We start from the raw sequence: 72,089 nt of genomic DNA, 5'->3' as shown, positions 1-72,089 counted from the left end.
TGTTTGGGATAATATGTGCTGAACATCGGTCTCTGTCCTGCATAAACATCACATTGGCTGTTTATATATTTTTATATATGTGGATATTTCCTTTTGGGCTATGAGTTGGACTTTATTAACTCATTCCCCATATACACAGCTGTAAATCCTAGTTTCGCAGACGCTTGTTGCTTTCTGCGGCGCTGTTCAATACACTGAGCAATAACACATGGAGCCTGGCACTAGAGTGTCTGCAAATCCAAGGCAAAATGGCAGTGATGACTATATTTAGGCTGCAGAGCATCCGTCCAATCAAATCCCCTTGATGAAGACACGTGACCCTGTGTCGAACACGCGTAGGGGAAGGGCCAGGACGGAGCACGGAGCCTTTCACTCCACTGAGATGCGATGCACAGCTTATCCCTCCTGACAGGCAAACTTTGAGGCAAACTTTGGAGACTGTTATCAGATTGGTGCACTCACGCACCTTGCAAATGTGAGTACCCTAATGTAGGGAGATTTTATACTACTACATATTTATAAACAATATCACACTATCCAGTTTTTCTTTTCCTTTATTCCTAACTGTGAAGTTACTGCTGAAAACTGTGTATCTGGATTCCATCACTGAGCCGTGGGATGGCTCATAAGCGTGTTTAGACTCAGTCTCACAGCTGAGTCGCACGCTCTGAGGTGAGCGGCTGTCCCCGGGGGGTCACTGGATGGCACTTGAGCATGGAATTCTGAGCACTAAGCACTAAGATTAATGCACGCACATTGGATTTTTTATGTTTTTTTTTTTATGGACTTTATGTGCATTTCTTTCATATATTGGACTTTAATGATCACGTACCACATCTTGGATTTGATATTCACACGCATTGTGTGGCACTTGGCACTTTGTTGTATTTTGCACTTATCACTGTGATATATTTATTTATATTTATTTATTTATTTAATTTTTTACACCGTAAATTTCAGACTATATAAATGATTTTTCATCCATTATATATACAAGTAGTAGTTCAGTAATCGCTACTCTCATTCTAATGGTATACATCTAGTATATTATTTACACATTGCAATTTAAAATCACTTGTTTATATATATATATATATATATATATATATATATCCTTTGTGCCTTGCTGTGGCTGGATAAGCCGCTTATGCTGTATTTTCAGTATACCTCATATGCATTAATAATCTCCAGATTGATATTTTCACCTTAGCGCAGCGTATCTTTTGTATACATTGTATTGCATGGCATATGAAACGTGTTCTGCGCGGGCAGCTAGGTGATTTCCACATTTGAGGCAATATACCATTGTGGCTCGCAATACCCCCTTTTATCTATCATGAGTGCAGCTCTCAAAGGGTTATGTGAAATGACTGAGGACTACGATTGCTGTACTTGGATCTCTAATACAAGTTCTAAGGTGCCTGACTACTATGATATTATTGCACAACACAGAAAAGAAGTAGGCCAGCTCCAGCAGGAAGCTAAGGACATTGCTAAAACATGGAGTCAATTTGACAATGCAGGATTTGGGTTTGGAGGTGTATTTTCATGGTTAAAAGACATTGTCCTTGTCATTGTTATGATATTTATCCTTGCTCTGATTCCTTACCTCTGTTTTAAGTGTTGTACCTGCATAATTGCATGCATTCAATCTCCTGATGATAAGGTTCTATCCTACATGACATACATGAAGAATCATCAGGCAATCTATGCCACAATCCCAAAGAAGTACTAGAACACTGGATACAATGTAGAGATCATCTTATATGATCTAAGAGGGGATTGAAGGCATATTTAGCTTAACTACATCCATTTTACAATATTCAGTTTCCATTTTGTGTTTTATCCTGTACTCTATTTCACAGACTGCTGCATGTACTGCTCATTATTTTTGTTATCTTTCTTTCTAGATTCGTTTCTCATAAGTTACTTCACATTTTTTGTAAAGCACGTGATTTCTCAGAAATAAGGTTGTAATGAATATTTTTGTTGAGTTTCACTTACGTCATAAAATGTCTTTGTATCTGATTGGATAATATTGGATAATGTTCAGGGGGGCTGTGCTTTCTGAAAGCCCCCTTTATATTAATTGAGACAGAGTAAAGATTTTTTAGATTTGCTTGGAGAGACTATTGTCATTGTTTTTTTATCATTGTCTCAATGGGCTAATCTCACAGGCCTGTGGGGATTGGAAGGTACACCTTATGCAGAGGTATCGAGGGTCTAAAAATACCCCTAGACAATCTACATTTTCTAACAGCCAGGTTAGGTGGAGGGGAGGACAGAGTGGATGCAGCCAGGTGGAGAGGAGGACAGGGTGGGAACAGCCAGGTGGAGGAGAGGACCGGTTGGGAGCATCCAGCTGGAGGGGAGGACAGGGTGGATGCAGCCAGCTGGAGGGGAGGACAGGATGGGAGCAGCCAGGTGGAGGGGAGGACCCGGGTGGGAGCAGCCAGGTGAAGGGGAGGACAGAGTAGGAGCAGCCAGGTGGAAGGGAGGACAGGCTGGGAGCAGCAAGGTGGATGGGAGGACAGGGTGGATGCAGCCAGGTGGAGGCGGGACAGGGTGGGAGCAGCAAGGTGGAGGGGAGGACAGGGTGGATGCAGCCAGGTGGAGGGGTGGGACAGGGTGGATGCAGCCAGGTGGAGGGGAGGACAGGGTGGATGCAGCCAGGTGGAGGGGAGGACAGGGTGGGAGCAGCCAGGTGGAGGAGAGGACCGGGTGGGAGCATCCAGCTGGAGGGGAGGACAGGGTGGATGCAGCCAGGTGGAGGGGAGGACAGGATGGGAGCAGCCAGGTGGAGGGGAGGACAGGGTGGAAGCAGCCAGGTGGAGGGGAGCACAGGGTGGGAGCAGCCAGGTGGAGGGGAGGACAGGGTGAGAGCAGCCAGGTGGAGGGGAGGACAGGGTGGATGCAGCCAGGTGGAGGGGAAGACAGGGTGAGAGCAGCCAGGTGGAGGGGAGGACAGGGTGGATGCAGCCAGGTGGAGGGGAGGACAGAGTGGGAGCAGCCAGGTGGAAGAGAGGACAGAGTGGGAACAGCCAGGTAGAAGGGAGGACAGAGTGGGAGCAGCCAGGTGGAAGGGAGCACAGGGTTGGAGCAGCCAGGTGGAAGGGAGGACAGAGTGGGAGCAGCCAGTGTTAAGGTCCTGTACCTCTATGGAAGCTTGCATCTCCACCCCACCTCATCCCCCCACCTGGAGGTAAGTTCTTACCTTGGGGTATATATAGTAGAATCAGATCACCGGCACTTTCTCTCTCGCTCCCTCTGCATGACAGCCTCATGGTCCTTCTTCTCCTCTCAAGGTCTTCTCTCCCCTCCTCCCGCTCGGCATTTGGGGGCTGCAGTGCACTCTCAGGGAATCGTCCTGGGCCTGCTGGTATCCGGGACTACATGTCCCATAATCCTCTTGGTGCTAGTTTCCCAGAAATTGGCCCTGAATGTAGCCAATAGGAGCGGGCATTGCCGGGTGAATGAAAGCTGCTCGGCTCAAGGAGGAGGAGGAGTGGAAATCCCCCGCAGCTGCGGCCGGTGTCCCCTCACAGAGCCTGTCAGTTTTGGTGCCGCTGCCCTTTGTCCTGATGGGGGTTTGGCATCAGCAGAGCCCGCTCACTATTTTCTCGGGGGAAGGGGCAATTCGACCCGTTGCCCCCCCTGGATCTGCCCCTGCCTCCATGTGAGTGTTCACTTGTCTGTTCTGATCCCATGTTCTTTTAAAATATTACACTCAAAAGCGCTCTTCTATTTCCTTTATGCACTAGCTTCACAGAGTCAGCTTTACTCCTGAGAAGAGCTTTGGATCTTAGTGTTCTATACTTCACTGGCTGCCTGCTCAATTCACAGGCTATGAATAGTCTTTATGGACTTTTTTATGAACTTATTGGACTGGCTCTAAATTGGGCTCTGAATGGTTGTTCCTGTGCGCTTAATATAATAAGGCTTAACTGTGGGTATAATGAATATCTCCTAAACGTGCACTGTTTTGGAGATATTCACCCTGCATGTAGCCAGTGACATCACTGGCGTATGTGCTCTGAAGGTCCGGCAACTTCAGGGCTTTGTACCAGAACCGAGGGCTCCCATGCGCATGTGCAGGGGTGACATCATCGTGGCCCTGGCCAATCACACTGCTGGAGTGTGTGAACCCGGAAGAAAGACCGGGTGAAGATGTGACCGGGTGCTGCAGGAGGGCTTTGTTCTAGGGTAAGTATTCCACAATGTGCTAGTATGTGATGCATACTAGCACATTATACAATTGCCTTACAGGTGTTTTTTTTTTCTACTTGCCGTGGTTTACAACCGCTTTAAGTGGTAAATATCGCAAAATATAAACATCAGCTCATGACTATGTTTCAGCCAATTGATAGTACATGTGATTTTTAATTCACACATTACATATACACAAAAATGCATGCAATACTCTTAGTGAATTGTGCCCCAATCTTATATTTACTTTAAATCAGTATTAAACCCAAAATAAAGATGTAATATATTGCAGTTTACCAGTCATTAGATGTGGTGGCTGCATGATTTTGCTTTTTTTTTTTTTTTTTTTTTTTTTTTTAGTTTTTTCCCCCTCTGTTTTTACATTGTGATCTGGCCAGTAACACATCTCCTGTATTAGAGTGCCTCCACTATGGATGAAGGAGCACAGGGGGGGACAGCAACAATGTCAGTCTGGGGGAGTGGAGTGTTAGATGGACTAACAAATTTAGATACCGTATTTTCCACACCATAAGGCGCACCGGATTATAAGGCGCACCGGATTATAAGGCGCAGTCTCAATTACGGGGACTATTTCTGTACTTGACCCATACATAAGGCGCGCTGCATTAAGGTGCATGCTAAAACATATGGCCTACAAAAAAAAGGTAACAGAAGCAAAACAGTGAGTTTACTTGCACTTTATTCTACTATTCTACGGTCCGTAGGGGGATAGTCAGTAGTCTCACTGAGATCGGGGAGCTCCGCTCACACAGCGATACACACACCAGCCGTGTAGCACTGGAGTAGGAACCCACGTGATGTGGCTCCAGGCAGGGACTCAGAGCGCATCAACAGTGTGCTAGTGCCCAGGTGTAAAAGGGGTTTGATGGATCTGTTTAGATTGCAGATCTCCTTCAAAGTGGAGTGGTTAGTTTATCGTTGCCAGCTTACGTCCCTGTGTCAGAGCGGGAAATTATTTTGGAACTCAGTGCACACATAAGACGCACCGGATTATTAGGCGCACGGCCGATTTGGAGGAAAATATAAGGCTCTTAGGTGTGCCTTATGGTGCAGAAAATACGGTACACTAACAAATTGAAGCCAAATTCTAGCTCACACAGCAATTACAAGAACATTTTTTTTTCTTTTTAGGATAAAGATTTTACATAAAGATTTTACATAAATAAAAGCTGATCATTGTAAGCACCCCTGTCAGTGTTAAATGGTTTACAATGTATCTCCACATTCTAACTGATACATTTCCAGGACAGCTTGTTCTGTTGAAAGACAATAGACTGACTGAACGGATCACCACTTGAAAATAAAGGAAAAAAAACCTAAAAAAAATGATTGCAGCCATCACATCTAAAGCCTCTTACACACAATCGGATTTTCCAACGGGAATTGTGTGATGACAGGCTGTTGTCGGAAAATTTGATCGTGTGTACGAGGCTTTAGACTTGGAAAGCTGCAATATAATAAATATCTGCTTTAGAGTTTAATACTGCTTTAAGCTTAAGCCAGGGGAAAAACAACTTTACTGAGTACAAATACATCATCTTTTTAGGTTTTTTTGGTGACATTCATTTTGTAAAATTTGTAAAGTTCTGCAGGTTGACAATAACAGGGTATCTTCCAAATGGATAAAAAGGTACTTGCCAAAAAATATATATAAAATGAGACCAGGACAAGATGCCCAAAAGGAATACCTAAACCAAGATGGGAAGAAGTAATTACTTATTTCCATTTATTTCTTCTTTATTGGAGACTCAATAAATTATGACAGATGATTTAGTGCTTTTCAATATAATTGTACTAATGAAGAAGAAAAATAATCCTTGTGAGATTATTGAAGTCATTATGATTAATGAAACCCCAAGGCCATAATAAGCTGCATGAAAAGTGTTACAAAATTTCAACTTATACTGGGGCATTCAGAATCTTGTGGAGTCCGCAGGAGAAAGGTTTATTATCTGTAAAAAAAATTGTCATGTATGACTAGAGGCAAATATTCTTTTCAGACAACAAAGGTCTCTTTTAGCCTATCATCTTGATAGAAATACAAATTGTAAAGTCAATTCAAATACTTTGCATTAATCTGGTTTATATTTAGATATACCAAAGGATTGTGGCTGAAATAAGTCTAATACATAATTTGGATAAACCTTAGGTTATTAGTTGCATGCAATTTACACTTTGACACAAAGCCAGTAAAAACTATGAGATAAAAACAGGTTTCACATAGAGTAAGTGAACAAGGTTCCTTCCCCTGAGGTTTTGCCAGAAACTCATAGGCAAAACGTCATTGAAATACAAAATTGTGTCTCTGTTATGAGCTGAAACCTTCACTGGGTTAAAGATAAATCCCCATTTTTACACCAGCTCTGGTATTGACTAGTTGGGAAAGATTGAATTGGAAAGGGTAAGGGGTAATTTATTTTTAATCTTAACTAGCCAGATGGAAACAACCCTAAATCTGTATAAATTAGGTATCAATTAAAAAGATCATTTGGTCACACAAAATGAATCTGAACAATTATTGTGCTGGGTTAAGATAACCTATTATAGCAAGTAAAAGCTTAAACTAAACACAGACTAGGTAATAGTCTCTCCCATTTCAGAGTGAACTACATCAGTGCACAGACCAGGTGTGGTTTTGTTTGTACTTGTCCAGTACAATAAAGTTTTTTAACAAATTATACATTTACTTTGTGCATCCCATTGTTTTTTTTTCATACATGTGGGACATACTGAAGCTGGAACAAGCTTTTCATTCACAAGAACATGATAGCTGAAGATATATATAAAGAAACGTGATTTTGCGCTAACCATACAAAAAATAAAAAAATTGTGCTGCTGCACGTGTTAGTCCATAAATACAAAAGACCCAAAAAATAAATAGTAAATAGTGTAACCAGCGCGCATCATATCTTAGAGTGTATTAAATATAAGTGATCCCGATAGTTATGACTACTATTGGTATACCACACTTAAAGCCATTTCAATCCGGCCAAAAACTCATGAAAAACGTTATTACTATAGACATATATTTAAAAAATCGTGAAATTGACTTATTTTTCTATATTAGGAACATTTAAATCCTATACTCACACCACGTGTTCAACAGTGAAACAAAACATGTGTTATTAATTACAATGTTACTTATGAAAATCAATCCGCAACAATGTAGTGAGCACCCTGAAACATATGTTGCTAGTAACAATGTTACTTGTGACTATCAATTCGTAACAATGTGGTGAACACCATACATATCCAAATTAGTGCTAAAAATGTTTATCAGTGGGACACTTATTCCCCTTGAACATCTTAGATGTAGAAACAATGATCAGTCCTTGATGGAAATATGCTAGGTTGATATTAGCACCAATCTTCTTTATAGAAAGAGACACACCGATATTCCTCCTTTTCACAAATATGGTAAAAAAGGCCGCTTACCGGATCAGATGGATCTCAGGTTAGTGAGATCAGATGAGCATGTTGCATTAGCCTGCCGGCCTTAGATTATCACCTGGGCGTTTTCCTGGGAGATTTCCTCAGCCACTATGCTCCAATTCACAGGCAGATCTGGGCGTTTTCCTGGGAGATTTCCTCAGCCACTGCGCTCCAATACACAGGCAGATCTATCCTCACTGATACAATGTATCCGGTTTCAAAATATTAGTTCATCCATACAGAAGATACACCTCAGTGGGAATAAAACGAAAAGGGCTCCATAGTGCAAATGTGTTTTGTAGATTTATTCAAAATCTCTTTCACAGTCACTTTAAAACAATTCTTTCCACTGCAAATGTTCACAGCAACACTCCACTGCACATCAGGAACTACAAATCAAAAAACTCCCAAGTATACACCAAACGGAACTCAGATAAAAAAAATGGGAACTAGATAAAAATTAGCTAAAAATCAGCATACATGCAGAGCGGGAGCAAACCGGCTGACTGCATGGAGAAAGACCAGACAAACGTGATGGCGTCACAGACATTGTCTCCGTTCCCAGTGGAAGCCTGTTTAGGGGAAACGCGTCAGGTGGAGCTAGAGGCTGTGACACCATCACGTTTGTCTGGTCTTTCTCCATGCAGTCAGCCGGTTTGCTCCCGCTCTGCATGTATGCTGATTTTTAGCTAATTTTTATCTAGTTCCCATTTTTTATCTGAGTTCCGTTTGGTGTATACTTGGGAGTTTTTTGATTTGTAGTTCCTGATGTGCAGTGGAGTGTTGCTGTGAACATTTGCAGTGGAAAGAATTGTTTTAAAGTGACTGTGAAAGAGATTTTGAATAAATCTATAAAACACATTTGCACTATGGAGCCCTTTTCGTTTTATTCCCACTGAGGTGTATCTTCTGTATGGATGAACTAATATTTTGAAACCGGATACATTGTATCAGTGAGGATAGATCTGCCTGTGTATGGGAGCGCAGTGGCTGAGAAAATCTCCCAGGAAAACGCCCAGATCTGCCTGTGAATTGGAGCACAGTGGCTGAGGAAATCTCCCAGGAAAACGCCCAGGTGATAATCTAAGGCCGGCAGGCTAATGCAACATGCTCATCTGATCTCACTAACCTGAAATCCATCTGATCCGGTAAGCGGCCTTTTTTACCATATTTGTGAAAAGGAGGAATATCGGTGTGTCTCTTTCTATAAAGAAGATTGGTGCTAATATCAACCTAGCATATTTCCATCAAGGACTGATCATTGTTTCTACATCTAAGATGTTCAAGGGGAATAAGTGTCCCACTGATAAACATTTTTAGCACTAATTTGGATATGTATGGTGTTCACCACATTGTTGCGAATTGATAGTCACAAATAACATTGTTACTAGCAACATATGTTTCAGGGTGCTCACTACGTTGTTGCGGATTGATTTTCATAAGTAACATTGTAATTAATAACACATGTTTTGTTTCACTGTTGAACACGTGGTGTGAGTATAGGATTTAAATGTTCCTAATATAGAAAAATAAGTCAATTTCACGATTTTTTAAATATATGTCTATAGTAATAACGTTTTTCATGAGTTTTTGGCCGGATTGAAATGGCTTTAAGTGTGGTATACCAATAGTAGTCATAACTATCGGGATCACTTATATTTAATACACACTAAGATATGATGCGCGCTGGTTACACTATTTACTATGATAGCTGAAGAGCCATGCCCGGAGAATGCTTAGGAGCAGCGTGTAGTTCTCAGTAATATGGACTAACTAATATTAAAAAAAATATTACATAGTTTTCCCTGGAAAACTCAAAGACACTGAGACCTTCAGATACTCATAATGAGTAATGCGTGAATGTGGATAGATCCACAGAATATCACCTACAACTTATTGATAAGGTGGATTATTCATCATAAATATCAAATTGAACTGATAAAGTGGTGATCACTTCCTCATTTTGAGAGTTCATATTTTCGTATACTGCAGGCACCCTGAATTTGAAGGAAAATGGTGGACACATTTTCATAAGAGAATGACACCCGCTGGCATCTAATGATACCAGTCAATCCTTTGCAAGCTTCCTTTTGAAACATGAAGATGATACAGTAGGTGTAGGTTAAATTATAGCTAAAGGCAAAACTTTATTTTTGGTTTTGGACATGGTGGAGAGGGATTAGAATACCTATTAGGTTTTTATTGCCATCTCTGCCCTCGTTAGGGTGATTCGTCCTCTCTATTTGTCCTGTTTCACTTTTGATTATAACGGTAAAGTAAAAGTAAATCCCACATTTTGGGTTATGCCCAGAGGGGAAATCTTGTAATAGGAACACTAGTTCTGGTGACCTGGGGGACCCCAATGGATTCTCTTAATGTGCAAGGATTTCCTCTCACTTCTTGTTTTGGCTATGGGACATGAAGTGAAGGTAAATCTACACAATGTGTCACAGATGGCAACAAAAAAGAATGACCGGGAGACATTACCCTCCCTACTCTATCCAAAATGAAAAAGTTTTGCCTATTGTTCTACTTTAAAGTAGAATATATGGCAATATCTTGCCATATGTACATGGGCCAACATTCTCTGACTGTGAGCTACTGCAATAAATCTTTTGAAATCACTGTACTCAGTTGCGAATATTTAGTCCAAGCAAAGCAATTGGAGAGGATTCAGTTTCTGGATGGATCTGTACTGGGTTTAATGGCTGTTCGGCTGTCTGGAACCTGTGAATCAAAAATGGTTTAGGGATCATTTTTTTTATTCATATTTTTTAAATTTCTAATTAATAACTATATTGCTGTATTTATACAAGCTTTGTTAAAAAAAATAATAATAATCTACAACAAAGTATTTCCAGAGCTGAGCAGACAATGCAGCAGATGCTGCTTACTTTGCAAGTTCCTTTGTCTGATTAAAATCTATTACTTAGTCCATTGATAAGGGATAAGTCCTTGGTGTGACGACTTGATATAAGGCTTATTTATTAAAGGAATCGTCACTTAGTAAATTAAACATAACTAAACCCAAAGCCAAAAATGTATATATTGTAGCTTACCAATCATTAGATGATGTGGTTCATTTATTTTTCAAGATAATTTATTCCTTTATTTTCACCTGGTGATCTGGCCAGTAACACACCTACTGTCCTATGGTGTCTACATTCACTCCCTTACTGTACCTATGGAGGAGCAACTTAGACACCCTTTGGACAGCAGTATTGTCAATCAATGGAGAGGGTAGAGTTTACGGATGGGCTTGATGGTTGGCCTTTGGCCAATCATGGCTCAGGGGCTAAGTCCACACCCCATATATAAGGCTGCTGCTTACATGGCAGCCGTATATAGTGAATGAATGGAGATTAGGCAGGTAGTGTAGTGTGCAGTCAGTCAGTGTAGTGTATATATATAATACAGTTCAGAGTATATAGTGTAATCCGTGTAGTATATATAATACAGTGCAGAGTATATAGTGCATTCCGTGTAGTATAAATAATACAGTTCAGAGTATATAGTGCAGTCAGTGTAGTATATATAATACAGTTCAGAGTATATAGTATAATCCGTGTAGTATATATAATACAGTGCAGAGTATATAGTGCAGTCCGTGTAGTATATATGATACAGTGGAGAATACATAGTGCAGTCAGTGTAGTATATATGATACAGTGCAGGGTATATAGTGCAGTTCAGAGTATATAATACAGTGTATTGGAGTGGTTAAGGGGAACCCTATGACAGAATTAATAATAAAAACGGTGTGGGGTCCCCCCAAAATCCATACCAGGGCGTTTGGGTCTGGTATAGATTTTAAGGAAAACTCCACGCCAAAAATTTAAAAAGAAAACAACGTGGGGTCCCCCCCAAAATCCATACCGGGCCCTTTGGGGGGGACCCCACAACATTTTTTCATTGATTTGTCATCTATATTGCCAGGAGCCAGAAATACATTACAGCCCCGAGTGGGTTTAGATTACTTTTTTTTCCTTTAGAAATGTCATTATTGCTGCCGCACTGTTCTACACATCGCACAGATGCACCACTTTACAGGCAGACTAAGGGGACCCCCAAGGCACGATATTTAAAGGAATAATTCATTTTTATTGTTTCACTTTAAGCATTATTAAAATCACTGCTCCTGAAAAAACAATTGTTTTAAAAACTTTTTTTGCATTGAAACATGTCCCCTAGGGCAGTTCCTGTGTCCCCATAACTTTTTACGGCAATAACATGCATATAAGCCTTTAAAATGAGGACTGTTGTGTGGACAACAAAAGCATAAATGTTCTCTCTTTGCTGACGACGTCCTCATGTATGTCACTAATCCTGAAGTCACTCTACCTACTCTGCTAACTCTGTTTCACCAATTTTCCCAGCTCTCAGGGCTCTCTTTAAATACTCAGATAACGATGGCTCTTAATATTTTGTTGCCCCCCTCGACGGAACGGAAATTACGACCTACCTATAACTTTCAATGGGCATCAAACTACCTTCCATATCTAGGCATCCAACTAACATCTTCGATTAACACTCTGTAGTGGGCTAACTATCCTCCACTCTTTCGCCGTCTCCGGGAAGATCTTCAACGATGAGGCAGACTATCCCTTATCTTAGTTTGGCAGAATCAATTCTATTAAGATGACATTTCTACCCAGGATACTTTATTATTTTAGAACTTTACCAATTGCAGTTCTGAGGGGAGATGTATAACAACTACAATCGGATGCTCTCCGTTTTATCTGGGGTAATGAAAAGCCTTGCATGAACAAACTGACGTTATATGCCTCAAAACCGTGTGATGGACTTGGCCTTCCTAATTTACAAGCTTACTATCAAGCAGCTCAAATAACACAACTTTCCTATACAATGGCCAAGGGGTCTCCAACCCTCTGGGTCTCTATTGAGGCTCTTTCATGCAACCCTTTTGCTATTGGCTCTCTAATGTGGCTTCCGAACCGCCTTCGCCCCCATATTTTGTGCCCCACCCTGTCTCACTCCCTAGCAGTTTGGGACAGGGTGTGACATCCTAGACCCCTATGGTCCCCACATACCCCACTATCCCCCTTGTTTTGTAATCCAGAATACCCCCCCCCCCCCCCGGCCTGACTCCACTGTTATTTCAATGGTGGCTCAATAAGGGACTTCTTAGGATAGGAGACTATCTTGATGGAAATCAACCTTACTCTTTGCAATATTTTAAAGACACAATACAGATGCCCTCTAGTGAATTGTTTAGGTACAATCAGCTTATTTCCTTTATACGTTCTAAACTTAATTTGTTAGATGGACCTCTTACACTTACAAATTTTCAATTATCTTGCCAAACAAAGGGCCTCCTACGGGGACGAATATCTATGGTATATGCCACTCTTACTGAACCAAATACTAAACTCCCTTACATGACTCAATGGGAACGGGACTTGAATACCACTTTTGATTTATCTGACTGGCAAGATAGTGCTTATGCTTTATCTAAAGTATCCATTAATACAACACTAATTGAAGCTAATTATAAAACCCTCCTCGCTGGTATTTATTACCAACCAGAGTCGCTAATATGCATCCATCTGCATCCCCCATGTGCTTTGGACGGTGTGGCCAGGTGGGTACGATGTACCACGTTTGGTGGCAGTGTCCAAATATCACTAGATTTTAAATTTGTGTATTCAACCTGGTGTACTCTGTGACAGGCATTAATATCCATAGATCCCCGGAAACTGCACTTTTCCAAAAGCTTCCTGAAGGAGTCCCTAAAAAATTGATGAAACTAATTATATACATATTTTTGGCTGCCAGAATAACCATTACTAAATATTTGAAGCATTCAATGGTTCCTCTTGACTCTGTAAAGAATAAGCTTAACTGGAACATGGTTAATGATAGACTCACCTGTATTCTCCGCAACACTACTAAGAAATTTTTATGTACTATGGGATCCATGGATACGATATATATCTTCATCCTAATTCACCTCTGGCTGACCCCCCCCCCCCCCTTTTTTTTTTCTTTTCTTCTTTCTCCTCTTTCTTCTTCTCCTTTTCCTTACTCCTCTCTTTAATACTTACTGTTTAACAGATATCCTTAGAGATATAGGATGACTTCATAGTTCATATGATTCCATGTTGTTGAGATTTACGGAAAAGGGCACAAGGGAACCCCCCCTTTTTTTTCTCTTCTCCCTTCCCCTCCCCTTCCTCTTCCCTATCTCCCTCTTTTGGTTCCTACGCTATACCTTTTCCCTGTACTATAACCATTTCCAGTAGTACAAGTCTAAGTGGCTCCTTGGGATTCTATGTAGTTAGTCCCAAAAATAATCAGAAACATATTTCATGACCTGGCCACGAATGACTTTTATCCTTCTATGATAGTTCATCTTGTCAACCTTACCAAGCCTTCCACCAAATATATTTTATTTCTCAGTTTTGAGGTGTTGTATTTCAGTTTTAATGTTTTGAGGTGTTGTATTTCTGCATATCCTTATGGAAGGACACTCATATGCTTATGCTTAATCTCACATTTACAAGTTTTATTGTTCATTGAATGTACTTTCTATTTCATTATCTTGTTACTTGAATAACAAAATTTAAAAAATATTTTTTTTAATAGGGCTTGTCTGTTTGCAGTGTTCGGATGCGAACCGGGGGGGGGGGGGGGGTGTTTGGCCCATCCCTAGTAGTGTTATATGGACTTGTAGAGTTAGATAGACATTACATAAGTGAGTAACAAGTTAAAGCCGAACTCCAGATAACACTTATTAAGCAGTTACAGCAATATTTTTTCTTTTAAGATTAAGGTTTTATGTAAATGAATAAAAGCTGACCATTGCAATTACCCCTGTCATTGTTAAATGGTTTGTCTCAACCCTTTAACTGCCAACTTTGCTGGACAGTTTGGTCTGTTAAAGGAATAACAGACTAACTGGCTGGAGCACCAGATAATAAAACTATGTTATGGGGGAGTCATATGAAACAGTCAGTAGCATGCACACAGCAGTTTTAGTTGTTCTATGTCATTTTTATTTTGGCCATAGTCACACTTTAAGTGAAGCTTCACTTCAATTATCCAATCATGTGAGAAGCAAACTCCTAGTTATTTATGTATTTTATCAAATAGATGGACAGAGTGAAGATTCTGAAGCAGTTTAGTAAATTACCCCACTGAGTTTTAAAAACAATGGGTTTCTTTCTGTGTTGTTTCAATAAAGATGCAATACAAAAGTATAATGCTATACATAATACATAATAAAGACATCAAAAAAATATGTATTCTACATCAGGTAAATTCCTATGATGATAGTGCTGGACCGAGAGAAATTAAAAATTGGTTCTGATGAATATACCGTAAGGTGCATTTTGATTTAAAGAAGCAGATCTGTGATGAAAATATAGTGTGGATGGACCCTGCTTTGGTCCTAAGCTGCTACTTTTTTGATTGTGACAAACAGAGTGCTTGCCAGATGGTAAATTTTTGGATGTGTACGGAGGAGCATCTGGTACAAAGGTTAACACTTAAAGGTCTTGTTAAAACATTTAACGGTTAAGAGCATCAAATACATACAACATGTTTCGGGGGAAAAAAGCCTTCTCCTTCTTCAGGGCTTGATCCGTGTTAAGGCTTGATAAAGACTAGTGGCTCCTAACAGATTAATTTAAACTAGTTGCATTTAAAAATACATTTTCAATACATTTTTGAATTTACACTACATTCATTTATGTCTAGTGTTCATTATTTGCCATACCAACCTTTGTCCTTAGCAACAAGAGCCACATATATAGCTACAAAAAATCATTATGTAATACTTGTGGTATAGCTAGGTGATCTGAGCCTTTTGTCTTGAAATAACCACCTGTAATAACCTGTACAGCAGTGATAAGAATAGGGAAGGGGGTACAGAACTGCATATGTGCCCCCAGTGGAAATGCTAAAAGTCAGAAGAGGGATTAACTGATCACTGTGCTGATGCTATATTCAAATCCCAATTAATAAGATAGGGTATAAGCCAATCAAGCCATATTGCAGTGTCCAGGTTCCAAATACCATTCTGAGGCATGAGCCAATCAGAATATATTGTAATGCATAGGTTCTAACTCTAACAAGGTTAAAAAACGAGAGAAAAGAGTAAGAAAGTGTGATCTTATTTCTGTGCTGTTACATCATTGTTCATTCAGCAGGCTGAGGGTATGTTTTGACCTGCTCTTGAAAGGACGAATAAGTATAAAAGTGTGTTCAAAGTCAATGACCACATGGGCTCTGGGATACAGTACATATTTCATTCCTCTATCTCTGACACCTGTTAGCATGAATCTAAGATGAATACTTGACAGGTTACAACCTACAATATGCTGATACATAGTTAGTCAGGTTGAAAAAAAAAACACAACTCCATCTAGTTCAGCCAATAGAAAAAAAAAATAAACAAATAGAAAATTTCCATAGACATAATGGGGTTGATTTACTAAAAAATCTGGTGCAGCTGTGCATGGTAGCCAAGAAACTTCCAACTTCAGCTTGTTCAATTAAAGGTTCAATAAAAAGTTCCTTTTTTCTAAATTCCAGATCCCCTATGTACCAATAAATCATTGTGCCTCTGTTGCAGAAATATAAAAACTTTCTTTGATTTTTAGAACAAGGCCTTACCTTAACCCCTGGTGTGTTCCATAGAAAAGTTCATGACTTCCTGGAATTTAGTATTGGGATATGAAAACCAGTGAGAAACAGGAAGCAGTTCACCAGCTGACCTCATTAGCACACACACCCTGCAGCTATCAACTATGTTTGTACGGCATCTCTGGGATCCCTCCAGATGTACATTTGCCTGGCACATCAATATAGGCTGCCAAAGCTGCTATGTGGTGCATCCCCTGTGTCCCTCCAGATGGACCCGGGCTGCCTGCTAAATTATCTGGGGCCGCAGGTTGGACATGCCTGATGTGGTGCAAGGGCCTGCCTGATTGGATACAGAGATGGGTAGGTGGGATAGATAGGTCAGGTCTTCCTATTCCATAAGTAAATCTAAAGGAAATTGTACAGAGATTGTACAATTAGATTGCGTTGGTGGGAGCTGGAATTTAGGGGGAAAAAAGGTGAACTTAGCCTTTAAGCTCTGAAAAAAAATCTGGAAGCTGAATGGTTTCTATGCAGGGCTGCACCAGATTTTGCCCTCTCCAGTTTTAGTAAATCAACCCCATTCTATCAATCCATTCACAGTATTATCACAGTATGACAGGTCTTACACTGTATATTAACTAATCTGTTAAAGTGATTGTAAAGGTTCATTTTTTTTTTTTAAATATAAAACATGTCATACTTACCTCCACTGTGCAGTTCGTTTTACACAGAGTGGCCCCGATCATCCTCTTCTGGGGTCCCCAGGCGGCGCTATCAGCTCCTCCCCGCATCGTATAACCCCCTAGGAGAAGTGCCCTCCCGGGGGGTTACCTTGTAAATCCAGCATTTGTGTGCATAGACACAGAATGCCTGACTCGGCCCCGCCCCCGTTTCATTGGATTTGATTGACAGGAGCGGGAGCCAATGGCTGCGATGCTATCAATCTATCCAATCAAGATCCAAGAACCCAAAAACCCAGGGCAGAGAAGTCTGGAGCATCTCTGCCAAGGGATCGAAGGACTCAGGTGAGTAAAACGGGGGGGGGGGCTGGGGGGCGGTCACCCTCAGAAGTTTTTTCACCAGGTGAAAAAAAACGAGGGTTTACAACCCCTTTAATGTTTTATTAGATATGGAGACAGACTTTTTATCCAAAGTTTCTTTTGTCGTTTATTAGGGACCTGATAAACGGGAGCTTCACATGTTGATGTCAAAAGATGATCCCTAATATTTTTTAACGATAATAATTAGATCACCTATTTTGAAATACCCCTGCCTCTCTCAATCTCCTTTAAACCCTGCTCAGCACCACAAAGCCGCTCGATATGTTCCCTTATGTGCAGCTCTTGACTGCCATCACTATCTCCAACCCTGATTGACCAGTCTGGTGTTGTGAGGAATACCATCTCATCATTTATGCATTTACCTTGCAGATACCCTGCCCACTTCTATTCAGCTCACCAGTAAAATTTCCCTGGAAATAGCACCCTCTTCTTCCTGAGTCTGAGATTATTAAATAAGATAGTACAGAGCAACAATGCACAATTTTAGAAAAGCAGTGAGCAAATAATTTAGTTAATCAGACTTTAGTAAACTGTATTGTTATTAGCTGATAAAGATTATTTCATGTTGGCCATTTCTATTGCTTTATTCACCATTTCGTGAAAAAGCATGAACGTATTTTAAGAACAATCCACAGGAGATATTGTTCCACTTGCTGATCAGTCAGGTGTTTGGCAATTAGATTGCTGTGGCAGTTTTTCCATCTAGGCAGGGATAGCAAAAAAATCACCACCAGGTTTAATCCCTGGGTTTTACCTGCTGTGATCATTATCAGTAGCTCATATTCTTGTTGTTGGATCTAGGAACTCCACTGAGGAGGTCATTTTAAGGCTGGCCATACATTATAAAATTCTCTTGTACAATTTTCTTTTAGATTTAAAAAAAACATATAACATGAGGTCAAACCTGAACACTTTTAATTGGTATGCAATCAGGCAGGCCCTTGCACTACATAACCAAAAGTAAATCCAAAGAAAATCGATGGGCTAGATATGTTATCAGAGACTAAAACTGGCCATGTATCATACAGTTTTCTTGTTCAAAGTACACCTGTGGATTACAAATTATGTGGTCTGGAACCAACCCTTTAAATAACTACCTTGCTTGCAAATAAAATGAGTCATCTAAGATTTTAAATAACCAAAAAAAAAATTCTTTAGCATGCATACATTACACTGTTGTACTTAGCATATATTAACCAGTTTATAGTTGTAAAATATTCCACAGTACACACAGTAATATCATAAACACCATTTTTAGCATTATAACACTCAGACTTTAGATTGTAAACTAAAACATGTGCACAATTAAAGATTTTGCAGCTACGATAAAATGGACTGCATACAAACAGAAAGTGTGATGTTATATAAGTATCAAAACACACCTATGTTCTTGCCACAGCTATCAATGGTTAAACACAATAAGAACATGTGAGGACAATTACCTGCAGCCAATACCCCTGATAACACAGCCTCTCTTGTCCTCCTAGTTGCCATTGTAAATCCTTGGGATATAATAGCTATAGAATCTCTTTGCACTGCCTTGTTCTGCACTTTCAAATTATCTCCCAAAGCAGATGTAAATTACAGTGTCACAGAAAACACAGCCAAATAAAACAAAAGGAATGAGCATCAAGCCAGGCTGGTCTAGATATTCTGAGGAATGGAAGTGGTCTAAATATAGGAGAATGAGTTCCACAAAATAATGTTAGATAGACAAAGTATTGCTGTTATTCCTTAAATGAGATGCCCTCTAAGGAGAATGGAAAGTCTGACAACTAAACGACACTGCTTGGAAAGAGATCAGCCAGAGGTTGTGGATATGAAACTCCCAATGGGAAGGCTTACTGTACATGGAAATTGTACATATGTATTTCTAAATCTGACATTACAGATTTAGGTGACAGATATCCAGAGTATCTCACAATTTAGTCAAAAGACTTGTAGAATGTAGCACAATCAAAATTTAGATCTAATGCTAATACAAACATTGTGGTTGAATAATTCAACTTGAATTATTAAAGGTGAATAGGCTATTCACTTTGCAGGGGAATTTTCCTTCAAAGCGGAATTTTACTCATAGCAACTTGATAAAAAGAAATGTTCTTTAGCAAGGAATATATATTCCACATTAATAATTATGCTACCAAAATTAGTGTGTGCTGTAAATTGCCTCCAGCATCACTCCTGTTTCTTCTTGCTGGAGGCTGCCATTTTGCTGAAGCCCAGAAACCCCGAACAGCAGTAAATCATAAAGTAGAACTAAACCCATTGATTTAATGGGTTCAAAAAAACTATTACATTGCTGGAATGTCGGGATTGCTAATAGTCACATTTGCTTGGGTCCTCAACCAAACTGTCAAATCATCAAATGGCTGGTGTCATAACGGATCACATGTGCAGCACCATGGCAGATGCAGATCAAACAGAGGCAGCTTCCTTGGCTTAAAGATAAGAGGGTTAAATTTCACTTTTAGGGGACGGTGATGCGTGAGGGGTAGGGGAGGGGCCTTGCGGTGGGGTGGTGGAGGACAGAGGAGGAGGAGAATGGCGAGGGAGACAGCGTGAGGTGAGAGCCACGCTGAGCTCATGAGACAGCTGCATTAACAGTGCGAAAGTGGCCGGTAGCCGCCAGCCAGTAGTAGAACTAGCAGGGGAAGTGAACCAGAGCCTGAACCCGGAATCGGAGACGGGGCCGGCAGTGGCAGCAACACGTGCAGCACGGGGAAGGAGATCTCTGGGAACCCCAGACTCGTCTGGAAGTGAATCCGGTCTGGTTCAGGTGAACCCCCTAGACGCCCGCTGATGCACCTTCCCCCCGCCCCCCCTCCCCCCCAGTCAAGCACGGAGGAAAAATCTGTGACGCCTCTCCCCCCCCTGCCTCTCCTCCCTTTTCTCATTCCCATCTCCCGTTCACGAGGGGAGAGGGATCTGGAGGTTTCGTTCTGTACCATAGAAGACTAGCATTTTGTGAAGCAAGTCTGTGGAGACTGTGGAACGCTGGAATCAGTGGAGAGTGTCCCTGTCAGCCCTGCAGGAGGAGGAACATCAGCTCTGTGACCCCTGTTACAAGACAACACCAGGTAGGAAAAGTGGACTCTGAATAAATCCCTGAGTGTTATGTGTGTGTAGCAATCTGTTGCAAGAATATAAGGAGGAGCACAATTAGGGGGTACAGAGTGAATTAAGGAGACTTAAGAAGTCATACAAGAGAGGTGGAAGGAGGGGGAAGAAGAATATGAAAGGGCGCACCACTAAGGCTGCAGAGGCTAAAAAATCAAGGGACAGTTTAAATACAAGCACCATCCAAAAATACATGACAGAAACACAAGCCAGAAGCCCTAGTATGGATAATAAACAGCAAAGCGGAAAAGACAAAAAGAAAGATCCCACTAAAAATAAGGGAGCGACAGGAAATAATTCCAGATTAGTAGCCTCACCTGAGCCTGAATCAGAAGCAAGTACAGAAGTAAACATGGAGTTTTTACCTACAAGAACAGAGATTCAGGATATGTTTATTAAGTTAGAAAACGTGTTGAAGGCAGAGATTCTTAATATCAGAGAAGATCTGGGACATCTATTGAAAAGAGTGGAAATTGTGGAGGATGTAACAGAGCAGCATACGACGGCGATCGAGAAGAGCAGGAGAATCAAAACAGAAGGCAAAACCTTAGAATTAGAGCTATCCCAGAACAGAGAGGAGAAGATCTGCTCTCCATAATGAGGGAAATTTTAAATCCATTATTGGGAAGAAATAAGGAGGAGGAGCTTAAAGTGGAGCGAGTCCATAGAATAAGAAAACCTGCAAATGCTAGAGAAGACTCACCCCGGGATGTGATTGTGAGGTTTCACCATTATGAAGAAAAGGAAAGGATTTGGAAGAATTTGAGAGGAGTCCAGTCGCTGAAATACAACAACGGGGACATTCAAATTTTCACAGACTTGTCTGCTAGAACCCTGGCGAGGAGAAGACAGCTAAAACCTCTGTTGGACATTTTAAGGGAGGGTAACATGAAATATAGTTGGGGTCACACTTTTTCGCTACTGGGAATAAGAGAGGGTAGAAGCTTTAGACTAGGTGGGGGATTTGGGGGGGAGTGGGAGGGGGGGGGGCACCCGCAGATTCTGGGTACAACTTATGGGTCCTTTTTTTTTTTGCTTTTGGTTTATTCATTTTCTTCTTGTTTTAGCCCTTTCACTCCCTTGTGTAACGGTGGAAGGCTTACTCAGAGAAAAGAAGAGGTGATTCTGCGGGATATGAAGGCATATACAATGAGGGGTGGCAATGGAAATTAGATGCCTATCATACACCGTGAAAGGACTTAATTCACCAGGGAAAAGGTGGAAATTAGGTCAAGAATTACAGAGATTGGATATAGATATAGCCTTTCTGCAGGAAACACACCTAGTGCACGAGGAGGGTATTAAGCTGACCACAAGAGGTCTTCCGGTATGGATATATGGCGATTCCCCATCTAAAAGGGCGAAGGGAGTGGCTATCGGATTCTCAAAGTGGATGAAATTTAATTTAGTGGACAAGAGGGTGGATCCAGAAGGACGATTTTTGTTTGTGAAAATAAAAATAAATGAAAAGCTTTATACATTGGCCAACGTGTATTGTCCAAATAGAGATCCGATAGGATACTTTGCCCGGACCCTGACTAGCCTGGAGGAATTTAAAGAAGGGGAAGTGATCCTAGCGGGCGATTTTAATTTTTGTCTAGATCCAGCCTTGGATAGGTCAATTGGTTCCCAGTGGGTAGATAAAAGGGGTTGTGTAAGAATTGGGAAGAGATTACATGCCCAGCAGTTGATTGATGTGTGGAGGGTGTTGCACCCTAAGGAGAGGGACTACACCTTCTGTTCACAGGTGCATGGGACCTATTCAAGGCTGGACTATCTGTTAGTTGATCATAGCCTACTGGACTCTGTACTGAGCGCAAAGATAGAGATCCAGACCCTGTCCGATCACGCTCCAGTAGTGATGACGTTAGTGCTCAAGGGCCTACAAAGGATCCCATATACTTGGCGGTTGAATGATTTTCTTTTAGAGAAAGAGCATATTGTAGAAAGGGTACAGAGAGAGATCGAGGGGTTTTTCCACACTAATGAATCTGAAGAGGTCCCAGAGACAATTATTTGGGAGACTTTCAAGGCCTACATTAGAGGGGTGTTAATATCAATCGGTACAGGGGAGAAAAGGGAAAGAGCGAGAAGGCAAGAGGGACTAATAGAACAAATACACAAATTAGAACAACTTCACAAAGCCAACAAGGAAACGGGCAAAAAGGTATTAAGTGAGCTGATAATAAAAAGGGAGGAGCTGAGAGATCTGTTAGAAGTAGAAGCCCTCAAAAGAAGGTATAAACACTGTAAGGATTTCCATATAAAGGGGAATAAAGTAGGGAAACATCTGGCCGCAACTACCAGGAAAAAGAGAGTGGAGAACTACATAGAGAGGGTAAAAAGCAAAAAGGGGGAAATGAGACACTCAACAAGAGAAATAGTGGAGGAATTCCGAAACTACTTTTCTTCTCTTTACGCAGTGGGACAAAAAGAAAAACAGGGGGGGAAGAAGGAGCAGAAGGTAAGAGAATTCTTAAAGGAAGCAGCCCTCCCCACTCTGTCACAAATAGACTCAATGGAACTGGAGAGACCAATTACGGAAGATGAGGTCCTTAGAGCTCTGAAGCAATCTCCAGGGGGTAAGAGTCCTGGGCCGGACGGCTTCACGGCAAGTTTTTATAAAAAATTTAAGGAATCCCTGGTTCCAAGGCTTTGCCGGATGTGGAACGGCCTGGGAAATCAGGAAATGTGTGGGGAAGCCTTACTGGCAGCAGTGACACTGATTCCCAAGGAAGGGAAAGACCGCACCCTATGCTCGAGTTACCGGCCAATCGCGTTATTAAACGCAGACACCAAATTATATGCGAAAGTGCTGGCACTTCGGCTGAGGGAGAAAATGGCCTACCTGGTTCATCCGGACCAGCTGGGATTCGTTCCCGGAAGAGAGGGAAGAGACAATGGGGTGCAGTCTCTCCTTATAATGGAGGCATTTAAGGCAAGCAGATCCCCAGGGCTACTCCTGTCGATCGACGCCAAAAAGGCGTTCGACAGGGTAGACTGGGGATTCATGTTTAGCACGCTGGAGGCAATGGGAATAGGGCCAGCAATGTTAAGAAGGATAAAAATTCTATATAACCACCCAGCGGCCTTTGTAAGGGTGAATAATGTGCCTTCTGCTAGTTTCATTATGCAGAATGGCACCAGGCAGGGCTGTCCACTGTCCCCGCTTCTTTTAATCTTGGCCTTGGAGCCACTCCTTAATACGATCAGAAGACACCCGGATATCAGTGGATGTGCAGTAGGCGAGGAGGAGCACAAATTGGCGGCATTCGCCGATGATATACTCTTTTATATCTCAAATCCCAGAATTTCAATCCCCAATGTGTTGGCCATAATGAGGAGCTACAGTGAATTAGCAAACTTTAAAATTAATATAGAAAAATCTGAAGCATTAAAGATCAATATAAATAAGCTAGAAGCTAATAGATTAGCCGAAGTGTTCCACTTTCCATGGAGGGATAATATTAAGTATTTGGGAGTGAAGCTGACGGGCTCCAGGGGTAGCCTGTATAGGATAAGCTATATACCTCTTCTGAACGAAATAAGAACTGAAATAAAAAGAATATCGCATGGCCCTGCCTCTTGGATGGGGCAAATAAACATTGTAAAAATGGTGCTCACACCTAAAGTGCTATATAAAATGCAGATGTTGCCCATCCCAGTCCCCCGGGAGTTCTTCAGGGTCCTGTCGGAGTTAATTAACAGATATGTGTGGGGTAACAAGAAACCAAGAATTGCGCACGGGGTGTTATGTAGAGAGAAAGCATGTGGAGGGTTAGCTCTCCCCAATTTCAGAAATTATTATAGAGCAATTGTAATAGCTCGAGCACTTGAGTGGGGTAAGAGTAGTAATTATAAAAGGTGGGTGAATTTAGAAATAGGGTTGAGTAAGGTATGTTTGAGCCATATGATTTGGAACCCACCACACTACAGGAATTTAGGTAAAGATACACACTATATAACGCACCATACATTTAAATTGTGGGACCAGATTCACCAATTACATAAATGGGACTATAACTCACCTTTAATTTATATAAAAAATAACCCGTTTTTTCCCCCAGGGATGGGATCGATAGGAGGGAATTGGATTTTTGAGAAGGAAACATAGATAAGGGATATAATAAGTAGAGGTAAATTAAAAACACTGGAAGAATTGAAAACACTAAGGGAGGTATTGTTAATAAATGGGTGGCGGTATAGTCAATTAAAACACTTTATTAGAAGTCTCACAGGCCCCTTAAGGGAGGAGGCGAACTACAGGGGGTTAGAGAAAATGGCACTTAGAGAAGAATTTGAAAAGACGGTTTCGGAGGTGTATAAAATTCTGATGAGTAGGGGCGGACAGGATCCGCCCCGTTCATCAGAAAATGGGAGGAGGACTTGGGATCTCAATGTGACAGGGAAATGGAGAAACGAATCCTCGAAGCTACGCATGGGACGGCAGTAGATATGAAAACAAGGGAGAGCAACTACAAGTGTATAGCCCGGTGGCTAGAGTGAGTAAATTCTCTCTAGATAAATCCCCTAACTGTTGGCGAGGGTGTGGAGGTCCTGGTACAATGGCGCACTTATGGTGGGATTGCCCCAAAATCAAGACTTACTGGCAGGAAGTGACAGGGTTGATAGAGGGGATAACAGGGAAGAGTATACGGTTTGACCCTTGGAGCTGCCTATTTCATGGCCTGGAAGGAGGAAAGAAGGGGTATAAGTCCTCACTGACACCAATTTTACTTAATGCCGCTAAAAATGTAATCCCAAAGAAATGGCAAGAAGTAGAACCTCCAAAGATTAAGGATTGGATCACAAAAGTAGACGAAATTTATAGATTAGAGAGAATGGAGTGGAAAGAACACCTAGATAGGAGCCAAGAGGGAGATAAGGGAAAGTGGAATCCATGGGGGGCTTTCAAAAAAACAGAGAAATTTGCGGAAGCAGTGTTAAGATAGCCCAAGGGGAGTAAAGTAAGGTTGTTAAGGACTGGAAGAGAGGATAAGAGTCTGCGGGGGAGAGGGGAGAGGAGGGCGGGGGGCATGGGGGGGGAGGTTGGGGGGAGGGGGGTCCAGTGGGAGAGGTAATCTTAGAAAGTAGATTAGGGGATATGGAGAGATGATGTTATGAGATGTATCAAGACCTTCCTAGCTGGAGGGGTTTTATGTGTATGTAAAATTTTTTTTTTTTTTTAATTAAATAAAGATTTAAAAAAAAAAAAAAAAAACCCTTTTAGGCTGCTTTCACATTGGGGCGTGCGATGAAGGTAAAACGCCGATAATTTACCGTTGTTTTACCGGCGCTATTCGGCCGCTAGCCAGGCACTTTTAACCAACGCTCGTGGCCGAATAGAGTGTTACCTGTGTAGCGCCGAAGCGCTTTGCAGGCGCTTCAGCAGCGGTGCCCATTTATTTCAATGGGCAGGGGCGGTGGAGGAGCGGTGTATACACCGCTCCTTCACCGCCCCAAAGATGCTGCTTACAGGACTTTTTGTAACGGTCTGCCAGCGCAGCGTCCCAGTGTGAAAGCACTCGGGTTTTCACACTGGGACTGCAGGAGAGGCATTTTTCAAGCGCTTAACAGGAACTATTTTTAGCTGAAAAGCGCCTTAAAAACACCTCAGTGTTAAAGGCGTCTAAGGCTGTCACTAGATTAGCCTCTACAAAAGTTTTACATAGCTATACTTGTGTAGCACCCTGTAGCTTAGGCAGAGAGCTCCTCACAAATTTACTTGCCAGGAGTAGTTATCCTGGTTGTTTGATAGATATTCCTTGATTTCTCCCTGGGTTTGGCCTTGTTGCACTTTTCTCTTCTACCACTTGGTGGTTGGGTACTTGGTGGTACTAGATATGAGAGGGGTAGCCCAAGGTCAGATTGTGGGTATATGGGGTGTCTCAGCCAATGGGCAGGGGTTTTCTTGAATCTCTTGGCCTGCTGGGAGCACCTATATATTTGGGTGGAGTCAGGTGATCTACGTTCTGTGCCACCTGAACGGCTGTCTGGGTGGACATGTGTCGTACGCCCCAGGCTGCTAGGCCAGAGAATGGGCCTATCCTGGGAGCATCTGGCTGCCAGGCTGTGTGAAGGCCTATCCAGAAGTAAGAGAACAGTGCAGGGATAGCAGTCCAACAAAAAGTGACAGTTCTTCCGGCTGGAGAACCTGTCGTGGTCAAGGGTAGAAGGGGAGCTGTCGCCACTAAAGGACCAACCACCTTTACCAAGGACCACAGTGAGTAACTGAAGCAAGTACTAGAGCAGTATTCTCACCGAACGGGCACGGTGGAGAATCAGGAAACTTTAGGCGGTGATCAAGTCAGGGACCCAACCAGCGGAGCTGATGCTTACAGAGCAGCCTTGTGTGTCTAGCCAGGGAGCGAGCTGGCAAGCAGCAGTGAAGCTTGAAAAGTATCTGGAGTGCCAAACTAGGGACCCAGCAGGGAAGCGTAGGTGATGCTTGAGGGGATACCACCGCAAAGATTGGAGAAGCTCAAGGGATTCAGAGTCAGTGAATCAGTGGGTTTAGTGAGAGACTGGGAGCTCAGTGCTGAAGAACTACAAGAAGCAATTGTAGTGAAGCTGAAGGAACTGTTATGTTTGAGTTAGGAACTGGTAAAGACTGTTGCCATAGGAGACAGCATTCCTGCATGTGCAGATGTGGCACCTTGCTGGGGCCTTTCCCTGCACAGATGTCATCCTATTGAAGTCACGGAGTCTGCCAATTGAATCTACACCTACTTAAGGGTGTCCTGGCCTTAACCCTCTTTCCAAAAATACAAAAAGGACTGTTAAGAGAAATAAAACCTCTTTTACATCCAAGAAGTGTCTGGCGCCCAATGACTTTCACCATCTTTACACCCACTGTGCTTCACAACCCACTACATAGTGAAGTATTTCAGCTATCTTTAGCCTTTTCCAGTCTGAGGACCTCCAAGGCCAAAGACTTTGCTACACTTGCAAACATGGGCAGCCTGACATGATTTAGCAGGACCTAATTATCTGTTAAAGTTCAACTTTAGCTTGTACATGGTTAAATGATATAAGTCAGCAGAGCTTCATCTGATTCGCTAAGTTAAAGTACCGGTACTTTTTTTTATTTGCCTTGCATGTTATTTGATATTTTTTACAAAATGAATCTTCAGCACATTTACTATGCTAAGGTGCATCATACCTTTAATTGCTCCTGCAAACATGAGCAAAAGAATGTTCTTGGATAATTTCAAACTATATTCTGGGAAATATTTGTAACCTTAAATGCATTTCTTATGCCAAAGAAATATGGTAAATATCCTTCACTTGTTAGATGTACTGTATATGTACAATGTCGAGAAGATGGAAGAATTTAGTAAAACCCATTCTGTATAGGTATAAATGTATATTCTGTGTCACTCTGGAAGTGAACATGCTCTACACAGTAAATCAACTCCAAAGTTAATTTTCTCTTAGCTTAGTGAATGTGTGAAAATTTTACAAATCCAATCATCTGCCATCAAATATCCTGCTTTTTTAAAAAAATTTCTTGCATATGATTGGCTATTTTTTACCAAGCATATTTTAATTTTGTCTTACCTCATTCACTACAATAAATGATAATTTACTTTAAAAAATTGAACATGCTTTAAGTCCTTTTGTAAATTAGGGTCACTATCTCAGCCTTTATGACATTTAACAAAATATTTTCCTTGGCAGACTTACACACTTCTGTTGGATGCTACATACTAGGTTAGCTTGTATTATGTATTTGTATTCCATAATGCAAATCCCTGTTTACTAATTTAATCTGCACGTGATTGGATAATTAAAGTGAATATTCACACAATTGGGTTGATTTATTATAGGCAAACAGGCTGTTCGCTTTTTACGAGAAGTTGCACTTTAGAAAGGAATTTTCCCCAGAGCTTAGTGAATGAGAGATACTCGTTGCAAAATGAAATTGCATCACATTCACTCTGTGGAAAATTCCAATGCAAAGCCTATTTGCCTTCAGTAAATCAACCCAAATGCATTTTGTGAAGATTCTCAACTCCTTCAATAAATCTGCGTCAATTGCTTTGACCATGATTTCTTTGGACCACACGCTGCCTTAAAGCGGAGTGCCACCCATTTCTGTGTTTATTAAAAGTCAGCAGCTACAAAAAGTGTAGCTGCTGACTTTTAATAAACAGACACTCACCTGTCCCACGATCCAGCGATGAGGCCTCCCAAAGCCTCGCTTTTCTCCTTCTCCTCTCCGCCAGCATTGCAAGTGTGGGCACCCGGCTGTGACAGCTTGCGGCTTCACAACCTGGTGCGCACTGCTCATGTGCGAGTCGCGCTGTGCATTCTGAATGGCCGGGCAATCTTCTGGGACCTGTGACATGTCCCAGAAGATTGCAGGAAGGGAGAGGGGGGAGGAGAACTTCCGCTCTGCGCCGCAACGCCCTGGGCGGAAGTGGGAGCTGGGTACCTGTCAAATTTAAGTACATGCTCCCCCCCTCAATAAAATGACATGCCAAATGTGGCATGTCAGGGGGTCAGGAGTCCTTAAAGTGGAAGTTCCTTTTTTGGGTAGAACTCTGCTTTAAGTTGAAATGTATTGGTGTTTCCACTCTTCCATTGATGCAATATGACCTCTCTTTTCTATTGACTCCTTTTATTACTTCCCCATTTAGTGCATATATGCCCCCTTCTATCAGTGATCTTCTAACTTATCATAAGTGAGCTTGTCAGGTCCATCAGTAAAGTGAACTATAATTATTAATATTTTGAGCCCATTGCTACGCCCAATATATACACATTAATATATACACATGAAAAAATAATTCTCCACCTTCTGCCAGGTCAGGGCATTTTAGCATTTTACTGAAGTTTGAAGCCATCAGGTTGGGCATTATGCCTTATCTTTTTTAATTGTGTATATTATAAGGTGAGTAGGGGATTAATTATAATTATTTCCATTTCACTTTGGGTAATATCTTTATTTGTGTAATAACCCCCCCTCCAGCTCTGTAGAGGGTTTTATTTGAAGCAACTGGTAAAAGTAAAATGGCAATTTCACCCATGTGGTTTTACAATTTGGTGTTATGCAGATCTTGAAGTTGCAGATAGTCTGTGAGAGTTGATGGCAATGGCATCAATACTGTATTAAACTTCCACTCACAGTCATGATTACACTGGTATAAAGCTCTCTTCTCAAGTTGAATAGTAAATTTGTAAAAATTTTAAAAACCATGCACCAGAAATATATGACAAACTATATTTTCCGTTTTTTTGTTTTATTTGTTTCTTTATACAAAATTTGTATTTTGATTTATGTATAAAGTAATACTTATAATTTTATTACCGGTTAGCTTTGACTGTTTTTATTCTCTAAAGTAACGTATTAATGACATGATGCACATTTTATTTTTACTCTACACAAAAGAGTTTCTACAGTTAATATATTTATATACAAAATATACACAGATGGCAAAAACACAACTCATAATATATGTAAAAGAATGAAAAGACGGAGAAAAGGGCAGCATAATTATAAAGACAAGGAAGGATAAAGGTAAATGCCAGCTGGTGGTCTGCGTATGTAATGTATACTTTATTTTCAGATGATCTCCCGAATTTGAGCTAGGTCACAGACCTTTTCTTAACACATTTATGCAAAGAAAACAGAAAGATAGAAGATGGGGAACAGTACAGTTTTCTTTGCAGTAAATTATCTTCTATGTCTATGGAGATAAAAGCAGTCAGTCAACCCAAAATGAGCATTTAATATTTTGGTAGATAGTTGGAAAGATAATGCATTTGAGTAGTGGGAAGAGTTCCCAGGGAAAGTTGGTATAAAGTGACCCCAGACAGTATGCTGTAACAAAAAGTTTAACATTTTATTGGACTCAGAAAATATTAACCACTTCAATACCAGGCGCTTCCCCCCTTCCTGCCCAAGCCAATTTTCAGCTTTCAGCGCTATCACTGTTTAAATGACAATTGCGTGGTCATGCTACACTGTACCCAAACAAAATTTTTATAATTTTGTTCCCACAAATAGAGCTTTCTTTTGGTGGTATTTGATCACTGCTGGGGTTTTTATTTTTTGCTAAACAAATGAAAAAAGACTGAAAATTTTGAAAAAAAAAACGTTTTTCTCCATTTCTGTTATAAAATTTTGTAAATAAGTATGTTTTCTCCTTCACTGATGGGCACTGATGAGGCTGCATTGACGGGCGCTGATAAGGTGGCACTGATGAGATGGCACTGATGGGCACTGATATGTGACACTGATGGGCACTGATGGGCACTGATAGGCGGCACTGATAGGTGGCACTGATATGCAGCACAGATGGGCACTCATGGGTGGCACTGATAGTCAACACTGATGGGCACTGAAATGCTGCACTGATGGGTAATTATGGGTGGCACTGATGGGCATTGATAGGCGGCACTGATAGGTGGCACTGATGGGCATTGGTGGGCACTGATAGGTGGCACTGATGGACACTGATACATGGCACTGATGGGCATCACTGCTATAGAGGCACTGGTAGGCATTGCTGATGGGCACTGATTGGCATCATATGTGGGCACACATTGGCATCATATATGGGCACACATTGGCATCCCTGGTGACCATGGGTGGCATAGCTGGTGAGCATCCTCGGAGGGCTGCGCTGATAATCAATCAGCGCAGACCCCCCCTGTCAGGAGAGCCACCGATCGGCTCTCCTCTACTCGCGTCTGTCAGACGCGAGTGAGGAAAAGCCGATTCCCGTTGTTTTTCCTGTTTACACCGTGATTGGACACAGCTGATCATGTGGTAAAGAGCCTCCGTCAGAGGCTCTTTACCCATATCGGAGATGCGGTACGTCAGACTGACCTGACACACCGCACCACCGATCCCCGCGCTGCGCGCCAGCTTGTTATCCTGATCACATCATATGACTTCTGGTCAGGATAACTGAACCACTTTACCGACGTCATATTGATATATGGCGGGCGGGAAGTGGTTAAAGTCAAAACAAAAAATTTTGCAACCCTTCACCTAACACTGAAATAACAACGTTGTTATTAGTTTAAAATCTGCACGCACATGGCCCATGGGCACAACATCAATTGAACGAGTGAATTTGTCCTCTATTCAAAAAGCTGTGCTTCAGAGGCCATGGGGGGTGCATCCCAAGGTTGACATGTTTCACTCGCCTACAATTTGGTAAGCTTCTTCAAAGCAAGTACAGCTGCAGACTGAACTTTTGGCTCCAGTGACCAACTGCTATTTTATCGGATGCACAGTCCTAACCTCAATCCCCTAAGTGACTGCTACACGCTTCATCTAAGTTAGGTAAATGTACCCTCACCCAAAACCACTAAAGGGGCAACTGCCCAGAACATTTAACACTTAGCTAAAGTGTTATTGTAATACTTTTTCCTAAACCCCCACAGCAATTAGTTCTAATTGAATGAGTCTGTCACTATTCCCTAAGGCAGTGAACTCTGTCCTCAGGACTGAACTCCTGTCCTCAGGACCCACTAACAGGCCAGATTTTAAGTATTACCTTGGGGAGATGCAGACTAGAATACTGCAATCACTGAGCAGCAAACATTATCACCTGTGAAGTTTTTTAGTTATCTTGCAAACCTAGCCTGTTAGTGGGTCCTGAGGACAGGAGTTAAGAACCACTGCCCTAGGGATACAATAACAAGGTTGATAGTGCTCGACGGGGGGGCGTGACCGGATGTGAGTGTGGATGGAGTGCGGGGTGTGAGTGAGCAGCGAGATGAGTGTCTCCTCACTGTTTACCTGCTACTGTCGGAGCGTTTGGCCGGCTGCTATCACTAGGCAGCCCGGGGCTCGGAGTGACCGGTGGTGAGGCGGAAAAGTGAGGAGGTGTCCCTAGATAGAGAGATCGGCGCCTGAAGCCTGAATAGCCAATCACACGGAAGCACCCTCGCTGGAGCCGCTGTAGCTACTGCGCCTGCGTGACCGGGGACTTGTGGAGCCGTTAACAGTGGGCCGCTACGGAGCGGTGAGAGAGGAAGACCGGTGACTGTGGAGCTGGTGGATCCCCGAAGTACCTGTGCCAAAGTTAACTGCAGAATTCTTGGAGGTTAGTTGGGGGCTGGATGCTGCGTCCTGGAAGCCTGGAGACCGGAGCAGGCAGGTGAGCGGGACTTTTGAAATAAGGCCTAGGCCCTGTCAGATTACTGCACTTGGCTAAGGGACAGTGTGTATGTGACCCTGTACCATAACAGGGGGACCGAGGAGCGTATGGGTACCTGCGGTACACCTGTTTAGTGTACTAAGCATTCAAGCAGTACAACACGAATACAGGCCGATTGGAGGTTGCAGGGCCGTTGATAGTGCTTTTGCATAGTGCTTTTGCATTAAAGGGACAGTGCTTGCCTTTGCAACCCCGGCCCTCGCAGCTTTCTGCTTTTTTTTGACTCCCCTCTTATTTATTGTTTTCCCCCTGGTGGCATTTGGCACTTGGCTATATAAAGTTAACAATATCAATGTCAAGGAGGAGAGGGGAGGAGCCAGTCAATATGGAGAATTTGGGGCCCCAGTCATTGCGGTCAGCAAAGGAGAAGGGAAACCAGGCGGCAGCAGCAGCAGCAAAACTGGAGAGATTTGCACATACACCTGAACAGACGCCCACCAAAAACGGGCAAGTATCGCAAGTTAAAGCCTCCGGGGACAGGAAAAGTCAGGGACAGGTGTCATCAACTCCAGCTGGAGCAGGGCACAAGAACCCGAATGTTAATAAAGGCACAGGGGTAGTGGAAAAGGCCCATATGCCGCTACCAACCACCGTCTCCGTTATAGAGGCAGAACCTACCTTGAGGGAGGTATTACAAGCGATTAATTCATGTAAAACATCAGTGGAGGGGTTAAGCTGCCAAATTAAAGAGGTTAAAGATGAACTGTTACTAATAAAGCAGGAGCTGCAAAAGGCAATAGACAGGATAACTGGCTTAGAGGGAAGATTCAGCTAAATAGAGGATGATGTATTTCCCCTACAGCAAGATGTTAAAACCATGAAGGAACAATTGGGTAGAATTAATGAGAAAATGGATGAAATGGAAAACCGCCTGAGAAGGGACAATATAAGGATAGTGGGTCTCCCAGAGAGATGTGAGGGGCATAACCCTATTGCTTTTCTGGAAGGATGGCTTATAGAAGTATTCGGAAGAGATGCATTTTCTTTACAGTTTGCGATCGAGAGAGCCCATCGGGTTCCTCCGCTCTCTGGAGGCTGCCCCAGGTCCTTATTAATGAAATTTCTGAACCACTATGACAGTGGTTCTCAACTCCTGTCCTCAGGACCCACTAACAGGCCAGATTTTAAGTATTGCCTTGGGGAGATGCAGACCAGAATACTGCAATCACTGAGCAGCAAATTATATCACCTGTGATGTATTTTGGTTATCTTGCAAACCTGGCCTGTTGGTGGGTCCTGAGGACAGGAGTTGAGAACCACTGCACTATGACAAAATAATTCTGCTATGTAAAGCTAGAGAGAAGGGGCCTGTCTTCTACAATGGAGCAAAAATTTCATTTTTTTCGGACTTTTCACCGGAGTTGCAGAGACGCAGGGAGGGTTTTGTGGAGATCAAACGCACCTTACAAAAATTTGAAGTTAAGTATGCTTTATTGTACCCAGCTAGGTTACGGGTAGAGGCAATTGGGGAGGTCCTCTTCTTTGACTCCCCGACAGGAGTAACATGCTGGTATGACGAAAACAAACAAAGACTGAAACCTAAGGAACGGAGTCCAGAGAATTAGGGTACCCGATAAGAAGATTTGGACTGTGGGAAGGAATGTGGACTTGGTATAGAGTGGAAGAGGGATGTTGTATGTTAAAGTAGGAATGTGGGAAGAGGAGGATATTACACTTAAAATTTGGCACATGTGGATATTGCTGGTAGGGGGAGGGGGGGAAATGTTAGGAAGGGGTATAGTACAAGGAATATATGAGGTGGTCACGAATAAAGCCCCTAGGGCGAGCCTGGTAAGGTGGGGGAGGGGGGGGAGGGAGAGGGTGGGGGTGGTTGGTGGGGGGGAGGGAGAGGGGGGGTAGTTGGGCGGTGGAGAGGAGGGGGGGTGGTAAAACTAAGACAGAGAGAAATTAAAATGCACTCAGCACTTGGGGTGGTAGACAGGGAGGTAGAAGGGGGGGAGGGGGGAGGTTGGATCAAGCACATGCATGGTAAATATGATAAGAACACTATGAACAAGAAAAGGGAAGATAAAGGGGGACACTCGGAATGCTCACTAGAAGGGAAAATAACAGTAAGAATAGTAAGGTAAGCCCTATGGGCCTTAAAGTACAGAGGGTAATTAAGGGAATACTTCTCCTTTTTTTCTTTTTTTTTTTCTTTTTTTTTTTTTTTGTATGTAATGCACATCACGGTATTAATAGAGGGGTCTCGCTTTAGTTGCCCCACGGGTTTTGGAGTTATAATGGGTAAGGAGGCTCTATTTTTTGGTACAAGGCAATATACCAAGTCTAAAGCTAGAGTGTCCATGTTCTTCGGTTTTAGTATATCTGGGTCTCTGGGTGCCAATCCCTGCCTGTTGCTCGTTTGATGCAGTCCAAGGTTCTTAAAACAGGCTTCTGGAACATACGGGGGATGGGGAACCCAAATAAGAGGTCTGCCATCTTCTCGCTGTTGGAGATAAGGGGGGTGGGTATGGTCTGCCTACAGGAGACCCACTTGACAAAGGACACGATGAAATATCTCCCAAGTAGGAGGTTTCAGGCCCAATACCATTCGGTTCACTCCTCTTATTCCAGGGGGGTGAGTATAATGGTGACAAGAAGCGTGGTGTTCTCCTGTAGGCAGGCCAGGGTAGATAGTATGGGTCGTTATTTTTTTTATATTGCTCAATTGAAAATAAAATGTATGTTATAGCTAATATTTATATCCCCCCACCTTTTAAACTGGAAGTGTTGTATAACCTAATGGAGTTTATGCTGGATAAAACAGATACCCCAGTAATATTTGTAGGGGATTTTAATGAGGTGATGAATAGAGGTCTGGATAGATTTCCACCGAGAGCCCAAACAAATAACGTAGCAGAGGGCCGGTTGGTCCAGTTCCTAGAAGAGGCAGGTCTGACGGATGTATGGAGGGCCCGGAATCCTGGAGTAAGGCAATATTCCTGCTTCTCGGCTTCCCACTCCACCTTCTCCAGGATAGATATGACCCTGGGGAACGCGGAAGCGGTACCAATGATAAAGGATGTAGTATACTTTCCGAGAGGGGTCTCGGACCACTCTCTGATGGTGGCCTCAGTGGGTATAGGGGGCAGGGAGGCTAGAGGATTTTGGAAATTAAGCCCATATTGGTTAGAGTTAATGGGGGAACCAGAGAGGATAATAACAAAGCTAGAAGATTTTATAAAATCCAATGAAGGCTCAACTACAGCAAGTATACAATGGGACACATTGAAGGCATTCCTTAGGGGTATTCTGATTCAGGGGGTGGCAGGGGTCAAGAAGAGGGCAAGGGAGTGGGAGGAAGGGATTAGGAGGGAGTTGGAGATGGCAGAGAAGCAATATTTAGAGGGCCCAACACCAGAGAAGCAGAAGTTGTGGGAGGATAAACAGGAGACCTATAGAACAGCAGTCTTAAGGAGGGGTGAAAATAAGCAACTTTTCCAGAAACAACGGACCTTTGGGGAAGGAGAAAGTGTGGGACGTATGCTGGCTTATCTAGTGAAAACCAATTCCTCCTCCTCGACGATTCCTGCAATTAGGACCCCAAATGGTGAGATATCCTCTCAAAACTTAGAAATTATGGATACATTTGGGAAGTATTATGAAAATCTGTACAGGTCGAGGGGGATTGCTGGAGAGGAGGACATGGACACATTTTTTAAGGATATACGGGTCCTCACGGTTGCTGAAGAGGACAGAGAGGGTTTAGACGTGCCCATCACATTAGCTGAATTACAACAAGCGGTAAACGGAATGGCAAACCAAAAATCCCCGGGGCCGGATGGTCTCCCGGTAGAGACCTATAAGCAATACGGGAAGATCCTGCTTCCAGAACTACTCAAAACACTGAATTGGGCTTTACAGGTAGGGAGCTTGCCTGTCTCTATGCCCGAAACAAATATTATCTTGCTCCATAAAGAGGGGGGTGACCCGTTGGAACCGTCGGCATATAGGCCAATATCTCTGTTGTGTACGGACGCCAAGATCCTGGCGAGGGTGCAGGCGGCCAGGCTCAATAAAATTACTTATAAACTTATACACCCAGATCAAACGGGATTTATTTCCCACAGGACCACGAGTATGAATATCAGGAGGGTGTACTTGAACCTCCAGACCCCAACAGAGAATATGGGGTCAAGAGCTGTGGTGTCCTTGGACATAACTAAGGCCTTTGACAGCCTGGAGTGGGCCTATCTCTGGTGGGTTCTGGAGGAGTTTGGCCTAGGTCCTGTTTTTATAAAATGGATAAAAATACTGTATAAAGGCCCGAGCGCGAGGGTTAAGGTTAATAAAGAATTTTCAGGGAAAATATGCTTAGAGAGGGGGACAAGACAGGGGTGCCCTCTGTCCCCCCTGCTTTTCGCCCTTGCCATGGAGCCATTAGCAATCCATATCAGGTCTAGCTCAAAGATTGAGGGGTTTGTAAGAAGAACAGGAGAGGAGAGGATTGCCCTGTATGCCGACGATGTCCTGCTGTTCCTAGGAGATATGGGAAATTCCCTTAGGCAGGTAATGGATACAATGGAGAGGTTTGGTAATGTGTCAGGACTAGTGGTGAATTGGAGGAAATCGGCATTACTGCCAATAGACACCCCTAATAGTCCTGTGCTGTCGGGAATTTCCCACTTAAAAGTAGTCTCAACAATTCGTTATCTGGGTATAAACATGACAAAAGATCCCAATCGGTACATTGAAGATAACCTAGCTCCACTACTGGGCAAATTTAAGTGTAAAGTAGACATCTGGAAGCGGCTGCCCCTGTCTGTAGCAGGGAGAGGCAGCTTAATCAAGATGGTTTGGCTGCCTCAACTGCTGTATCTGCTACATAATTCACCGGTGTGGGTGAATAAAAGGTGGTTTAAAAAAATTGATACGCTATTTAGGGAGCTATTATGGAGGAGGGGGAAGGCTAAGATTAGCCTTCAGAGCCTACAATTGCCAGTTAAAGAAGGAGGAATGGCCCTCCCGCACCCAGGGTGTTATTTTTTGGCAGCACAGTTGCAGCATATAGGGGGTGGAAGTGCTGACAGAGGTTTGTTAACCCTGGAGGCGCCACACAAAACAGTGGTGGAGGCACTGGAGGCAGACTCACTGCCTGGCAGTGGTCCCACAACCAAGTTGATAATAAAAGTCTGGAAGGTAACAAAGAGCCTAATGGGATATGTTGGGTTCACAGAATATGCCCCCCTCTGGCATAATAGGAATCTACAGGAGATAGTGGCCATGGGGGAATTTAAGGAATGGGTGAGGTGGGGTATAAATAGACTATCCCAGTTGTACAAAGGGAACGTATTAAAAACCTTTGAGGATCTTCAAAAGGAAAATGGCATTCCGAGACAAATATTTTTTAGGTATTTACAAATGAGAGCTGCTTTGGATGTACAATTCAGGGCAGTTCCTCCGGTATGGACCGATGCTACATTGCTTCAGAAAGTGGTTAAACCTGAGAAGATAAAGGGTTTTATCTCAGGAATATATGCGCAACTGTGCAATAAAAGTATTGTAAGAGCAGAACATCTTGGCTGCAGGGAGGGATGGGAGATGGATGTGGGAAAGCTAAAAGATGTACAATGGAGGAAAATACTGGAGATAGGGCAGGAGGTTTCAGTTTCCCCCGCGCAGAGATTTTCTCATTTAATGTTGGTACATAGAGCATACTACACCCCAAAAAAATTATTTCGTTTTGGTGTAAGATCAGATGCCAAATGTCCTAGGTGTGGTGAGGAGGGTGATTTGATACACATGGTATGGAGGTGCCCCAAGCTAGTTCGTTACTGGCTTGGGGTAGTAGATTCCATTAGTGGTAAGTGGGGGTTAACCTTGGAGACAGATACCAGACTTTGTATCTTTGGATATAGAGCGTGGGGCTCAGAGGAGGTAGCGGTCAAAACAGCAGTTTTGAGATGCCTGTACCAAGCCCGGAAGCTTATTATGCAAAGATGGCAAGCAGCCCTCCCCCCGACAGTTGAGGAGTGGGTTAAAACAGTATATGATATAATATGGAAGGAGAGAGTCCTATATATTAGAAGAGGGAACCTTAAAAAATTTGAAAGGATGTGGAACCCATGGTTAATAAGTATTGGATGTCAGGATTAAAGGAATGGAGGTAGGATCTGGCTCAGGGTGGGAGGGGAGTAGGGATTAAGTGGGAGGGATAGGGGAAAACAGTTATCTGTCGCCTCAACATACGGTACGAAGCTTTAACCGGTGGTTAGAATAAGTAGGTGTAACGGGAACTCAGTAGGAACGGATGGGGGGTATATGGCCCCTTCTGTAGCGAAATATGTCTACATGAAGTTGAGGTTGTTTTAATATGCTTGTTGGAAGGTATGTAAATTTAAGAAATGTTAATAAAGATTATTTAAAGAAAAAAAAAAAGGTTGATAGTGCTCAGTTAAGCAAATCTCCTGTCTGATATCTCTTTTTGAATAGAGAACAAATTTACTTGTTCAATTGATGTTGTGCCCATGGGCCATGTGTGTGCATATTTTTAACCAATAACAATGTTGTTATTTCGGTGTTAGGTGGAGGGTTGCAACATTTCTTTGTTTTGACTTTAATATTTTCTGAATCCAATAAAATTTGATACTTTTTTGATACAGCATACTGTCTGGGGTCACTCTATATACCCACTTTTCCTGGGAACTCTTTCCACTACTCAAATGCATGCAATTTTTCTGGTATGTAGACCCTCCCTCATTATTAGGGGAATGACAGATGTTTAAAGAAGATCTACATTGATTCCCCTGAACTAAGGGTGAGTTTCCTTCACTTTTTTGCTGGCCATGCAAGTTGGAAAGATAAACCACCTGACCACCCATTTTATATCTTTCAGGGACTCTGGTAGTGAGATCTCACTTGAGGTCTTGGGTCTCCATAGTGGACTTTCTAGGTGATTCCTGCTCTCCTTGTTTGACGTTTTATTTATTTTATACAATTGAAAATGCAACAGGAGGCGCTAGGACACAACTGTGATTGGACACCTGAATCTCTCAGGTGGACCAGGAGAGAATCAGTAATTATGGCCAGGAGATCTTTTAGTTGGAGAATCTAATGCTGGCCATACACTATACAGAAAATCGGCCGAACCCATTTTCGAAAAACGAACGTTCGACCGTGACCGCAAACGATCGTGCCATCATATAATGTCCGATAATCTGTTCAGTGGACATGAATAAATAATTTTGTGTTCGTTTTTTTACATATACCTAGTGCAGGCAGTTCGGACGGGAAACACATTAACCTTGCAATTTATCGTACGTTCGGCAGAAATTTTCCAAACATGCCGTTCGTTTTTTTTCCACAAAAACGTCACTAACGATTATCGATTTGTACCCACTAACTTGCCGAAAAACGAACGAAGTGTCCATACGAACGATTTTTCGGCCGATTTTTCGTATAGTGTATGGCCAGCATAAGTCTAATGCCCTGTACACACGATAGGATTTTCTGATGGAAAATGTGTGATAGGACCTTGTTGTCGGAAATTCCGACCGTGTGTAGGCTCCATCACACATTTTCCATAGGAATTTCTGACACACAAAGTTTGAGAGCTTGCTATAAAATTTTCCGTTGTCGGAAATTCAGATCGTGTGTACACAAATCCGACGCACAAAGTGCCACGCATGCTCAGAATAAATTAAGAGATGAAAGTTATTGGCTACTGTCCCATTTATAGTCCCGACGTACGTGTTTTACGTCACCGCGTTCAGAACGATCGGATTTTCCGACAACTTTGCGTGACCGTGTGTATGCAAGACAAGTTTGAGCCAACATCCGTCGGAAAAAATCCATGGATTTTGTTGTCGGAATGTCCGATCAATGTCCGACCATGTGTACAGGGCATAAGACTTAAAAAACAGGGCTGACTCAGTCCACCAGGCTACATCTATCACTAAAATATAATTTTGGGTGGATTGACCCTTTAGAAGACACATCAGGGATAGGTGTAACATACTGCTCTTTTCTCTGCCTTTGTTTCAATTCAGTCACATAATCAGGGGATCTTTCTATGCATGTTCCACACTACATGGTATACAGTATTTCCTCTAACTCTCCAAAATATGGGACAAAAGGGAAGCTAAAATGCAGATGTCAATGTGCACATAGCCTTTCAGATAATTTAAAATCTACAAGTAATTTCTGGGCATTGCCTTCATGTGCATGCGGAACAGTTTGCTTTCCACACATACATTTTTTCATATGTGAAATACATTTGACTTTATTAATTTTATGTAAACAATTACAGAGCTTTTTTTTAATGTTGTAATACACACACACATATATATATATATATATATATATATATATATATATATATATATATATATATACAACATAAAAAAGCTCTGTAATTGTTAGATAGAAGTATATCTGAAGTGCAGTCCTTTAAGAATGCTATCCATTCTGTAACAAAATGACAGCCCGTTAGCCCACAAAATGCTTTTCAGTTGTATATACTTGCCTTAAGTCTCAAGTGGTTTAATGTTTGTCAGATCTGGCAGCCCTGGAAATGTTTTATGCCATGGGAATTGTGTTGAAGAGAAAATGTATGAAAGTTTTTGACAACAGTATTTTTGCGATTTCTGTGATATTAAAAAAGAACAGATTTCTCTTTGCACTGTCTGCATCTAAACTGAAAACATAATATAACACACTGACCAGGAACAAATATTTTAAATCAGGAAATTAGTGTGCAAATCAAGAACAGTTAGGCAGAAGTGCCTCATGCTAATAGCTGAGGAATGGAGCAGAAATGACACTTGGTCCTGTGGATTGAGACAAATGCACACTATAGAGGAATATGCTTTGTTCATACTTAATGTCAGAGGTTTACAACCACTTTAACCGCTTCCTAACCAACCGCCGCAGTTATACTGCGGCAGGTTGTCTCCCCCGCGCGAGCCGTCGTAGCTATACGTCGGCTCGCGGGGCGGGATAGCAGGTGCGAGCCTTGCACAGCGGGAGTGCTAGTGCTCGTTGTTGACGGTCGCGATGACCGCCGGCCATGAGAGATCGTGAGCAGGAGACACAGAACAGGAACGAGTGTGTGTAAACACACACCTCTCTGTTCTGTTCTGACAGAAGTGACAGATCGTGTGTTCCTATTAGCTAGGAACCACCATCCGTCACTTCCTCTAGTCAGTCCCCTCCCCCTTCAGTTAGAATCACCTCCCAGGGAACACAGTTACCCCTCGAGCGCCTCCTAGTGTTAACCCCTTCACTGCCAGTGACAATTTTACAGTAATCAGTGCAATTTTATAGCATTGATCGCTGTATTAATGCCAATGGTTCCAAAAATGTGTCAAAATTGTCCAATGTGTCCGCCATAATGTCGCAGTCATGATAAAAATCGCAGATCACCGCCATTACTAGTAAAAAAAAAAAAAATTAATAAAAATGCTATAAATCTATAAATTTTGTTTGGCTACAATGTCGCATGACCGCGCAATTGTCAGTTAAAGCGACGCAGTGCTGAATCGCAAAAAGTGTTCTGGTCAGGAAGGGGGTAAATTCTTCCGGGGCTGAAGTGGTTAAATCAACTTACAATAGTCAGCTCTTTCTGACTATATTAATGAGATATCAGTAATTGGTTCCTGCTGTGACCATTATGAGGGGTTTCTTCTCCTCCTGTTTTATTTTTTTTTTTTCTATCAAAGAAGATGCTTGAAAATGCAAAGGTATATGAAATACCCATAACTCCTTGGAAAATGGGAACAGAGGGGAAACGTATATGTCTTGGAGCAAGATCTCTCTATCTAAGATGGCACGGGTCTCCACTTATAATTAAAGTGGTTGTAAAGTCTCTCAAATCCCCTCTGTTATGTTCCCCAGTATGTGTGATTTAAAAAAAAAAAAAAAAAGGAGGGAGCTGTGCAGCCTATTCCATGGTGCTGATCGCTGCTCACACGACCGCCTGGCTTTCTCCTCTCCTAGGCTGACAGCTATAGATTAAGGGGCTAAGAACTCCTGCTGACATCAGCCGGGAGCAGGAGAGGAGGAGAGAGCTGGGTGGTCACGTGAGTGCTGATCGGCACTATGGAATGGAGTAAGGTACACAGCGGCTTTCTTTTTTTTTTAAATCACACACAATGAGGAACCAAGCATTATCTAACAGAGGGGATTGGAGAGACTTTACACTGTTATGCTATCATCAGGAGGGGAGGATTGAGGAGCTGACAGGCAGGGAGGGAGGTGGGGAGAGGACAGAGGAGAGCTGCTGATGATGGAGTCACGTAAACTGACCAAGGTGTCAGGGCTCAGCAGCCATGATAAATCATGGTCAGTTTACAGGGGGGAAGGGCAGAACAAGGAAGGATTAGCTAGGTATTTCAGGTCATATATGGGGCCAAATTACACAGCACAAGCACCGTACTGTGTCACATGCTTTAAAGGAACAGGGTCTATTTTATTTTTTTAGGGTTACAAACACTTCAAGTACAATGTTTGGATGGTCTGGCCCCTTAAAGTATTAAACTTTTTCTGTACACATACTGTATGCATAAATGTACAGCCTAATATCGTACTAAAAAATATCAGTTTATGTGCTTTAATAACAAGTTTATTCTGAAGAACCAAAACAAAAGAACTGTGACACTTTTTAGGCATATACTATAAACACAACAGCACGCAAGAAACAACATTTCAGTCCTATATACAGTATAGCAAACATTTTCCTCCTATAATCAGAATTACGCTTCTAAGAACATGTAAAAAAAAAAAAAATTAAAATATTCTAAATCACATGAAAATAATAATCATACTTGGTTTAACTTTTGAAGGAATCATCTCATTTTAACCTAATGACAACATATTTGATGACATTGATGCCATTATTTACACTGAGCTCGAATCATTTAAAATACTCTTTATTTAAGGGAATTTCATTATATTATAGTAAACCACTTGACAATAGTATGAAAATGTATTGTATCCTACATAATCCAGCCAAGGCAAATGCACAGCAGCCTGTAGCTATGGAAACCAAACAATGCCTAGGAAGTCAGATTATGAATCAGAATCTCCATGCTGCAAGCTGGCTCCATGGCTTGTGCAACAGAATAGTTGATGTAAAACTGCTCATCTTTGGAGTCATGTCATGCTTTTTAAAGACAAAGAGGATTAGAACTGTTTAACGTAAGTTTCATATATTTTCTTGTAGAATGTTAAGGCAGGTTTGCGCCCTGACCTTCTAGAGACCATTAGAAAAGGGTTAGCAGGCATGGTTAGAAATAATGTACGAAAATTACTAGGGTTGCACCGATACTAGTATTGGTATCGGTGCCGATACTGAGTATTTGCACAAGTATCGGTACTCGTGCAAATGCTCCGATACCTGATACTGATACTTTCAGGCTCAGTTCTTTGAGCTGTCAGTGGGCCTCCCCTATTGACAGCTGAAGTGTTAAAGAAGTCCGGTAATTGGAGTTGTCAAAAAAAAAAAAGCAGTCGGCAATGTTTATTAACAACATTGCTCAGCCACTGAAACACTAAAATTAAAATAAACATTGTTTCTTTTTGTATCTTTCTGTTTCTTCATCTGCAGATCAAAGGGATGTTCCTCTGTTTAACACCTTATTAACCCTTAATTTACTCTAATCAGCCTTAAATTAACTCCCTATTCTCCTCCATTTCATTATAATTTTCAAAAAATTGCTTTTTTTTTTTTTTTTGGTTACGTCTATTTTATAAACCATAAACAATGAAAACTTTTTTTTTTGTTTACTTTGTTAGTGAATATTTTTACACACATATATTAACATATATTTACACATTTCACATTGAAAACATGCAAAATTAAACAAAAAAATCTATTTAAATTGTAAATAACTTTTCAATGCTCTGTACCATTGCTGACAGCTGAAGTGAAAACAGTTTCAGTAGGTACTGGTAATTGGTATTGGCGAGTACTAAAAAAAAAGTATCTGTACTCGTTGTAAAAAAAATGGTACTGGTGTATCCCTAAAAATCACCATACAGTTGTAAAGCCCATGACCTTAATTGTATATCAAGCAATTTTTAAATAGGTGGCAAAAATAAAAATAGGCTACTTACTAAAATTGTCTATTGACTTGTTAAATTCATTGATAATATTTGTTTCATGGTTAGACTTATCTTCACTTGGAAAGGAGAAAGCTTGCTTATTAAATAAAGCCAAATAAGTTCAATGTTAATCAAACAGTTTTTCTTGTATGCACATTTTCAACCAGCTGCTCACTCTGTATCAATAATCACATTTAGTTGTTAATAAAACTTTTGAAACATATCTATAATATGGAGATAATAGTCAATGAAAAGGACACTTACAGGTTGTGCTGGCACTGCTACAGAATGGTGGAGAGTTGCTAGGCGCAGAATCTTCATTTGTCTGTGCTGTATTCAGCACCACAGACAGCTCTCCTGGTTCCACAATGCCTGGATCTCCTCTTTCCCAAGCTGCATGAGGGAAGCCCTTTGCCATGTTGTCTGATGTTCTGCAATTCCTTCCTTTTCCTGGTCTCCCAGCCCATTCTCCATCCGTTGTTGGATCTTTCCTCAGCTGAACAACTGTGTTTTTTGACTTGGTTAGAGCTGAAGTGACTGACCCCATCACTGATGAATAACAATAGATCAGATTATCCAAAAATGATTGCAGGGAAGCAGTTAGTAAATTATTTATTTTCTATGGCAGCTCCTTATAGCCAGCAGAGATATTTTTTAGATCAGCATTTTCTATCTGATAAAAAATTGATGATTTATTTCCTGCAAAGTGCATTTATCAGTTTTGTAAAGTTTTCAAAAAGATGTTACATTCCAAGAGTTATGAAGTTCACTTAGTGGATATGTCCCAGTAATCTCTGATCATTATAAGCGAGCTGCTGCTATTCTTATTGCAAGTTTTCCAAAGTCTAGATGTGCTGCTATATCTGTTTAACAGTGTATGCTTGTTGATGCTGTTGCTGGATCAGACTTCCTCTAGAGATCTAATGAATGAAAGCTGACCCCTCCTTCTGCTTGTCTCCTGTGTACTACTATAGAATCCTTCTGTTCATCAGCTGCAGCAACTAGACAAACTGACTGGTGAGCTGTGATTTGGAATATAATATTCTGGTTAAAGTTTACGTGGTTAACGCTGCACTAAAATTAGTTATTAAAAACACTTTATTCAGTAATTTATTACGATGTAATGCAGTTATTTTTTGTAGGTATTTCATGCGTACAAAAATAAAAAAGTAATTACAGTATAAAATATTTTTTTTGTAAATGGAGAAGTAAATTCAAATAAAAAAAAACACAAAACTCCTCACAACAAGGAGAAACTCCCTGACTCCAAAACAATAATTATTATAATAATATACAGTATAAAGAGCATCAGGTACTCTTAAAACGAACCTCACCCTAAAGGGGAAATTCTGCTTCATGCCCTCCTCCCTCCCCTTTTCTTCTTGTTTTGGAACATTTTTTTTTGGGTGGGAGAGCGGGTACCTGGTTTTGACAGGTACCCGCTTCCACTTCCGGTCAGATCGCCTGTCACACCAGAAGTTCTGGCCAGCCCCCCCCACACACACACACACACACACACACACACACGCACATACACACCCTGCCCGCAACTTTCTGGGACACATAATAGGTCCCAGAAGGCTGCAGGACCATTCACAAAGCACAGCATGTATGTGCAGAGGGAAGCCACCTGTGAAGCCACAAGGAGTCACAGCCGGTTTCCCACAATTAACATGCCGGAACTTGGGACCTGAAGACTGGCAAATAACTGGCACGGGTTAATAACCTAACTCCAGCCAAGACATTTGACTTTGTTTTGGATAGAGGGAGGAAAGGCTAGAGCCTCTATCAGGTTTTTGTTTTGCGGTCTACGTACTTGTTTGGAAGATTTTCCCTGCGTGAAGTGGGGAAGGGCTAGAAAATCTGACACTTTCCAAAGCTTGCCACCTCAACCTCCGCAACATCTCCAAAGTATGTTCCATCCTAACCAATGAAACCACAAAGCTTCTGATTCACTCCCTGGTTATATCTCGCCTTGAATACTGCAACTCCCTCCTAATTGGCTTACCTTTAAATAGGTTATCCCTCCTTCAGTCCATCATGAATGCTGCTGCCAGACTCATCCACCTTACAAAACCGCTGAGCGTCTGCCACCCCTCTCTGCCATACCCTCCATTGGCTGCCTCTCGCCAAATGAATTCAATTCAAAATACTAACAATAACTTTCAAAGCCATTCACAACTCTGCCCTTGGCTACATCACTAACCTAGTCTCAAAATACCAACCTAATCGTCCTCTTCGTTCCTCCCAAGACCTCTCTAGCTCCCTCATCACCTCCTCCCATACTCACCACTAGGACTTCCCCCGAGCCTCTCCCTTCCTCTGGAATTCCCTACCCCAATTTGTCTGACTATCTCCAACTCTATCCACTTTTAGGCAATCCCTGAAAACTTTTTCCTTCAGAGAAGCCTATCCCGCCTCCACCTAACAAATGTACTGTAATTTTCTTCATCAGCTCATCCCCCAAGGTTATTACCCATTTAAATAACTTGACCCTCCCTCCTAGATTGCAAGCTCTAACAAGCAGGGCCCCCTAATTCCTCCTGTATTGAATTGTATTGTAATTCTACTGTCTGCCCTAACATTGTAAAGTGCTGCTCAAACTGTTGGCGCTATATAGATCCTGTATAATTATAATAATAATATTGCTGTCTGTGTTCTCTGTTCTCGTTGACAATAAGGGTAAAGAAGTTAGGAAAAACTATCTCAAATGTATTCACAGACAGAAATAAAAACCTGGCAGATGTGTTAAATTATGGTTTAACAATGGCAACCCTGGAATGTTCTGAACACAGTTTGATGGGTTCACTAGTTTTCCAGAAGCCTGTCACTTGTGATAGTTTTATTATCAGTAAGATACTTCCAAAGAGTCTGGCAGCCAAAAGAGATGCAAAGGCAACTGAGACAGATCAGGAGGATAGAAGAAGAAGGCAGCATGCCAAACCCAAACTGAGCAGTAATGCAGGCCATAAACTGTAATATGTTTTTCATCTAGCCCACGGGCTGAACAACAAACATGTAACAAACTTCTCCATCCACGCTATACAGCATGGGTGGACTTATCTCCTGCTGCGGCTATTGTATTTTATCAGTCACCGATGGCAGCAGTTAGAATGCCTAAACAATCCTCTGCTTTGTGTGTGACTCTGTCAGCCTCCTCTTATCCAACATACTTTAAAAAAACAAAACAAATATTGTCTGGTTCATCAGGAACTGGCTGAAATTCAAACAGTGTATGGCCAGCTTAGGTCTTATATAAGGGTTGTAAAATAGCTGCAAAGTAGAATGTAGAGTTTGCTAAAATGATTGCAATGAAAGCAGTTTACCTTGGAAGTGTTAACTTTAAGAGAATAGACTAGGTTTATGTGGTATTACTTAGTACTTGTGGTGATATTGTGGTATGTATGTACATCACCTAATGCAATATTTTGCTGGATACTATTTATATTTATACCACCCCACCATTTAGGGAATGCTGCAAATGTTGAAGGCTGGTGAGGTAATGGCCCGTTCTTTCCCAGTATGCTCCAGTGATCTTGCTTTGGAGATTGTGCATGGTTCTGGGGGTGACTCTCCCACACTGGGGGGGTCTTTGATGGTTACTCCTGGATAACCACATGCATTTTGGGTAAGAAAACATGATGTGGTAATAAACAGGTAAATACAAATACATATCCCATGTTTTCTTTGTTTTTGTATAAATACACTGTTTTTTGTTTTATAGATTGAAATATAGATTTTGATATGTATTGCTACTGATGAGGCGACCTGGCCTCGAAATTTGTAGAGCTCATCACTGACCCTCATCTCCTCCCTTTTTGTGAAAAATCCATTTGTTTATATTATTACACGTGGTTTATTTTGGGACTGAGTAGTTGGTTATCTTGACTTACAATGACAACAAGTGTTTAGAGAGTTGGATATTTGTTTTTGGGTTCACCTATATTAATGACTCAGAATATATTTCCCCCCTTTTTTAATATGTGATTTATGTATAAAAACATTTTTTATATTATGCAGAAATAAAAATATGTATGTTTATATGTTGTTGTCATTTGTTTGATACCTGGTGCCTTAAAAGCCCAAGTGCTTAAAGTGTTACTAAGCCCAGTAATATGAAAATAGTTCATCTGCCCAACCCCCCCCCCCCCCCCCCCCCCCGCAGTGCCCACAGCTTATAAATCTTCTTTTTACATTAAAATACTGCCACTATATACCTTTTTGACTGATCTGTATATGGCCAGTTGATAAACTGCAGGGTTTGCCCGAGTGCTGAGTGTTCAGGTAGGAGGAGATTTCCACTATAGCCTGTGTCCTCATTCTGTTATGGGAGGTGGATCATCCATGAATGAAAATGTGACATCCCACCCACTGTGTTCTTTTTTAGTTACTGGGCATGGAGGAGGAGGGAGGGAGGGGCTGAGCTGTTATGTGTGATGTCAATACCATGTGACCCGAAAAGGTCAGCTCAACAAGGAAATGTTCTCTCCAGCAATAGAGACCAAACTGAGCATGTGCAGCAGGACTACTCTGACTGACGGGGGAGGATCTGTCCATACAGGATCAAAGAGCCTTTTTACACAATACAGAGGATTAAGTTCCTTAAGTTCCACAGTGAGTATAACAAGCATGCTATTCTGCAAATACAGGCTGATTTTACTGTTGTAGGTTTAATAACACTTTAAGTGGTTTTGTGATTGTGATTAATGGGGTGTGGTACTTCTATACCACCTGTGATTTGAATTTATAACTTTAAGAGAATAGGCTTGTAGATTACTTTAAGATACTTACAAAAATAAATGCCTGACTTGCACCAACAGTCTGGCAGTTCTTGATTTTTTTTAAAAAGCAGGGAAGTCTTGGAATATTTTTAGGATAGTTCTGTGCTGCCCAACTGGGCTCGACTCAATAGCCAACTGTGAAAGAAGCACACATTAGGAAGCCAGCTGGTTGCAAGTGTATCAGAAAGGCTTCAGCTTCGACACCTCCCAAACCATGCCCCTCTAACGTGTTCCATCTGCTCATGGGCTTAGTCGTAAAGGTCTTCGAAATTAATTTGCACACAATTAATTTATATAAATTCAGGATTTCTAAGGAATCAATTAGTATGACTAAGTCTTACTGTAATAAGGTTACCAGTTTTTTTAAAACTTACCCTCATTTGTACCCATACCCACAAAATCATAGCGTGCCACAGTAAATAGCGGATGTGGACAAATTGCAGTAACAGTGGGAAGGGTTTAAAGGGTTATGGTTTGATAAAACCTTAGCCTAAAGTGCAAGGGTCAGGATTAAAAATTGCACACAGTGCAGGGGATTAAGTATTGATTAAGTATTGCACAGAGTTCAGGTGTACCTAACACATAGATTTCAGAGATCAGGATTAAGTAACGCATAGATTTCAGGAGTCACAATTAGGTAATGCACAGAGTTCAGGGGTCAGGATTAAAGGGTTAGTTCGCCTTTACCAAAAATTTGCTTATGCAGATAATGGGCATCTGTAGATGTAAATGAACTGCAGCTTTGACTAAGGTTAAATAATGCCCTTGCTATAGCAAGTATAGTGTAGGCCATTTACATCCTTTATAAAGCCTGAATGGAAAACTCCCAGGACGTTGCTAAGAGAAGCCTAGCTGTTACTGTTCATCTTCACCATCACAGGCATGAGCTCTCAAATGCTGAGTTCAGAGATACTGCATCGGGGAGAAAAAGCACATGTGAGAGGGTTTGTATCAGAGAAAGAGTTCACTCCTGTGATGGTGAAGGTGAATGGTAACAGATGGGCATCTCTTAGCAAGGTCCTTAGCAACATTCTCTAAATGGCCTACACCTATAGCAAGAACATTATTCTATTTTGGTGAAAACTGCACAGCTTGTTTTTATCTACAGACATCCCATATCTGCATAGGCAGTTTTTTTGTAATGGTGAACTATGCCTTTAAAATGATTGTAAAGTCAGAAAGTTTGTTATCTTAATACATTCTAAAAAAGCCTTCTGTGTGCAGCAGGCACCATAATACTTACCTGAGCCCCATCTCTATCCAGCGATGTTGCACGAGACACACGGCTGGCCGGGACTCTCCCTCCTCATTGGCTGAAACAGCAGCGTAGAGCCAATGGCGGTGGGGCTGAATGGATACACGGGGCTGCAGCTCGGCTCGACTTGGCTTGGGTACCCCCATAGCAGCTGCTTGCTGTGGGGGCACTCAACAGGAGGGAGGGACCAGGATCACCAAAGAGGGACCCGAGAAGATTAGGATCTGGGCTGCTCTGTGGAAAACCGCTGCACAGGGCAGGTATGTATAACATGTTTGTTATTTTTAAGGGAAAAAAAACAAGAATTAACAATCACTTTAAGTAACGCGAGTTCAGGGGACAGGATTAAATAATGCGCAGAGTTCAGGGTTAAGCAATAAGTACTGCACATAGTTCAGGGTTCAAGAGTAAATAACACACAAAACTCAGGGGTCAGGAGAAAATAATGCAGAAAGTTCAGGGGTCAAGAGTAAGTTACGTACAGTGTTCAGGAGTCAGGAGTAAGCAATGCATGAAATTCAAGGGTCAGGTCAGGTGTCCGATTTCATTGCCCTTTCCCTTCTTGTTCTCGGTCATCCCCAGCATCCTCCCCAGGAACCAGGCAGAGCAGAGTAAGCATTGCAATGTACAGATTCCAAATCAAGTCACACTGTGCAAGCATCAATCAAAAATTGCACGTCTGGTGTGAAATGCAAGCACACAGCCACATGAATGCAAGACACGCTAGCGACACTGTTTTGGTTTGACATTTGCACATTGTGACTTGTGTTGGAGTCATTGCATTGCAATGTTTAACTATGCCAGGGATCAGCAACCTTTTTCCACTTAAGGACCCCTGCTCTATGCTCTAGTGCCTGGCCCCCAGGGACAATGTCAGGGATGCATTTTTTCCCAGGGGACAGACCCATCAAAACAGGGACTGTCTCTGAAAAACAGGGATGGTGGTAACCTTATTTTGTCATTTATTTTGGCATAAATCTCAATAATGAGCTCTATAATAGTGATAAATACCCTATCAGGTTATGTAGCACAGAGGGCAGCAGTGACGATGTTATCTTGATACATTCAGAGCCTAATGAAACAAACAGAGAGTGTGTTCTTCTTGTTTCTCATTCAGTTGTGTGTATGTTCATAACTGCAGAGGATCATACACCAGTAAAGATGAAATATTTATAAGGATTTTTTTCTGTTTACATGCCCACAAAAAATAAGTATTTTTTTTTAAATATTAATTTTCATATCCAAACATAATGGGTCTTTGAATTGGCAGCATGGCAAGGTTTATCATTAGGCACAGTAAGTGCCTCCAGGCAGTAGAGGCAAATAGGTGGCTTTTACCTGTATAGTTATTACAAAGTACATTTCTATTATTAGCACAAATAATCATCTCTTATAATATGTATACAGTTCAACAGAACTGTAGGCCATGTTAAGACAAGAAAAATAAGTAATTTTAAAGTAAAGGACTATTTTGAGTAAAAAAAGGAAATTTTAACAGAAGGATGTGACAAAGGAGCAAAACCTATGTTGTAGGTACCAGTGATAGCAACTTCCTTGATGCTTAGTAATTAGTCCTATCTCCTTATTAATGTGATACTAAACATGCACTGTTTAATTTACATGATCCTTTCTCTTTATGTATGTGGATGATGGCACTGTATTTTAACCACTTGCCGCCCGCCATATAGCAAAATGGCGGCTGCAAAGTGGTTTCAAAACCCTGACCGGACATCATACTGTATGACGTCACCAGGATATCAAGCCGCCACGCACCCCCGGGGGGCACGCATCGCGGCGATTGTTGTTGCAGTGTGTCAGTTTGACACACCGCAACACCGATCTTGGTAAAGAGTCTCTGACTGAGACTCTTTACCACGTGATCAGCCGTGTCCAATCACGGCTGATCACAGTGTAAACAGGAAGAGCCTTTGATCAGCTTTTCCTCGCTCGCGTCTGTCAGACGCAAGTACTGTAGAGGAGAGCCGATCGGCTGCTCCTCTGACAGGGGGGGTCTGTGCTGATTGATTATCAGCGCAGCCCCCCCGAGGATGCCCACACTGGACCACCAGGGATGTCACCACCAGGAATGCCACCCTAGACCACCAGATACGCCAATCAGTGCCCACAATGTATGTCAATCAGTGCCCACAATGGGCATCACTGATTGGCAGGCATTATTGTTTGGCACTGATTGGCATCCATCAGTACCATCTATTAGTGTTCATCAGTGCCACCTATCAGTGCCCATCCATGCCCATCCGTGCTACCTATCGGTGCCCATCTGTGCCACCTATCAGTGCCTATCTGTGCCGCCTATCAGTGCCCATCCGTGCCACCTATCAGTGCCCATCCGTGCCACCTTTCAGTGCCCATCAGTGTCACCTATGTGTACCCATCAGTGCTGCATATCAGTGCCACCTATCAGTGCCCATCAGTGCCGCCTATAAGTGCCCCATCAGTGCCGCATATTAGTGCCCATCATCAGTGCCACCTCATTGGTGCCACCTCATCGGTGCCCATCAGTGCCGCCTTATCAGTGCCCGTCCGTGCAGCCCCATCAGTGCCCATCAGTGAAGGAGAAAACTTACTTATTTACAAAGTTTTGTAACAGAAAAATTTTCGGTCTATTTTTTAATTGTTTAGCAGAAAATAAAAATCCCAGAGGTGATCAAATACCACCAAAAGAAAACTCTATTTGTGGGAACAAAATGAAAAAAAATTAGTTTGAGTACAGTGTTGTATGACCGAGCAATTGTCATTCAAAATGTGACAGCGCTGAAAGCTGAAAATTGGTCTGGGCAGGAAGGTGTATAAGTGCCCTGCATTGAAGTGGTTAATAAAAAATTGAAATACCTTTTCTAAATGCTTAAATACCTAGCTCTTTCTCAGCCTGTCTGCAGGAAACAGCAGTAGGAGCTTCTAGTGCTCTGAGGTTTTTCACATGATTAAAAAAAAAAAAAAACCCTTCGGTATACGGAGAAAGAATACATAATCAATATCAAACAAAGTTTTATATTGTCATACAAATGCAATATGTATTTGAATTCAAGTTTGTATTATTTTTGTGCAAAAACACGGTGTTGGCTATCTAGGGGAGGGTTCTGCCAATCACAGCCTGCTTCACGCCCATGCAGCCTCTCCCTATTGTTTGTTTGTGCTTAGAATTACAGGATAGTGACGCCTCCGTCAATCAACATGTAATATCCTGCCCCCATAGTGTGGATCTGTTTAGTGGGCAAGGAGGAGGATGGAGTGGGTTGTCTTTTTTATCCAGTGTGTGACTATAGTCATGTGGAAGGGACAAATAAGAAAAAAGAGGAAATGAACAGCTTAGAAAGGAACTGAAACTGGTGCATGCTCAGTAAATGTGGCAATGACTCCTCTACACAATCTCAGGCTGCATCGATGACACAGACAAGAAGAGAGGGACAGTGAACAACAAGATCAACCAGGTTTTTTGTAGAATACATAAAACAAATTCCATAGTGCCTGAGTGAGTATGAACAGTATGTAATACAGCATGCACTGACAGTTTTTAATAATTTGATTTTATTGACACTATTCCCAAGACCTACTATGGATATTCATATTCATAGATATTCATAGTGCTATTTTTTTTTATTACCTATGTCCTAGTAAATTGCCTTTGACATTATTCCCTACTGTCTGAGTATCAATATGTTGTTGGTTAAATATAGAAAAAATGATAATGATAATTCCTCGCTTTTGCTAAAACTAAAATAAAGACTGGTTTCAAGATCAAAATAAAATGTAATACAGGATCGATTTATTTTTATAGTTTATCAACAATGTCCTTGCTTTCCCTCTGGGGAGTTTCCAGTAGCATATATCCAGAGTGTTTCCATGTGAAGCATCTGGCTGGGTCCGAAGAGAAAATCCATGCAGAATCTAGTTTCATATCTTGATTTCCAGTCTCAAAAACATGAATAAGCATGTGAAAAACACAACTTTTTTACACACATTTTTCAAATTAGAGTTTTGTTTTGCAACTGTGAGCTGTACTTTAAGATCATCAGAAGTTAGCAATAAAAAAAAAAAAAAAAACATCAACATAATGTCTAAAATCTTTCTTGTAATGCTGCTTGCGTTTTGAATTTTGAAAATGAGAGACAGAGAAATGAATGAGATTTGGTTTTAAAGTGCTTTTACTTCTTGTTTAGAATGAAAGGTGGGGGGAGCACAATAGTAACCCCTGGGACCAACTGAAATGGGCAGTTAAACTGTTAAGTGATTTGTTACTTACCTGTCATGTGTTTTTTCAAATCTTCTGGAGAGTTCTGAAGCCTGTCAGGTGACATAAAGATTAAAAAAGAAATTACAGATGAGATGTCAGACCAACGTCGGCAGCTGAAGAACAAGCATCTCCTGTATTGGCTCTCTTCTCACCATAGAATTTCTGTTGCATGAGATGATGGAAGGGGCATTGGCACCGGATGGGGATGCGCCAATGCCTTTCCTCTCTGCCTCCTTCTTCCTCCTTTCAGCTCCCATCTTCTCTACCTCCCCCCTTCTCCGCTGCCTGTTCTTCCTTCGGTCCCTCCTCTGTTGCCTTCCTCTTTACTTCTTTTCGCTGTGGCCCCTCCTCCGGTCCGCCAACTTGATTTGTCCCTCTCTTTTTCCTCTGCCTGCCAATCTTCAGTCCCACTTCCGGTAACCTCATTGCCTCCTCTGCCCACCTCCCCGGCCAGGAGCTTGAGAGCGGTGCGGGAGCAGAGAAACCAAGCTGTCAGTGGTCCCTGAAGCCAAAGCCAGTTCACAGGATCAAATCCTGGAGCCTCCACAGCCTAAAAAGCAAAAGAGCAGTGGGACTTTATTAGTTCCTTCCCTGCACTCTATCTCTGAATTGTCTAATGTCTAATGGGGCAGTGGATGCAGTGATTAACTCCTCATCTGCCAGTTCTTTAATCAATTTCCCTAAACTTCTACCTTCTGTTATGTTACCAGGTCCCTCAGGGAATGTGGAAAGTGTGCAATTTAACCCTTTGGTTTCCTCAGCTTCACAATCTGTTCTGGCCACTGTATCTATGCCCTCTCGCTCTGCTATTTCTCTATTACTTGACACTCACATACCTGTTGTTTCTTCTCCTGTAGCTAATTTAACAAATTCCATGCCTTTATCAATGCCCAAGCCAGAGGAGCTATGCAGGTCTACAATGTCACTTGAGTCCTTAATGCCTGATTCACAGCAAACTCCTGGTTGTGAGTCTGAACACTTGTGTTCGCTATTACTTTGGGTAAATGTCTTTGTTTCTTTTCCCGATAATTTTAAACATTGTCTTTCCATGGGTTTTTCTAACCCTTTTGAACCTCCATTGCAGGATTGGTCTAATTCAAATAATTCCGTTCCTCCTATTACCAAGACTGGTGACCTATTGCCCCTTAATAATCAAACACTGACTCCTCTGCCGGCCCATCTTTCTTCAATTTCAGACAGCTGCCTTAAGGAGGCCATGGTGCGTGAGATTTCCCCTTTAGAGTTTTATCTGTCTACATATTTTAAAAAAATAATTTGGAGAAGCAATTATATTGACCTCCTTTCCCTCCTCCCATCTGTTAAGGATAACCAATTAGATAATAAAAGAGTTGGACAAGTCTGACAACAATAGACGTAAATCGGCCCTTGTATGTTTAATAATTGGCTACAAGCCTTTTGTATTTTTGCTAGTGTTATAGGTGAATAACTCCCTGTATTGTGTAGCGATATGTTTTAAAAGAAATAATTCTTGAGTCGTGTAAAAACTTCTCAGGATTGGAATAGTTCTTTTACGACGAATCATGCTGTCAGAAATTATTTGTTCACAAACACCTGAAATGGGGAGCCACAAATGTAGGTTTGTGGCTGAACCTTCTGATTCCACAGAAAAAGCCTTTGCCTACTCAGTATTCTCAGCCCCGGCCCCTTTAAAAAAAGGATTTTGTTTTGGTGTTAACGAGCGGCAATGTGAATGGCCTAACTCATGCCAGTATAAACACGAATGCCTCTTGCTCTGGTGCTCATCCAGCTTTTCGTTGCTTCAAACACTGGCCTTGCCGGAGGCAGCAACTCCAGTGAAATTAGTCGAAATGTTACCATTTCTCCAAACCTGGCTGAATCGTCAGACGGAGGATCTCTTATTTAAAGGCTTCAATTTTGGTTTCCAGTTACCGTTTTTTTTTTTGTTTTGCCACAGGTTGCCTTTATTTTGATAATCTGCCCTTGGTACATAGTTTTTCTGACATTGTTGCGGAAAAAAATATTGAAAGAAGTATATAAATGCAATGTTTCAGACCCCCTACCGTTCCCCCTTTTCAACTTTCAGGGTTTTGCCTCTTGGTCTGATACCCAAAAAGGAATAGTTATCTTTTAATTCAACACCTGTCCTTTCCATCTGGATCCTCACCATTTGATGATGCGATGGTTAACATACGCCAACTTGGTATATTTGCTTTGTTGGCGAAGCGGATACTAAGTCCACATTTTGTTTCTTGCCAATTCACGCTTCTGCATACAACTCTTTGGGTTATTATTTAAGACTGGATTTGATCATTTGTTACAATATTTAGATGATTATTTAAACAACTTCTTGTTCCTAGGTCCAGCTTATTCTCCGGATTGCCTCTATTTGTTTTTGGTATTCCGCAGAACTTGTAGACGTTTCAGTGTTCCGTTGGCTGTGGAGAAATCAATTTGGCTGATGAATTGTTTTGAATTCCTAAGTATCACCATTGATTGGCTGAGGGGAAACGAGATTCCATCTTAGCCATAAGTACATTTTTTACACAACTTGGTCGCTTTTTATCCTTTCTAAACTTAAGGTGATGGTTCACACTTTGCAGTCCTTATTAGATTTGCTGATGTATTCTGATTTGGTAGCGGATTTGCTGGTATGGGATGAATATCTTTATACAATGGCTGTTCATTTTGCCATACCTCTTTTTGCGATGCCTCCATTATTTTTTTATTTATGGAGGCTGCTGGGGCTTATGGTTATGGTGTCTTCTGGCAAGTGGCTTCTTGGCCTAGATTGTGGTTTGGTAGTGATCTGACCAGAAATATAGTCCTACTGGAAGTCTTTCCCATTTTAGTTGCCTTGGAGCTTTAGGGAGAGCAACTTCGTAATTACAGTCTCTTATTTCATTCAGACAACAAATGGGTGGGTTACGCCATCAATTGTATGTCCTTCGTATTTAAATGTCTAGCTCTTAATGTATGAAATAAAGTTGAATATGTCCCTGGTCATACTAAATTTGTTGTTGATTCTTTGTCATGTTTTCAGCTGGATCGATTTTGCGAATTGGCATACAAAAAAAGGATTTTTATGGCTGTTTTAGGCGGTACCACATGCATTGTAATTTGTGCAAAAAGAAAAGAAACTAACTAGATGGGACTTTACTGGTACCAGAAAGGAACAATTACACAATGTATATGTATAAAAAAGTTATATTATAAACATTTATAAAAGAACAATAGATAAAAACAGAGATTGCAGTATCCTGTGCCATTGGTCATATAACTATACCAGCCAAAAAAGCGCAATGGTTAAGCACATTGATATTAGAGGTCGACGCATTTTGCTGATAGCTTCATCAGGACCTTGTCATCTCGACTGCAAAGGTAACAAATAAAAGGCCTGGCCAAGTAAAAGACACAGTAAGCATCCTGTAATATGTACAGTGCCTTGAAAAAGTATTCATACCCCTTGAAATTTTTCACATTTTATCATATTATAACAAAATAAATGTACGTTTTTATTGGGATTTTATGTGATAGAGCAGCAAAGTGGCATATAATGGTGAAGTCGAAAATTTTTACAAATAAATATGTGAAAAGTGTGGCCTGCATTTGTATTCAGCCCCCTTTACTCTGGAACCCCTAACTAAAATGTAGTGGAACCAATTGCCTTCAGAAGTCACCTAATTAGTAAATAGAGTCCACCTGTGTGTAATTTAATCTCAGTATAAATAAAGTTGTTCTGTGAAGCCCTCAGAGGTTTGGTAGAGAAACTTAGCGAACAGCAGCATCACGAAGGCTAAGGAACACGCTAGACAGGTCAGGGATAAAGTTGTGGAGAAGTTTAAAGCAGGGTTAGACTATAAAAAAATATCCCAAGGTTTGAAACTCTCACAGCACTGTTCAATCCATCATCTGAAAATGGAAAGAGTATGGCACAACGGCAAACCTACCAAGACACCTAAACTGACAGGCAAGGAGAGCTTTAATCAGAGAAGCAGCCAAGAGGCCCATGGTAACACTGGAGAAGCTGCAGAGATCCACAGCTCAGGTTGGAGAATCGGTCCAACAACTATTAGTCATGCACTCCACAAATCTGGCCTTTATGGAAGAGTAGCAGGAAGAAAGCCATTAGAAGTCCCTTTGCAGTTTGCAAGATGCCATGTGGGGGACACAGCAAACATGTTAAAGAAGGTGCTCTGGTCAGATGAGGCCAAACTTGAACTTTCAAAGTCCAGACCTGAATCCAATTGAGAGTCTGTGGCAAGACTTGAAAATTGCTGTTCACAGACACTCTCCATCCAATCTGACAGAGTTATTTTGCAAAGAAGAATGTGCAAAAATGTCACTCCCTAGATGTGAAAAGCTGGTAGAGAGATCCCTAAAAAGACTTGCAGCTGTAGTTGCAGTAAAAGGTGGTTCTACAAAGTATTGACTCGGGGGCTGAATACAAATGCATGCCACACTTTTCACATATTTTTTTTGTAAAAAAAATCATCATTATTTATCATATCTTGAGCATAGCTCTGCACTAAGCATACACAGTAAATTACCTTGTCAGCAACCAGTGTTTATCTCAGACCCCCACAGATCTACAGTATCTCACAAAAGTGAGTACACCCCTCACATTTTTGTAAATATTTTATTATATCTTTTCATGTGACAACACTGAAGAAATGACACTTTGCTACAACGTAAAGTAGTGAGTGTACAGCTTGTATAAAGCCCCATACACACGATGAGATTATCGGACGAATGATCGTCTGTTTTTTGTTGCATGCTAATCTCAGATCGAATCTGATGAGTTTACTAAAGTCCCGAAAATTCCCGCATGACAGAAATAAAATTTGGAAGTGATGACATGTGTTGTAATGCATTTGTATTGCATTTTCAAACGATAGCTGTACTGATTAAACGAAAATCGTACAATCTGGCATCGTATGAAAACATTTTTTGTGCATGTCCGATAGACTAATATCGGATGAACTGTCCTGATCAGCTCTCGAAAGCTCTGTACGAACGATCCGATTATCGTACGATCGCTTCGAAATCGGTATTTTCCGTACGATTTTCTGATTGTGTGTACAGGGCTTAACAGTGTAAATTTCCTGTCCCCTCAAAATAACTCAACACACAGCCATTAATGTATAAGCCGCTGGCAATAAAAGTGAGTACACCCCTAAATGAAAATGTCCAAATTGGGCCCAATGTGTCAATATTTTGTGTGGCCACCATTATTTCCCAGCACTGCCTTAACCCTCTTGGGCATGGAGTTCACCAGAGCTTCACAGGTTGCCGCTGGAGTCCTCTTCCACTCCTCCATGACGATATCACGGAGCTGGTGGATGTTAGAGACCTTGCGCTTCTCCACCTACCGTTTGAGGATGCCACACAGATGCTCAATGGGGTTTAGTTCGGGAGACATGCTTGGCCAGTCCATCACCTTTACCCTCAGCTTCTTTAGCAAGGCAGTGGTCGTCTTGGAGGTGTGTTTGGGGGTCGTTGTCATGTTGGAATACTGCCCTGCGGCCCAGTCTCCTAAGGGAGGGGAAAATGCTCTGCTTCAGTATGTCACAGTACATGTTGGCATTCATGGTTCCCTCAATGAACTATAGCTCCCCAGTGCCAGCAGCATTCATGTAGCCCCAGACCATGACACTCCCACCACCATGCTTGACTGTAGGCAAGACACACTTGTCTTTGTACTCCTCACCTGGTTGCCACCACACATGCTTGACACCATCTAAACCAAATAAGTTTATCTTGGTCTCATCAGACAAAGGGAAATGGTTCCAGTAATCCATATCCTTGGTCTGCTTGTCTTCCCCAAACTGTTTGCGGCATTCTTGTGCATCATCTTTGGAAGAGGCTTCCTTCTGGGACGACAGCCATGCAAACCAGTTTGATGCAATGTGTGGTGTATGGTCTAAGCACTGACAGGCTGACCCCCCACCCCTTCAACCTCTGCAGCAATGCTGGCAGCATTCATACTTCTATTTCCCAAAGACAACCTCTGGATATGACGCTGAGCACGTGCACTCTACTTCTTTAGTTGACCATGGCAAGGCCTGTTCTAAATGGAACCTGTCCTGTTAAACCACTGTATGGTCTTGGCCACCGTGCTGCAGCTCAGTTTCAGGGTATTGGCAATCTTCCTATAGCCTATGACATCTTTATGTAGAGCAACAATTCTTTTTTTCAGATCTTCAGAGAGTTCTTTGCCATATGGTGCCATGTTGAACTTCCAGTGACCAGTATGGGAGAGTGAGATCGATAACACCAAATTTAACACACCTGCTTCCCATTCACACCTGAGACCTTGTAACACTAACAAGTCACATGACACCGGGGAGGAAAAATGGCTAATTGGGCCCAATTTGGACATTTTTACGTAGGGGTGTACTCACTTTTGTTGCCAGCGGTTTAGACATTAATGGTTGTGTGTTGAGTTATTTTGAGGGGACAGCAAATTTACACTGTTATACAAGCTGTACACTCACTACACTCACTACTTTACATTGTAGCAAAGTGTCATTTCTTCAGTGTTGTCACATGAAAAGATATAATAAAATATTTACAAGAATATGAAGGGTGTATTCTCATTTGGTGGCAAAATCAGGGAGATAATTATATATTGAGAGGCAGGGATGGGGAATAGAACACTGACCCTTTGGATGCAATGCACTAATCTTTCCTATTTTAGTTGCCTTGGAGCTTTGGGGAGAGCAACTTCGTAATTCCCATCTCTTGTTTCATTCAGACAACAAATGGATGGTTTACACCATCAATTGTATGTCCTTAGTTTTTAAATGTCTTGCTCTTAATATATGAAATAAAGTTAAATATGTCCCTGGTCATACTAACGTTGTTGTTGATTCTTTGTCATGTTTTTATTCTTATTCTTACTCCCAGTTGGTTAAAATTTTGTCAGATGTTTCTTTTTTTGTGAAATTGAGGGGTGAAACAGGCCCATAAAGGGTACCATAAGCATTGTTTTTTGTCTACTGATTGCCTCAGGAGCTGTAAGCTTTTCAGATACAGAAGCTCTTCTCATTCAGCCTCTGTTTTTTTGGGGCCTTCCGTATTTCGGAATCATTGCCTAAATTTTCTTCGTCTGCTGGAGGCTTGCTGTATTCGGTTGTTTTCATGGGTTCATATTAAGATCCTCCTACGTTATAGCAAGACTGATCAGCTGCGGAAGGGACGTTGGATTGTTATTCATCAAATTCCTGGATCTGTGGTCTGTGCTTTTTCTTTATTGTCCTGTTATTTGCATTCGTGTGCACAAAAAGCAACAAACTCTTGGTTCACAGCTCTGGTTTTCCGCTTATACCAATTTACAATTGTTTTGAAAAAATGTCTTTGCCATCTTGAGTTGGGGCATTTATGCATCACCACTCATTCTTTTCATTTTTGCTGCGACTGAGGCTGCCAGGTTGGGTATGTCAGTGCCAGCTATAAAAGGTTTGGGTGGTTGGATCTGATTGTTCTTGGACTTATATAGACCTAAATCTATGTTTCTCTGATTTTTAGGTTCACAACGCAATGTATGGATTATCGGACATCCGTTCATTTACTGGGCCAAGCTTCAGGCTTCTCTTCGAGTTTATGAGGTTAATTTAGGTCTTGACTGTAATTCTTTTCAGATTCGTTGGTATGGCCGATGAGGCCTGTCATGGTTTGACTTGCATCCTGTTTTGTCTTTATTGTATTCTTCCTTTGCGCCTCCTGCTTTAATTATCTTACATTTGTCTGGTAATGACTTAGGCTTACATAGGACTTTGGATTTAATTTAAGATAGATCTTTTGGCTTTGTTTTTCTCTGAGATTGTTCTACGATTTAATTATTTGATTAATCTGAAACTTAAATATCTGGAGAAAATTTGTAAAAGAGTAAACAGGACTATAGCAAAGTTTATGCCTTTTAATAATTAATATCCTTCCGACAAGTTGATCTGGAAGGTGGTTTAACTGGTTTCCATCTATCTGATGTAGCACTGATAATTTAAACCTTGGTATTCAGGCTCCTTTGAGTTGAGCCTGGCATTTGGGGACAGTTGTACAAAGTGAATAAAAACAGTACACAATTTTTCGACAATTCCTTTATTAAAAAATAAAAAACAATTCCCCCAAAGGAATCACCCGATGATGTCAGCAGGTGACCCCCGCCGCTTGTGGCGTCGCTGACCGGGGAATGGTGGGTTGATGATGTCACAAGGGGGCAGGGTCGCCTGCTGACATCATTGGGTGAATCCACCCCTTACCTATTGTGAAAAAAAGGTCCAGTGGAAGAGCAGGCAGTCTATGGGGAGCCCCTGACGAGACCGAAGGTTTTTTTTTCTTTTTTTGGGTTCGGGTCAGGCAGTGCGGTGGGCGGCGTGAGATGGATCTACATCAGGGGACATTGTTTTTTATTTACTAATAAAGGAATTGTCAAAAACTTGTGTACTGTCTTTATTCACTTTGTACACTTTTTTGGTGAATGGGTAGGGGTTATATGTACCCCATACTCATTTACATGGCTGGCGGCATCCAGATACCAAAAAGCCCCATGCCCACAGACCATCAACATGGGGACAAGGTGCTTTGGGGTGGAGGGGCAGAGTTGCTTTGTGCACTGGTCCAAATCATTTGATGGAGGGGGATTATGGTGTGGGGTTGTATTTCAGGGGTTGGGCTAGGCCTCTTAGTGCCAGTGAAGGGAACTATTAACCACTTGACGACCGCCTCACGCTGATGTACGTCAGCAGAATGGCACGGGCAGGCAAAATCACGTACCTGGTACGTGATTGCCTTCCCGCGGGCGGGGGGTCCGATTGGACCCCCCCCCGGTGCCTGAGGCGGTCGCCGTTGGTCTGGCAGCGATCAGAGATGAGGGGGAGGCCATCCGATCGTGGCCCCCCCCTCGCGATCGCTCCCAGCCAATGAGAATCCTCCCCTGCCTGTGTGTAGTACACACAGGCAGAGGATGTGATGTCATCTCTCCTCGGCTCGGCAGTTTCCGTTCCAGCGCCAAGGAGAGAAGACTGTAATGTAAGTGCACAAACTCACACAGTAGAACATGCCAGGCACACTTTACACCCCCGATTCCCCCCCGATCGCCCCCCGATCACCCCCCAATCACCCCTCCCTGTCACACTGACACCAAGCAGTTTTTTTTTTTTCTGATTACTGCATGGTGTCAGTTTGTGACAGTTACTGTGTTAGGGCAGTTAGTATTAGCCCCCTTTAGGTCTAGGGTACCCCCCTAACACCCCCTAATAAAGTTTTAACCCCTTGATCACCCCTTGTCGCCAGTGTCGCTAAGCGATCATTTTTCTGATCGCTGTATTAGTGTCGCTGGTGACGCTAGTTAGGGACGGAAATATTTAGGTTCGCCCTCAGCGTTTTATAGCGACAGGGACCCCCATATACTACCTAATAAATGTTTTAACCCCTTGATTGCCCCCTAGTTAACCCTTTCACCACTAATCACCGTATAACGGTTACGGGTGACGCTGGTTAGTTCGTTTACTTTTTATAGTGTCAGGGCACCCGCCGTTTATTACCTAATAAAGGTTTAGCCCCCTGATCGCCCGGCGGTGATATGCGTCGCCCCAGGCAGCGTCAGATTAGCGCTAGTATCGCTAACACCCACGCACGCAGCATACGCCTCCCTTAGTGGTATAGTATCTGAACGGATCAATATCTGATCCGATCAGATCTATACTAGCGTCCCCAGCAGTTTAGGGTTCCCAAAAATGCAGTGTTAGCGGGATCAGCCCAGATACCTGCTAGCACCTGTGTTTTGCCCCTCCGCCTGGCCCGTCCCAGCCCACCCAAGTGCAGTATCGATCGATCACTGTCACTTACAAAACACTAAACGCATAACTGCAGCGTTCGCAGAGTCAGGCCTGATCCCTGCGATCGCTAACAGTTTTTTTGGTAGCATTTTGGTGAACTGGCAAGCACCAGCAGCCTAGTACACCCCGGTCGTAGTCAAACCAGCACTGCAGTAACACTTGGTGACGAGGCGAGTCCCATAAGTGCAGTTCAAACTGGTGAGGAGGCAAGCACAATTAGTGTCCCGCTGCCACCAAGAAGACAAACACAGGCCCGTCGTGCCCATAGTGCCCTTCCTGCTGCATTCGCCAATCCTAATTGGGAACCCACCACTTCTGCAGCACCCGTACTTTCTCCATTTACATCCCCAACCAAATGCAGTCCGCTGCATGAGAGGCATTTTCTTTATGTCCTCCCGAGTACCCCTACCCAACGAACCCCCCAAAAAAGATGTTGTGTCTGCAGCAAGCACGGATATAGGCGTGACACCCACTATTATTGTCCCTCCTGTCCTGACAATCCTGGTCTTTGCATTGGTGAATGTTTTGAACGCTACCATACACTAGTTGAGTATTAGCGTAGGGTACAGCATTGCACAGACTAGGCACAGTTTCACAGGGTCTCCCAAGATGCCATCGCATTTTGAGAGATCCGAACCTGGAACCGGTTTAAGTTATAAAAGTTACAGTTACAAAAACAGTGTAAAAAAAAAAACAAAAAAAAATATAAAATAAAAAAAAAAATTTTGTCGTTTTATTGTTCTCTCTCTCTCTCTATTCTCTCTCTATTGTTCTGCTCTTTTTTACTGTATTCTATTCTGCAATGTTTTATTGTTATTATGTTTTATCATGTTTGCTTTTCAGGTATGCAATTTTTTATACTTTACCGTTTACTGTGCTTTATTGTTAACCATTTTTTTGTCTTCAGGTACGCCATTCACGACTTTGAGTGGTTACACCAGAATGATGTCTGCACGTTTAGGTATCATCTTGGTATCATTCTTTTCAGCCAGCGGTCGGCTTTCATGTAAAAGCAATCCTAGCAGCTAATTAGCCTCTAGTCTGCCTTTACAAGCAGTGGGAGGGAATGCCCCCCCCCATCGTCTTCCGTGTTTTTCTCTGGCTCTCCTGTCTCAACAGGGAACCTGAGAATGCAGCCGGTGATTCAGCCAGCTGACCATGGAGCTGATCAGAGACCATAGTGGCTCCAAACATCTCTATGGCCTAAGAAACTGGAAGCTACGAGCATTTTATGACTTAGATTTCGCCGGATGTAAACAGCGCCATTGGGAAATTGGGAAAGCATTTTATCACACCGATCTTGGTGTGGTCAGATGCTTTGAGGGCAGAGGAGAGATCTAGGGTCTAATAGACCCCAATTTTTTCAAAAAAGAGTACCTGTCACTACCTATTGCTATCATAGGAGATATTTACATTCCCTGAGATAACAATAAAAATGATTTAAAAAAAATGAAAGGAACAGTTTAAAAATAAGATAAAAAAGCAAAAAAATAATATAGAAAAAAAAAAAAAAAAAAAAGCACCCCTGTCCCCCCCTGCTCTCGCGCTAAGGCGAACGCAAGCGTCGGTCTGGCGTCAAATGTAAACAGCAATTGCACCATGCATGTGAGGTATCACCGCAAAGGTCAGATCGAGGGCAGTAAGTTTAGCAGTAGACCTCCTCTGTAAATCTAAAGTGGTAACCTGTAAAGGCTTTTAAAGGCTTTTAAAAATGTATTTATTTTGTTGCCACTGCACGTTTGTGCGCAATTTTAAAGCATGTCATGTTTGGTATCCATGTACTCGGCCTAAGATCATCTTTTTTATTTCATCAAACATTTGGGCAATATAGTGTGTTTTAGTGCATTAAAATTTAAAAAAGTGTGTTTTTTCCCCAAAAAATGCGTTTGAAAAATCGCTGCGCAAATACTGTGTGAAAAAAAAATGAAACACCCACCATTTTAATCTGTAGGGCATTTGCTTTAAAAAAAATATATAATGTTTGGGGGTTCAAAGTAATTTTCTTGCAAAAAAAAATAATTTTTTCATGTAAACAAAAAGTGTCAGAAAGGGCTTTGTATTCAAGTGGTTAGAAGAGTGGGTGATGTGTGACATAAGCTTCTAAATGTTGTGCATAAAATGCCAGGACAGTTCAAACCCCCCCCAAATGACCCCATTTTGGAAAGTAGACACCCCAAGCTATTTGCTGAGAGGCATGTCGAGTCCATGGAATATTTTTTATTGTGACACAAGTTGCGGGAAAGAGACAATTTTTTTTTTTTTGCACAAAGTTGTCACTAAATGATATATTGCTCAAACATGCCATGGGAATATGTGAAATTACACCCAAAAATGCATTCTGTTGCTTCTCCTGAGTACGGGGATACCACATGTGTGAGACTTTTTGGGAACCTAGCCGCGTACGGGACCCCAAAAACCAAGCACCGCCTTTAGGCTTTCTAAGTGCGTACATTTTTGATTTCACTCTTCACTGCCTATCACAGTTTCGGAGGCCATGGAATGCCCAGGTGGCACAAACCCCCCCCCAAATGACCCCATTTTGGAAAGTAGACACTCCAAGCTATTTGCTGAGAGGTATAGTGAGTATTTTGCAGACCCCACTTTTTGTCACAAAGTTTTGAAAATTGAAAAAAGAAAAAAAAAAATTTTTTTCTTGTCTTTCTTCATTTTCAAAAACAAATGAGAGCTGCAAAATACTCACCATGCCTCTCAGGAAATAGCTTGAGGTGTCTACTTTCCAAAATGGGGTCATTTGGGGGGGGGGTTGTGCCATCTGGGCATTCCATGGCCTCCGAAACTGTGATAGGCAGTGAAGAGTGAAATCAAAAATGTACACCCTTAGAAATCCTGAAGGCGATGATTGGTTTTCGGGGCCCCGTACGTGGCTAGGCTCCCAAAAAGTCCCACAAATGTGGTACCCCCATACTCAGGAGAAGCAGCTAAACGTATTTTGGGGTGCAATTCCACATATGCCCATGGCCTGTGTGAGCAATATATCATTTAGTGACAACTTTGTGCAAAAAAAAAAAAAAATTGTCACTTTCCCGCAACTTGTGTCAAAATATAAAATATTCCATGGACTCAACATGCCTCAAAGCAAATAGCTTGGGGTGTCTACTTTCCAAAATGGGGTCAGAGTGAAATCAAAAATTTACGCACTTAGAAAGCCTGAAGGCGGTGCTTGGTTTTTGGAGTCCCGTACGCGGCTAGGTTCCCAAAAAGCCTCACACATGTGGTATCCCCGTACTCAGGAGAAGCAGCTGAATATATTTTGGGGTGCAATTCCACATATGCCCATGGCCTGTGTGAGCAATATATCATTTAGTGACAACTTTTTGTAATTTTTTTTTTGTTTGTTATTATTCAATCACTTGGGACAAAAAAAATTAATATTCAATGGGCTCAACATGCCTCTCAGCAATTTTCTTGGGGTGTCTACTTTCCAAAATGGGGTCATTTGGGGGGGTTTTGTACTGCCCTGTCATTTTAGCACCTCAAGAAATGACATAAGCAGTCATAAACTAAAAGCTGTGTAAATTCCAGAAAATGTACCCTAATTTGTAGATGCTATAACTTTTGCGCAAACCAATAAATATACGCTTATTGACATTTTTTTTACTAAAGACATGTGGCCGAATACATTTTGGCCTAAATGTATGACTAAAATTGAGTTTATTGGATTTTTTATAACAAAAAGTAGAAAATATCATTTTTTTTTTCAAAATTTTCGGTCTTTTTCCGTTTATAGCGCAAAAAATAAAAATGCCAGAGGTGATCAAATACCATCAAAAGAAAGCTCTATTTGTGGGAAGAAAAGGACGCAAATTTCGTTTGGGTACAGCATTGCATGACCCCGCAATTAGCAGTTAAAGCGACACAGTGCCAAATTGGAAAAAGTCCTCTGGTCCTTATGCAGCATAATGGTCCGGGGCTGAAGTGGTTAAGGCGTCAGCATACCAAAACATTTTGGACAATATTATGCTCCCAACTATGTGTGAACAGTTTGGTGGTGGCCTCTTCCTGTTCCAACATGACTGTGCACCAGTGCACAAAGCAAGGTCCTTAAAAGTACATTGATGAGCGAGTTTGGGGTGGAGGACCTTGACTGGCCTGCACAGAGTCCTGACCTCAACTCGATAGAACACCTCTGGGATAAATTGGAGTAGAAGGCCTGGCTCGCAGTCTCTGCTGTAACATCAGTGCCTGCCAAATGTGCTTCTGGAAGAATGGTCAAACATTCCCATAGACACACCCCTAAACCTTGTGGACAGCCTTCCCAGAAGAGTTGAGGCTGTTATAGGTGCAAAGGGTGGGGCAACTCCATATTGAACCCTATGGGCTATGACTGGGATGCCATTAAAGTTTATGTGCGTGTAAAGGCAGGTGTCCCAATACTTTTGGCAAAATAGTGTATGTTTGCTATGCTTGGTTGAAAACATTGTACCCACAGAGGCTGAATGCACCCGGTTTAGTTTGCTGCTCTTTTAGGCCAGAAAAGTGATAACATTACATTAGAAAAAACCTTCTCCTCCATCTATTACATTCTGGAAACAATAGTGAACAACGGTCTACCATTGTATAAAGATAACAAAGGTTACCCCAGCAAATTTGACAAGGTATGGTCTAAATGGTTAGCCAAATCCTCCACTGCTTCTGACATATTCACGAGGTGATATTATCTCCTTTATTTTTTCAATATTCTATGTGTGACATCCCTCCCTTGCATTATATGCTTGCATAATTTGCACTTTTTCTTTGCTCTACAGGTATATAACAACGTGGATGTGAGCCACACCTTAACATTAAGAGATGTAGCCCTCTCATTAGTCTTTAGACCCCTGTATGTTTATGTCATTGGCCCCTACGAGGGTTTCAGCTCTGTAAATGTTTGTTTTATGTTTGTTTTTTGTTGTTTTTCTGTTTTGGATGCCAAAATCAGAGTAAGAGGCAGGTAGTGTCTAGCAAGGGACTGTACTAACTAGAGCTGCACAGGAGAGGAATCAGGGGAACATACCAAGGGTAAAAAAAGAAAGAGACTGCAGTTACAGCACATTCCCCACTTGGCATTATATAATATATAGTATTATTATATTATATTGGTAGTTACCACTATATTACTGATGCAATTACATTATAACAAATATCACACAAAACAAGTCCATGAATGTGGAATGAGTCTATAAGAGAAGGATTAAGTCTTAGATGGATTATCGGTGTCTTAAATTTGACACATCCTGAAACAGTCCATGAAGACATCAGGTCACTTCTCCAAGGATGGCAAGGCTTGTTAGCTACAGTAAATTAAGGAACCTGTTGGCAAGTCCATTTTTAGGAGTTCTCTGCATCCAGCTTGCAAAGAAAAAACTTCTTGCACAATGGCTGGTGTGAATGACTCTGATGAGTTTGTTAGACTTTTTTTTTGCTGTCAGCCAAGTTCCTGGTGTGATGCTTGAGCTGTCAACCGTTTCAGCTTGGGTCTTGAAAAAAGAATCTGTAGCTGAATTGTAGGCTAGGTCAAGACCCTCAAAAGATGAAGATGCTTCTAAGATCTCTGGAATCCTTTAGTCCTACTCACAGGGGCACACTCCTTCAAGGTTCATTCCTCCCACACAATTCAGTAGTGTGCTGGACCTGCACACCACTGCCAAAGGATAAAACCAACTTTATTGTTCAGTAGAAGCACAGACACTCCACCCAGGGTTTAATTTTAGAGCCAAAGTAGGGGACAAAACGTGGTAAATGGAGGATCCTGGGTGAAGTGCTTGTGCTTTTGCTGAACAATAAGGTTGATTTTACACTTTTGAAGTTGTGTGCAGCTCCAGAACTTTGCTGAATTAGGTCAAGAAATGTGTAAAGACGATATTGTTTAGCAGTTGTCAGATGTCGTTTTGTTGATCACAGCACTAATCTGAGATTAAACAATGATAAATAGAAAGCGCAAATAGAGAGTGAGTGGAATTCCCACAAAGCCCTAAATGTCTGTAGATAAAAATCCAGGTATAGTAAAGGCCATTATAAAGATAGCTGCATCTCCTCTGGTCATGATACTGGGTCTCCTCGGCACACTAGAAAAACAAATAAACAGAAAGTGTCAGCATCTACTGTACTGTACTCTACTCAGTTTATTAAAACACATTAAAAAAACAAGGAGTTTGAAAGATAGGCAAGTCATCAGTCCTAATGTGCTGGTCAGCCTTCAGGAAACAGAGGGTCAGAAGTAGTGTTGCCAACCCCCCGAACTAAAATTTACTGGCAGGACACCAAAATTTACAAACAGCACCAATTTTTTTTACTGACCAAAAACTCATGAAATTTACTGACAGAGCCGAATTTTATTACTGACATTGCACGAGTACCTAAAATGGCCGTTTTTAGTACTAAACAGTACAAATATCAATATTTAAACTATAAACATGTAGCTAGTGCTATTAGCAATGTGTTTACATTAAACACAAGTCAAGAAACATATTTCTCCATTTGCATGTCATATTAATATAACCCAACCAGCACAGAGTTCCTCCATACATCAGTGTACAGGCTCCCCCCTTACAGTGCAAGGGAACTCTGCAGATCATGATCTAAGGTGGAACTGTGATGTAAAAGGGAAGGGGGGCTCTGGTCACCAGAGACCACCTTTTCTCAGAGGCCACTACATTGCCCTTTACACCAGAATTCCCACTTACATCAGGGTCTGCAGAATTCCCCCTTGCACTGTAGAAGGTGCGGACATGAGAGGTGGTCAAGGAATGCGGACATGGTACAGAGGTGGTCATGCGGACACGCTATGGTACAGAGGTGGTCAGAGCATGCAGACATGGTACAGAGGTGGTCAGAGCATGCGGACATGGTATGGTACAGAGCTGGTCAGAGCATGTGGACATGGTACAGAGGTGGTCATGCGGACATGGTACAGAGCTGGTCAGAGCATGCGGACATAGTACAGAGGTGGTCATGTGGACATGGTACAGAGGTGGTCATATGGACATAGTACAGAGGTGGTCAGAGCATGTAGACATGATACAGGGGTGGTCATGTAGACATGTTACAGAGGTGGTCAGAGGATGGATACAGGCGATAGCAAGACAGAGATTGTGAACAAACTTCTAACCACTACAATTCTTGCCTGATAACTGCTGCCTGTAGGCATCACAACAGATAGCAGCCGCCAGCCAAGCAATGGATTGATAAATGCAGGTCAGGGGTTTGGCAGTGGGAGTCTCTAGAGTCAAGCAGCTAGGACGGATAATGCAGACAGGGACACAGTGCTGTGGTGGTGGGAATCCTGAGCTCCTAGCTCCAAACAAGCTCC

Source organism: Aquarana catesbeiana, linkage group LG05, assembly GCF_042186555.1.
Source record: "Aquarana catesbeiana isolate 2022-GZ linkage group LG05, ASM4218655v1, whole genome shotgun sequence".
NCBI lineage: Eukaryota > Metazoa > Chordata > Amphibia > Anura > Ranidae > Aquarana > Aquarana catesbeiana.
This window is presented reverse-complemented; position numbering follows the sequence as displayed.